The sequence below is a fragment of the Sus scrofa genome, chromosome 7, assembly GCF_054392235.1.
Source record: "Sus scrofa isolate SSC_HxYL_T2T_F1_AM1 chromosome 7, Sscrofa_HxYL_maternal_Yorkshire_Landrace_v2.0, whole genome shotgun sequence".
In the NCBI taxonomy this organism is placed as follows: Eukaryota; Metazoa; Chordata; class Mammalia; order Artiodactyla; family Suidae; genus Sus; species Sus scrofa.
The window spans coordinates 104,447,943-104,518,521 of NC_139389.1; the positions used below are offsets into that span (position 1 = coordinate 104,447,943).

The window sequence follows — 70,579 nt, forward strand, 5'->3', positions numbered from 1 at the left end:
TCTTGTTCTTTTCTGCCTATAGACGTTCCTTTAGTATTTGTTGTAAGGCTGGTTTAGTGTTGCTGAATTCTCTCAGCTTTTGCTTATCTGAGAAGGTTTTGATGTCTCCTTCAAATCTGAACGAGAGCCTTGCTGGGTAGAGTAATCTTGGTTGGAGATTTTCTCCTTTCATCACGTTGAGTATATCATGCCACCCCCTTCTGGCCTGCAGAGTTTCTGTTGAAAAATCTGCCGATAGCCTTATTGGGGTTCCCTTGTATGTTATTTGTTTCTTTTCCCTAGCTGCTTTCAATATTTTCTCTTTGTCTTTAATTTTGGTCAGTTTGATTAATATGTATCTCGGGGTGTTCCTCCTTGGGTTTATTTTGTATGGTACTCGTTGTGCTTCCTGGATTTGAGTGAGTCATCCCTTCCCCATGTTAGGGAAGTTTTCGGCAATTATCTCTTGGAATATTTTTTCTGTCTCCTTCTCTCTCTCTTCTCCTTCTGGCACCCCTATAATACAGATGTTGGTGCATCCTAGAGTTCTCTGAGACTCTCTTCTTTTGTTTTCAATCTTTTTTCTCTTTTCTGTTCTGCATCTATAATTTCCACTAATCTGTCCTCCACCTCGCTTATTTGTTCTTCTGCCTCCTGTATTCTGCTGTTAGCTGCTTCTAGTGAATTTTTTATTTCAGTTATTGTATTTTGCATCTCTTCTTGTTTAAGTTTTATATCTTTTATCTCTTTGGTCAGTGTTTCCTGTAAGTTCTCCATCTTTGCCTCCAGTTTATTTCCAATGTCTTGCATCTTCTTCAGCATCAACAATCTAAAGTCTTTTTCCTGGAGGCTGAGAGTCTCCTCATGGCTTAGCTGTTTTTCTGGGGATTTTTCTTTCTCCCTCATCTGAGTTATAGTTCTCTGTCTTTTCATTTTTATAGGTTTTTGGTGTGATGACCTTTTTACAGATAATAGAGTTGTAGCCTCTCTTCCTTCTGATGTCTGCCCCCCTGTGGCTGAAGTCAGTGTGGGGGCTTGGTGTAGGCTTCCTGATGGGAGGGGCTGATGCCTGCCCCCTGGTCGGAGGAGCCTATTCCCTCTGGTGGGTGGGGCTTAGTCTCTGGATGGGATTAGAGGCGGCTGTGTGCCTGAGGGGTCTTTAGGTAGCCTGTTTACTGAGGGGTGGGGCTGTGATCCCACCTGGGTTGTTGTTTGCCCTGGGGCTTCTCAGTGGCTGGCTGACAGGTGGGGCCAGATTTTCCCAAAATGGCCACCTCCAGAGAAAGGCACTGCTGCTGAATATTCCCGAGAGCTTTGCTTTCAATGTCCTTCCCTCACAACAAGCCACATTCACCCCTGTTTTCCCAGGATGTCCTCCAAGAACTGCAGTCAGGCTTGACCCAGATTCCCTTGGAGACTTTGCTTTGCCCTGGGACTCAGTGCACGTGAAAGTCTGTGTACACCTTTTAAGAATGGGGTCTCTGTTTCCCCCAGTCCCGTGGAGCTCTTGCACACAAGCCCCACTGGCTTTCAATGCCAGATGCTCTGGGGCTCTTTCTCCCTGTGCCAGATCCCCACACCTGAGAGTTTGATGTGTGGCTCAGAACTCTCACTCCTGTAGGTGAGTCTCTGTGAACCAGTTAGTTTCCAGTCTGTGGAACTTCCCACCCAGGAGGTATGGGGTTGTTTATATCATGAAATCGCCCCTTCTACCTCTTGATGTGGCCTCCTCTTTTTCTTCTGGAGTAGGGTATCTTTTTTAAGGTTTCCGGTTCATTTTGGTGAAGTGTGCTCAGTCTTTAGTTGTGAATTTTGTTGTTTTTAGGAGAGAAGTTGAGCTCTAGTCCTTCTATTCTGCCATCTTAATCCCGTCCAAAATAAATGATTAAAAAAAAATCAATCCCAGTATTATTGCATTTGAAAGCAAGAAGTATGGGTGCTGCACTCAGAGAAAGAAGGTCTTGGAATTCCCGTCGTGGGGCAGCAGAAACAAATCTGACTAGGAACCATGAGGTTGTGGGTTTGATCCCTGGCCTCGCTCAGTGGATTAAGGATCCAGCATTGCCTCGAGCTGTGGTGTAGGTCAAAGACGTGGCTCGGATCTGGCATTGCTGTGGCTGTGGTGTAGGCCGGCACCTGCAGCTCTGAATAAACCCCTAGCCTGGGAACCTCCATGTGCCACAAGGGCAGCTCTAAAAAGCAGAAAAAAAAAAGAAGGTCTGAGCTCATAGAACCTGTCTGACAAAGACAGGGTGAAGGAGGGCCCTGAAAACTGCATTGTTTCCTCAGGTGTGAGCGAGAGTGCAGGTGGGAGATAGAGGTGTGGGTGTGTATAGAGAAAACAAAACACCCCATAGAACCTGGGAAGATTTTGTACCGTGTGTGTGTGCGCGCGTGCGCACCCGCTTGTGTGGCACATTGGCCAAGTAGCCCTGACCTAGTGCAGCAGGGTTGAAAGGAAGGCTTGGCTCCGAGTAAAATAAGGTTCTCTTCCCCAAGGAGACCTTAGGTGATTTGAGCATGAAAACCAAAACGAAGTACAGAAGTAAAGCCTTGACAGAGCAAAGACAGAAGCCTTAGGTAAAGCAAGCAGTTGTTACTGATAAAAAGAGAACCCGTCTCTCGGCCTTAGCAGCATCTTCCTAGAAACTTCCGCACCCTGAGAGCCAAGTGGAGGAAGAAGCGAATGTGCAGGCTGAAGCCCAAAAGAAGGAAGATGAGGCAGAGGTCCCAAGAACTTGTCCACCCCTGGAAGCCACCCGAGCAGAAACAAGGAAAGGCCAGAGGCTAGGGACGGTGGTACGATTTGTTGGACTGCATGCCTTCTGTCTAGAACTTGTCTCAATGGATCTAGAACAACTGTTCGCCGTTCTGATCGCCTGAACCACTCTGAGACCCACCTTGCTCATATCAAAACGATCCTTTTTGGTTTTTTGCCCTGGACCTGTGACTTTCTGGACTAGTTCTTTTCTCAGTTGTGGCTGCATATAACAGGTGTACAATAAATTATCTGCTGTCTTAGCTGAAAAAAAAAAAAAACAACAAAAAACAAAGAGAACCTGTATGAAAATATACGCACTACTGCAGTTCCCATTGTGGCTCAGTGGGTAACGAACCTAACTAGTATCCATGAGGTTGCAGGTTTGATCCCTGGCCTCTTTCATTGGGTTAAGGATCTGGTGTTGCCGTGAGCTGTAGTGTAGGTCACAGAGGTGGTTTGGATCTGGTGTTGCTGTGGCTGTGGCATAATCCAGTGGCTGCAGCTCCTATTTGACCTGTAGCCTGGGAACCTCCCTATGCTGTGGGTCTGGCCACAAAAAGACAAAAAGTATATTTACACACTACTGCATATAAAATAGGTAATCAATAAGGACCTACTGTATAGCACAGGGAACTTGACTCAATATTCTGTGATAACCTACATGGGGAAAGAATCTGAAAAAGATTGAATGTATACATATGTATAACTGAATCACTGCTGTACAGCTGAAACTAACCCAACTAAATCAACTATACTCCATATAAAACACAAAGTAAATAAAGAGGGAGTTCCCGTTGTGGCTCAGAGGTAATGAACCCAACTAGTATCCATGAGGATGTGGGTTCCATCCCTGGCTTTCCTCCGTGGGTTAAGGATCTGGTATTGCCCTGAGCTATGGTGTAGGTTGCAGATGTGGCTCAGATCCTGTATTTCCATGGCTGTGGTATAGGCCAGCAGCTACAGCTCTGATTCAGCCCCTAGTCCGGGAACTTCTATATGCCCTAGTTTTTGAAGAACTGAAGGTCTTTGACTTTGTTGAATGGCTGTATAAATAAAATAAAATAAAAATTAAAAGAGCGAACTCTTGGCTCTGGGCAGTGTTAGACACTGGGAATCCTAGACCAGGACCCCCTGTGGTGCTTCTTTAGTGAGCAATCCCTTGTGGGCTAAGATTGAAATAAAAACTGTCCAACTTTTAACTGGCTGCAGCTCATGCAGCAGAAGGAAAGGATCATTTTACAAGAAACCTGGATGAATGATACTAATGCAAACAATGATACTACCACCTGCCATTTATTTATTGAGCCCTTATTATTTAAGAGGAACTTTGCATGTATTACCTCACTTAATTCTTATTACCACTGTGAACCATAAAAACCAATTGCATTATTTAACATCAATGACATAGAGCTGAGAAACTCTTTTCTCTAAAATCCACAGGCCGTGAGAAACCTTACAACTGAAGTCTTTGCCATGAGGATGGAACACCCCATTTTGGCCTGAAAGTTCTGAGCCATGCAGCTCACTATAACACACAGCACCTGCTATTTCCAACCTGGGTGCAGAGGTTGGGATGAGGGGAGCTGTAACATTCCACATGTAGCTTGATTTTGTAGTAAGGAAACCAGGTCCTGAGCTCACTTCTTAGCCCTGGTGGTAGTCAGGCAAAGCTTCTAACAGCATCTAAAACAATGTTGTCGGGAGCCCTGCATTGCTGTGGTTGTGGTGTAGACTTGCAGCTGTGGCTCTATTGACCCCTAGACTGGGAACTTCCATATGCCATGGGTGTGGCCCTAGAAAGCAAAAATAAAATAAATAAATAAATAAAAGTTGCTCAGGGGCTGTGGCCAAGGCCATGCGGCCAAAATTTTGGTTGCCTCTGTACATGGATGCCAAATAGAAACTCAGAGACAGAGTTGGAGGAAACAGAAGAAGTGGCTTTACTTGCCAGGCAAAGAGGGAAACACAGCAGGCTAGTGCCTCAAGGACTGTGCCCACCCCCCTTGGAGGGCATAGTGAGGAGTCTTATAGTGTTTGGGGAGCAGGGTGTGATCAGCTCATGGCATTTCCCTGATTGATGGGTGGCGAGGTAAGTGGGAGTCAGCTTCATCAACCATCTGGTTCCCACAGTCTGGGATCTACGTGCTGGTGGGCAGCATCCAGGTGACTTCTTTCACCCGGCGGGGCTTCAGCACCTGCAGAACAGCCCCAAGGACATGCTCAGAATATTATCTATAGTCTTTGAAGAACTGAAGGTCTTTGACTTTGTTGAATAGCTGAATTAGTATTGCTGTTTTCTTTTTTCTCTGCATTTTTTTCACTTCTCTGATTAAACTGGTTCTTTGACTAAAGCTTTTCTTTAGATGAAAAGGCAGGTGGAGGGCATGAGGGGGGGATCTACTCTGGGAAGGCCTCACGGGGTCCTGTTCGGTTACAGCCAGATAACCCCTCTCATCTTGAATCATTCATACTTTCTTTCTTTTTTTTTTTTTTTTTTTTGGTCTTTTTGCCATTTCTTGGGCCGCTCCCGCGGCATATGGACATTCCCAGGCTAGGGGTGGAATCAGAGCTGTAGCTGCCAGCCTACGCCAGAGCCACAGCAACTCGGGATCCGAGCCGCGTCTGCGACCTACACCATAGCTCACGGCAACGCCGGATCGTTAACCCACTGAGCAAGGCCAGGGACTTGTTAACCACTGCGCCACGACGGGAATTCCCATTCTTACTTTCTTACCAGTGACACCCTCGTTCCTCCAGGGAAGGCGCCTTCTAAAAAAATAGGGGAAAAAAAAGGCTAATTCAAGGAGTTCCCATCGTGGCTCAGCAGAAATGAATCTGACTGATGTCCTTGAGGATGCAGGTTCAATCCCTGGCCTCGCTCAATGGGTTAAGGGTCTGGCATTGCCATGAGCTGTGGTGTAGGTCACAGATGCAGCTCAGATCTGGGATTGCTGTGGCTCTGGCATAGGCTGGGGGCTACAGGTCTGATTTGACTCCTAGCCTGGGAACCTCTATATGCCACAGGTGCGGCCTTAAAAAGCAAATAAAAATAAAAATATCCGGAGTTCCCATCGTGGCGCAGTGGTTGATGAATCCGACTAGGAACCAGGAGGTTGCGGGTTCAATCCCTGGCCTTGCTCAGTGGGTTAACGATCTGGCGTTGCCGTGAGCTGTGGTGTAGGTTGCAGATGCGGCTCGGATCCCGCGTTGCTGTGGCTCTGGTGTAGGCTGGTGGCTACAGCTCCGATTGGACCCCTAGCCTGGGAACCTCCATATGCCGCGGGAGCGGCCCAAGAAATAGCTAAAAAGACCCAATAAATAAATAAATAAATAAATAAATAAAAATAATAAAATAAAATATCCTAGGTGTGGCTTGCATTATACTCCTATTGAACAGTGCTGGTTTAGATAATCATTGTTATACTGGAGGCAAAATGAAAAAAGAAAAAAGGAGATGAGGGAGGGGTGTTCTTGTTACAGCAGCCCTCCCTGACTAGACAAGGATCTTGGATGGCAGGTGGGTCTCCTAAAATGGAATGAAATGCCCAGATATCCCTAGGAATGTCTTGGCACCTCCCCCAGTAGGTCACATACCCCAGGTGTTCACACGCAGGCAAGCCAGGCAGAGCAGCTTCTGCTGGGAGAACTTGATGTAAAGATAACCTTGACCCCCTGGTGAGGAGGGGGGAGCTGCTTACCTGCTCAGGGTGCATTTTGGGACCCATCACCCCCAGAGCTGCCTTTTGGTTCAGCTGGTTCTCCCTCCGTGGGACAATGTCTTCTTGGCCTCATCCTCCCCTTCACGTAGCAGATTCTTTCCTTAAACATCTCTGGATTAAAAAAACCTAAATTTTTCTTCAGCACATATAGACAATATTGAATTCTTTGCCATGATAGTAAAAGTTTGAGCTCTTTGAGACATACGGCTTAAGTTCAAATATTTGCTTGTGGTGTGACCTTTAGAAGTTACTTTCTCTAAGCCTCAGTCTTCGCTCATGAAGCCTTGTTTTGTTTCACGATTTAAGTGATTCCAAGCACATGAAGTTCTGAGCTCGGTGTGGGAAGCGGTGAACCCTCAATAAACGCGAGCTCATGTGATTATTGACAGTTGCCCTACATTTGGCCTATCTTTGAAGTCTTGCTGGGACAGGCCATGCTGGTAAAATGCTTTGAGGCCCAGAAGATAAATCACCGCACAGATCTCAGGCTCTGCTCTTCCATCACGTTACTCTCCTGCTTCTTAGTAGCCCTGTTTTCCTGGGGAAGGTTGAGTTAGAGGGGCAGTGTGCTGAGTTAGGGCTGGGGGGAGTCAGTGTCAGGGCTTCGGGGAGGAAGTGGGACATCCACAGTGTCTAAGCCCCTCAGCCTGAACTCGATTTCACTTTCAGCCTCTGCTTTCCAAGGCACGTAGCTAGACTTGTCCACCTCTCCAATCCACACCAAAGTTGACCTCGGCCTTGGAAGGAGGTTAGATAGACTTGAGTTTAAATCCTGCCCTGTCACTAATAGCACTCATGCTTGGGAAATAGACTTTTTGGGGCATAGCTCCTCTTCCATAAAATAGGCTTAGCGTTGCCCATCTTAGGGTTAGTGTGAAGGTCAAAGAAGATAAGTCTCCGGAACCCCTTGATAGGGATGGAGTGGGGTAGTTACACAGGTAGTTGTAGGGGTCCCAGTAGGGGACCACAGACAGAGAGGGAAACCTAGGGAAGTTTGGGAGATCACTGTAAGTGAACAATCACTCAAGAAAACCGTCAGAACTTCTTGGAACGAAGCAGTCTTGCTTAACTATACAACCATAAATAAAAGCATGGGATATGCCTCAGGTCATTAAGAGAAAGATAAAATGAAGCCTGCATTCAAGTTCAGCAAGATAACCATCCTTAGGATCAAGCACAGGAATTGAAGGAAAAGATGAGATTCCAAAGTTGGAGGCCTTCATTATACAAAACCCAGAGATGATTTTATTTTAGCGCATGTTAGCACCCTTCTGATGATTTGAATAAGTACCACGACAGTCCTGGTTTGATCTCATAGGGTCAAATACTCTTACTGAATATGAAGGGGGAGCTGATGATGTAAGTCTGACGTCTACTCAAAAAAGGAGGAAGAAGGTGGTCTTTCCTCCTCTCCCCACTTTCCTTAGATTATAACACTATAGCCCACCTAATTCTCAGGGCAGAGCTTTTTTTTTTTTTTTTTTTTTTTTTTTTTTTTTTTTTTGCTTTTTAGGGCTGCACCTGTGGCAAATGGATGTTCCCAGGCTAGGGGTGTAAATGGAGCTACAGCTACTGGTCTACACCACAACCAAAGCAATGTGGGATCTGAGCGGCATCTGCAAACTACACCACAGCTCAAGGCAACTCTGGATCCTTAACCCACTGAGCAAAGTCGGGGATCGAACCTGCGTCCCCATGGATACTAGTTGGGTTCTTTACCACTGAGCCATGATGGGAACTTCAGGTCAGAGCTTCTTTTCCTGCCCGCTTGCATCTCTTCACAAGCATCCTATCTTAATAAATCTATTTCTTGCCTATCACTTTGTCTCTCACTGAATCCCTTCTGTGTTGAGACGCAAAGAACCTGAGTCTCAGCAAGTCCAGAAACCAGGTGAGGAATTCTAATTAAAAACCTGTGGGAGTTCCCGTCGTGGCTCAGTGGTTAACGAATCTGACTAGGAACCATGAGGTTGTGGGTTTGATCCCTGGCCTTGCTCAGTGGGTTAAGGATCCAGCATTGCCGTGAGCTGTGGTGTAGGTTGCAGATGCGTCTTGGATCCTGCGTTGCTGTGGCTCTGGTGTAGGCTGGCAGCTACAGCTCCGATTCGACCCCTAGCCTGGGAACCTCCATATGCCGCGGGAGCGGCCCAAGAAATGGCAAAAAGACAAAATAAATAAATAAATAAATAAAATAAAAATAAAAACCTGTGCATTCAAGTCTCAATCTGGGTTTAGCCTGGGTTTAGATCAGAGGTGTTTTGGTTTCACCCTGGCACAGGACTTGGCACATAGTAGGCCTCCAATTATTCCTGAATGCAACCAGGTAGGTAACTATAAGGGCATCTTCCTAGTTAGAGTGAAGAAAACAGTGCGCCTCAGGCAGATGAGATGGACTCACTCACCCTCTCCAGAGCAGAGCCTGGTGTAGGAAGACAGATAATCCGGTTTGGCCTGCTCTGATGGAAGGGTGGTGGGAGGTTGTTATGTTAGATCCAAGGCACACTGGGCCATTTTGAAGTTGAGCTTCTTGTTTGTTCAACATTTGGGGTGTCAGCCTAGTTTACAGAGTCCCCTTAAACTTCACGGTCACCTGTGAGGTGGGCTGTACCGCCTTGCGTGTACCACGTGACCACGCCTCCTCTGATTGGACCAAACTGGGCTAATCAGATTTTCCTCTCCAGGGAACTTGGGATCGGGAGGAAGAGGTTCCACTCTCATGCTGGGATCTGCTTGTGGATGAAGGAGATATAAAAACTGGGTAACATGGTGTGGCCATTTTCTGCCATATGAATCGAGAGGAAAGGAAAGCCAGGATGCAGGGAGAGAGGAAACGAAATCAAAACAAAAACAAAAAACAGACAAGAGAAAGGAGGCTATATTCCTGAGTTCTGGACTATTCCCACTTCCAGCTTCCAGACCCCTTCTCAGATCTGGGCCCACATTCTTGCCCATGAATTTCATGAGACACTTCTAAGTTCTTAGTGATAAATCTATTTTCGTTTTGTTTTGTTTTTACTTTTTAAAAAAAAAAACGAAGTATTGGGAGTTCCCGTGGTGGTGCGGTGGAAACAAATCCAACTAGGACCCATGAGGTTGCGGGTTCAATCCCTGGCCTTGCTCAGTGGGTTAAGGATCTGGCATTGCCATGAGCTATGGTGTAGGTTGCAGACTTGGCTCAGATCCTGTGCTGCTGTGGCTGTGGCATATGCTGGCAGCTGTAGCTCCTATTAGACCCCTAGCCTGGGAACCTCCATATGCCAAGAGTATGGTCCTACAAAGCAAAAAAAAAAAAAAAAAAAAAAAGTATTGTTAATATACAACATTGTGTTATTTTCAGGTGTACAGCAAAGTGCATCAATCATACATATATATATATATTCTTTTTCAAATTCTTTTCCATTATGGGTTATTTCAAGATATTAAGTATAGTTCCCTGTGCTATACAGTAGGTCCTTGTTGTTTATCTGTTTATATATAGCAGTGTGTATATGTTAATCCCAAACTCTTAATTTAGCTCTTGCCCTCCCCTCTGCTCTCCCCTTTGATAATGGTAAGTTTGTTTTCTTTTTCTTTTTAAATAATGATTTTTATTTTTTCTATTATAGTTGGTTTGCAGTGTTCTGTCAATTTTCTATGGTACAGCAAAGTGACCCAGTCACACACACACGCACGCACAAACACACACATTTTTTTCTCTGTTTACTATGTCTTTGAATCTATTTCTGTTTTGCAACGAGCTCATTTGCCTAATTTTTTGATTCCACATTTAAGTAATATCATATGATTATTTTTCTCTGTGTGACATTCTTTTTTTTTTTTATCTCTCTCTCTTTTTAGGGCTGCATTTTTTTTTTCTCTCTCTCTCTCTTTTTAGTGTGACATTCTTCATTTAGGATGCTAGTGTGTAGGTCCATCCATGTTGTTACAGATATCATTATTCATTCTTTTTTATGGCTGGGTAATATTTCTGTGTGTGTGTGTTTATTCCACATCTTTATCTATTCACCTGTCAATGGACATTTAGGCTGCTTCCATGTCCTGGCTATTGTGAATAGTGCTGCTATTGAACATTGGGGTCCATGTGTCTTTTCAAATTAGAGTTTTCTCCAGTTTTATGCCCAGAGTGGGATTGCTAGACCATATGGTAACTCTATTTTTAGTTTTTTTTTAAAGAATCTCTATACTGTTCTCCATAGTGATTGCACCAGTGTACCACCAACAGTGTAGGAGGGTTCTTTTTCCTTCACACTCTCCCTAGCATTTATCATTTATACACTTTAAAAAAATTAATTTTTTTGGTCTTCCTCTCTTTTTAGGGCCACACCTGCAGCATATGGAGCTTCCCAGGCTAGGGGTCCAATTGGAGCTGTAGCCGCTGGCCTTTGCCACAGCCACAGCAACGCGGGATCTGAGCTGCATCTTCGAACTATATCACAGCTCAAGGCAACTCCAGATCCTTAACCCACTGAGCAAGGCCAGGGATCGAACCCACATCCTCATGGATGCCAGTCAAGTTCTTTAACTGCTGAGCTACAATGGGAACTCCTAAAAAATTAATTTAAAAAAATGTTATGGCTGCACCTGTGCGTGTGGAAGTTCCCAGGCCAAGGATTAAATCCTAGCTGCAGCTGTGACAATGCCAGATCTGGCCAGGGATTGCACCCACACTTCCACAGTGACCTGAGCTGCTGCAATTGGGTTCTTAACCCACAGTGCCACAGTGGGAACTCCTTATTATTTGTACTTTTTTTTTTTTTTTGTCTTTTTAGGGCTGCACCTGCAACACATGGAGGTTCCCAGGCTAGGGGTCAAATCGGAGCTATAACTCCCGGCCTGCACCACAGCCACAGCAACATGGGATCCAAGCTGCATCTGCAACCTACACCACATCTCACCGAGTTGCTGGATCCTTAACCTAATGATCGAGGCTAGGGATTGAATTCATGTCCTCATGGATGCTAGTCCAGTTCATTAACTACTGAGTCACAGTGGGAACTCCCATTTGTACACTTTTTAATGATGGCGATTCTGATGATGAGATGATACCTCATTATATTTTTGATTTGCATTTCTCTAATAATTAGCAATATTGAGCATCTCTTCATGTGCCTATTGGCCATCTGTATGTCTCCTTTGGAGGAAGGTCTGTTTAGGTCTTCTGCCCATTTTTTGGATTGGGTTGTTTGTTTTTAAATATTAAGCTGTATGAGCTTTTAAACCCACCTTTTGCTGCTTGCACCGGATAATGCTGCTGGTTAAGTTACTGTGCACTCAGGCTACAGCTGCCAATGTGAGCTAGCTGAAACAAAAAGAGGAAATTAGTGGAAGGTGCTGGGGCAGCTCATGAAATCCAGGAGGTTCGAACACCCCACTTTCTGGAGGTGCCAGAACCAGGACAGCTCTGGGTACATCAGCCACACACTGGGATTTTTTTTCCGGCGGCGTTCTCCCATTAAGATGCCTCCAAGTGGACTGTTTCAGTTCAAAACTCCAAATTCCTGGGGTGGAGAGAACCTCATTGATCCATGATGAGCACCTTCGTGATGCTCGAGGGGTAGCTCCGGGCAGCAGCAATGTGGGTGCTGAGAAAATGTACTATGAGAACAGGATGTGCTTCTCTTCAAGAACAAGGAATGGGCACTGATCAGCCAGTGCAAGTGGCGTCTGTACACTCTGGTTCGTACTGTTGATCGTGCACGGGGAATTGTGCTTCTCACTGAGTGGACTGCAAGGGTTTAAAAAACAGGGTCTCTGACATCAAAGAATTTATAATCTGCCCGCAAATAATAATACTTCAAGGCAGCCTGTGACAGCTGCCAGGAGAGATGTACAGCATGAAATGCCACAGGGATTTAGAGAAAGGCAAGATGCCTTTGAGCTGTGGGGACTACAGTCCAGATTCTAGGCTATGTTGGCTGGCAAATGACCTCCTGAACAAAACACGAAAAATACACCTTGGAGTTCCCGTCGTGGCTCAGTGGTTAACGAATCAGACTAGGAACCATGAGGTTGCGGGTTCGGTCCCTGCCCTTGCTCAGTGGGTTAACGATCCGGCGTTGCCGTGAGCTGTGGTGTAGGTTGCAGACGTGGCTCGGATCCTGCATTGCTGTGGCTCTGGCATAGGCCAGTGGCTACAGCTCCGATTCGACCCCTAGCCTGGGAACCTCCATATGCCGTGAGAGCGGCCCAAAGAAATAGCAAAAAAAGACAAACAAACAAACAAACAAACAAAAAACACCTAACATGCCTTATGATAACAACCAGAAGGAGTATGCAAACCTTTACATATCAATGTTCAATGCAATAAAACAAGAATTTTTTTTTTTTTTTTGGCTGAGGCTGTGGCATGCAGAAATTCCAGGGCCAGGGACTGAACCCGTACCATGGCAGTAACCTGAGCCGCAGCAGTGACAGTGTTGGATCCTTAACGTGCTGAGCCACCAGGGAACTCCCACTCCCTCTATGTCCTTGCCTCAACAAAAACCAGGATGACTTTTTAAATTTTCTTTGTCTCAGTGGTTATATATATGGGAATTCCTTTCAACTTGATCTTAGAAATGTCTCTGGCCCATATGGGTCTCCTATGCCTTAAACCTATAGGTCCTGCTGCCTGATGGAATCTCCTCCAAGGATGGCCCAGGTATTTCCAACTCAACCAACCTGAGTGATCGCATGGGCATCTCCTCTCCTCCTGTGTCCTCTATGGCACCCATACCACAGCCTAGAAGTGAAACGTGCTTCTTATCTCTCCCTTACCCACCATGTCAAATCAATCACCAAACTGCTATAATTCACCTCCTCAATACGCCTCCAATTTGTCCCCTCCCTTTTCCACTGCCCCATCTATCCTGTGGTTGACTGAATGCACAACTGCTGGTATTACCATCTGTGTTAGTTATCTGCTGCTACATGACCAATTATCCCCAAACTTAGTAGTTTAAAACAAACGTATATCATCGCCCATAGTTACAGGGAGAGTCTTAGCTGGGTGGTTTGGAGGGTCACGTCTAAGTTTTGGGACAAGCTGTCGGTCAAGGCTGCGGTCATCTCAAGGCTGGAGAAGCTGCATCCAGACTCACTCATGTGATTGGAGGCTTCAGTCAGTCTCTCCACAGGTTCACAATGTGGCAGCTGCTTCCCCTGAAAGGAGTGGTGTGTGTGGGGGGGGGGGGAAGAGAGGTTGAGAGTGTTCTAGGTGGAAGTCATAGTTTTTTGTTTTTTTTTTAAGCATAATTAAGTTTTAATTTCTTTTTCTTCTTCTTTTTCTTTTTTGGCTGCCCCACAAGCATACGGAGTTCCCAGGCCAGGGTTCAGATCCAAGCCATAGATGTGGCACCTGTGGCAACGCTGGATCCTTTAACCCACTGTGCTGGGCTGAGGATTAAACCTGCGTGCTGACGTGGCAGTGATGCCACTGATCCTGTTGCACCACAGTGGGAACTCCTGAGTTTTTTTTTCTAATTAACAATTATTTCTGGAGTTCCCATTGTGGGTGTAGTGGAAACGAATCTGACTAGGAACTATGAGGCTGTGGGTTCAATCCCTGGCCTCACTCAGTGGGTTAAGGATCTGGCATTGCCATGAGCTGTGGTGTAGTTCACAGATACAGCTCGGATCTGGTGTTGTTGTAGCTGTGGTGTAGGCCGGCGGCTACAGCTCTGATTGGACCCCTAGCCTGGGAACCTCCATATGCTGCAGGTGCAGCCCTAAAAAGCAAAAACAGACAAACAAATCAATTATTTCTTCTTTTTCTTCCGGTTTTGTAGGGGTATAAATGACACACAGGGCTGTGTAAGTAAGGTGTACAGCACGATGATTGCTTTACATAAAACATGAAATGATTGTCGAAGATACAAAATGAAAGAAATTTTAATTTTAGAAAAAAAAGGCATAGTCTTTTAAAACCAAATTTGCAACGTTTTCACTTTGGCCATATTCTATTGGTCACAGACCCAAACCTGGTACATGGAGGAGGGAGTGTGTGAATACCAAGACGTGAGGGTCGTTGGGGATCACCTTGGAATTGGCTTCCACAACATCCATTTACCCTTTTCTTTGGGTAAAAGAATCTCTTGATTTTCCTTGGGGGAAGCCCCCCCCCACCCCGGCATTGTTAAGGTATAGTTTGAGTGGAGCTGCTACCTCCTCCCATTTCTGGTGAGGGTCCCCATTTGCAGTGTGGGTCCTGATTAACTAAGGCTTATGGTAGCATATTCTCTTATGATTGAATATTTGTGTCCCTCTCAGATTCATATATTGAAACCCTAGCCCCCATGGGATGGTGTTTGGAGGTGAGGACTTTGGGAGGTAATTAGGATTGGATTGGGTCATGAGGGTGGGGCCCTCATGGTGGGATTCGTGCCCTTGTAAAAAGAAGAGGCGACACAGGCTCTCTCTTTGTGCTCACACCAAGGAAGGCCCTATGAGGAAGTGGGCTCTCACCAGAGACTGTGACCATGCTGGCAGCCTTGACTTCCAGCCTCCAGACCCGTGAGAAATGAACATTTGTTGTTTCAGCCACCCAGTCTGTGGTCTCCTGTTATAGCAGCCCAAATGGAATAAGACCAGTCACTCTGGCCTAAGTGATAGGGGTGAGTGATAGGAATCAACTAAAAGGCAAAAGACATTAGGAAATATTTGCTAAAACTTCTGGGAGGATCTCAGAATCTCCAGCAGGAGCTCCTGAAAGAGATGCTCTCTCTTTCTCTGGCCTTGGTGGTGTGAGGTTGTGAGGCTAGGGCTGCTGGCATCTTGTTGACACAGAGCGAGCCAGCCTGGGAATGAAGCTATACTCAGAGGAAGTCAAGTCAAGAGATGGATGCCAGACATTGCCATGAGCTGTGGTGTAGGTCACAGACGAGGCTCAGATCTTGTGTTGCTGTGGCTCTGGCGTAGGCCGGCGGCTACAGCTCTGATTAGACCCCTAGCCTGAGAACCTCCACATGCTGTGGATGTGGCCCTAGAAAAGGCAAAAAGACAAAAAAAAAAAAAAAAAAAAAGGAAGTGGATGCCAGAGACACCATTTGAGCTCTGCATCAAGCCAAGCCTGCAGCTAGGCCTGTATGTGAATTTCCCATTGATACTAGCCAATAAATAAACTCATTTTCTTAGGGTGGTTGTACAAGGGATCCTGTTCCTTACCATATAAAGTCCTAACTGGGAATTCCTTTGTGGGTTAAAGATCTGGCATTGTCATTGCTGTGGCTGAGTTGCTGCTGTGGTGCGGGTTTGATCCCTGGCCGGAGAATTTCCACATGACATGGGCGTGGCCAAAAAAATTCACTAAAAATAAAGTTCCAGCTGATCGTGGTCACTGTCTCCCTCACAGCCCTTCCTCTCTAAAACCTAATTCTGATCACGTTATCTTCTTGCATAAAATCTTGCAACACCTACTCAGTGTCTTTTGGATAAAGTCCAAGCTCATGAATGCGGTAGTTGGGACCCAACTTCTTCCTCTCTGTCTCCACTGCCAGCCTCTTCCTTCCTTGCTTCTGTTTTGTGAAAGCCTCTGTATTTATACCCTCTGCCCTGCTGCTCTGAAGAAGGTCCTGGACTGGGAGCACATGAGCCTTAATTAGGAATTTCGGTGGCAGAACCCATTAGATAAGAGTCGGCGTGATCAAGGTCACCTGGAAGCCCCAGACCTCGACCCAGAAACGGTACTGGTTCTTATGTGCTAATGCCGGATCTGCTGGGCCCTTCCTGGTCACTAGCATTTCCCCAGGCTCTGATCTTCTGTGACTCTGGTTCCTAATAAGTACCTCACTGTGGAGTCAACAAGATTATCTGCAGAGCGCAACAGGGTAGGCTTCACCAGCAGGATATCCAACGCAGAGCCTCCTTAACCCAAGGGCCATTTGAATCAAATACTCAATGTCCCAGCTCTTAAATCAGGAGGCTGCTTATGTGAGGTACAGTGATCAGGAAGAAGCTTCCTGTTCCTTTTTATGACACTTTACCCATTTCTTTTGCCCTAAGCTTGGTCCACTTGTGAGTGCTCTGATTTATCAATCACATAGATGTCAAGTGTCCTGCACTGGATTGGTCCTGAGTGCCTTGACTCCACTTACTGTACCAGGAAAGGAATAATTTCCAGAGGGTTGATCTGGGATATATGTACCCCCCAACAATGGCACTGTTATGAATTGGTATATGTAGTTCATACTTCTGAGGCCTCCAGTTTTTTTTTTTTTTTTTTTTTTTGAGTGGTTAAACAACAAATATTTCTTTCTTTTTTTCTTTTTCCTTCTTTTTGAGTGGTGAAACAGCAAATATTTCTTTTCTTACAGTTTTAAAGGCTGACGCCAGCGTGGTCAGGTTCAGGTGAGAGCCATCTCCCTGACTTGCTAGTGGCAATTTCTTTGCTTTTTAGGGCCGCACCTGTGGCATATGGCGGTTCCTAGGCTAGGGGTGAATTGGAGCCATAGCTGCCGGTCTACACCACAACCACAACAATGCAGGATCCAATCCGCGTCTGTGACCTACACCACAGCTCACGGCAAGGCCAGATCCTTAACCCACTGAGCAAGGCCAGGGATTGAATCTGCCGCCTCATGGTTCCTAATTGGATTCATCTCCGCTGGACCACAACAGGAACGCCGCTAATGGTGAGTTCTTGCTGCGTCCTCTCATGGCAGAAAGAGAGGTCTGGTGTCCATTCCTCTCTTATAAAGACATCAGGTCTATTGGATCACAGTTCTGCCCTTATTATTATTATTACTGCCTTTTTGTCTTTTCAGGGTCTTATAGGTGCAGCATATGGAGGTTCCCAGTCTAAGGGTCTAATATGAGCTGTAGCCACTGGCCTACGCCAGAGCCACAGCAACACGGGATCTGAGCCGTGTCTGGGACCTACATTGCAGCTCACAGCAACGCCGGATCCTTAACTCACTGAGTGGGGCCTCGTGGATACTAGGTTGGTTCGTTAACCGCTGAGCCATGACGGGAACTCCCAGCTCTGCTCTTATGCTGAGGCTTCCTTCTTGATGTGAAAGATGGACAGAGCCCAGGAGCTGGTCAGTCCCCAGTTCCCGACAGCTTGGAGGGTTGGGTAGGTGTAGAGCATGGCAAGTACTGGGGGTGGCAGTGGTGTGGTGGCTTTTGGGTAGAAATGGCCCTTGTCCTGTTTGTTCTTTCTCTTTTTTGTAAATCCCATGAGACGTTTCGCTTCAGAATGTCTGTCTTTTATATTTTACCTACAGAGGATTTGGGGGCATGAGAAAGAAACTTCTGTGTTCTTTAAGTTACTGTCCTATGGTTTCTTGGTTTTTTTCTTTTACTTTTTTTCTTTTAAGCCCACACCTGGGGCATATGGAGGTTCTCAGGCTAGGAATCCAATCAGAGCTTCAGCTGCTGGCCGACACCACAGTCACAGCCATGTGGGATCAGAGCCACATCTACAACCTACACCACAGTCATGGCAATGCTGGATCCTTAAACCAATGAGTGAGGCCAGGGATTGAACCCACATCCTCATGAATACTAGTTGGGTTCTTACCCTGCTGAGCCATAATGGGAACTCCCCTGTTAGTTCTCTCTGTAACAGCGGTTTACCCTCCACTGTGATTTTTGTCCCATAGCATGGGGCTGCCTGTATCTCTCATGAACGTTGCAGTGTGTGGAGTGTGCCAGGCCTTACATGCCTCATCTCACTGACTCCTCATGACAACCCTGGGAATGAACTGTTATTATGGACCTATTTGCCACGTGTGGACACTGAGGCTTAGAAAAGTCCAGCACCAAGCTCAGAGTCACAGATTCTCTCCGTCATGTCAAGGGAGGGCCTGCGATGTGCCGGGCCCTATCTTACTCTCTGGAACTTACCATACTAAGTTTGGGGCCTGCTATTCCAACACAAGTCTGATTCCAGCCCTGCACACTTAATAGATGGCCTTAGCTGTTTCCCCTGTGTGATTCGGCCTGTGGACATCCCCTGTAAAACAGCCTAGATACTTCCGTCCGTGCTGGTAATGGTTGATGCCCAATCCATTTACACCTTCTAGCTCACACCTTTGTAACAGAAATAGGACTCACTTGGGCTTATCAGACACAACTTAGAATAGATTTACAAGGAGATCCTGCTGAACAGCATTGAGAACTTTGTCTAGATACTCATGTTGCAACAGAAGAAAGGCTGGGGGAAAATGTAATTGTAATGTATACATGTAAGGATAACCTGACCCCCTTGCTGTACAGTGGGAAAATAAAAAAAAAAAAAAAAAAAAAAAGAAATAGGACTCAATTTTGCCCGTGACATGAAAATTGCTCTCCTGATTGAAAAATGCTTTAAGGTTTTGGACTTCCCCTTTGAGTCCTTTAACGTTGGAAAGAACATCCTTTGGAACCAGAGTTAGAAAAGGCACACTGGGTGGAATTCAATGTTCCTGCTGTGTGACTTTGAACTTTGGTCTCAATATATTGAGTAATAATAATAATAAAAGGATACGAACTGACTTTAGAAAGAGAGTTGTACAAAGGCTGGAGTGGCTAAATACATCCAAAGCTCCAAGCGCCATGCCTGGTGCATGTTAAGGGGAAGATGGAGAGCAGCTTTTATTAAGGAGGCTGAGGGAGGTCCCTGGTGGCTCAGTGGGTTAAAGATCGGCATTGTCAGAGTTCCTGTTGTGGCTCAGAAGGTTAAGAACCTGACTAGTATCCATGAGGATGTGGGTTCAATCCCCGACCTTGCTCAGTGGGTTAAAGATCCCGTGTTTCCGAAAGCTATGGCATAGGTTGAAGATACATCTCATATCTGGTGTAGACCAGTAGCTGTGGTTCCAATTCAAGCCCCTAGTCTAGGAACTTCCAAATGTTGCAGGTATGGCCATGAAGGAAAACAAAATCAAAACCAAAAAAGGATCCAGCATTGTCACTGCTGTGGTGCAAGTTTGATCCCTGGCCTGGGAACCTCCACAAGCAACAAGTATGGCAAAAAAAAAAAAAAAAAAAAAAGAAAAGGAGGATGATGATAAAGAGGCTGCTGGATTTTGCAACTGTATTGATAACAAACACTGAGAGCACTTCCGTGGAGAGGTGGGGTGGACGGCTGGCTGCAGGTGAATGAGAGCTTGAGAAAATGGTACCTCAGAGTGTAAAAACTACTTGCTCTGTTAAGAAATCTATTGGCTTAGGAAAAGTGACATGGGCAGCTTTGAAAGTGACATAGGTAGAGGTGGGTTTTGGAGTTCCTGTTGTGGCTCAGTGGTAATGAGCCAGATTAGTATCCATGAGGAAGCAGGTTCTATCCCTGGCTTTGTTCATTGGGTTAGGGGTCCAGCATTGCCGTGAGCTGTGGTATAGGTCGCAGATGTGGCTTGGATCTGTCATCTCTATGGCTGTGTTGTAGGCCGGCAGCTGTAGCTCCAAGTGGACCCCTAGCCTGGGAACTTCCATATGCTGTGGGTGTGGCCTTAAAGAGCAAAAAAAAAAAAAAAGGTGGGTTTTTCCTAGGTTTTAAAGAGGGAAACTAAGCAGGTTTGACAGTTAAGGTTTAAAGACGTAGGAGTTCCCATTGTGACTCAGGAAAATGACTCTGACCCGCACCTGTGAGGACAGAAGTTCGATCCCTGGCCTCGCTCAGCAGGTTAAGGATCTGGTGTTGCCATGAACTGCAACTGGTGTTGCAGATGTGGCTCGGATCTGGCATTGCTGTGGCTGTGGCGAAGGCCAGCGGCTATAGCTCCCATTTGACGCCTAGCCTGGGAACCTCCATATGCTGTGGGTGCAGCCCTAAAAAGACAAAAGGAAAAGTTTAATGATGTAGTGGAGAGGATGGGACCTAAGATAGGAAAAAAAAAAAAAAAAGAGAGAGAGAGAGAGAGATGATTGATGGAATAAGGTCTGGAATCTGGTGCACGAAGGACCAAAGTTTTGGAAATAAATTGAGTGCCTGCTTTCTTTGAAACCAAGAAGGGGAAGATGAGTGAAGATACATGTAATTGGAAGATGGAGGGGAGAGAGACCAAGGCAAAGGCAGCCTGATAAATGCTATTTTCCATGTGGAGCAGGAAGCGGTTAACCTCCAAGATGACCCCAACCATCCTTCTCCTGGTTCTCACAGGATTTCCCTTCTACATTGTACCAGGTGTGGGCTGTGTGACCACTAGCACGTCGCAGAAGCTAGGTGTTACAGGTTGAATTGTGTCTCCCCCAAAAGGTAGGCTGAGGGTCTAACCCCCAGAACCTCAGATGTGACTTTATCTGGAAGTAGGTCTTTACAGAGGTCATGAAGTTAAAAATGAGGTCATTAGGGTGGGCCCTATTCCAATGTGGCTGGTGTTCTTATAAAAAGGGGAAATTTGGACACAAATTCAAAGAAAGCTAGACTAGAAGGTAGATGGTGCGAAGACACACATGAAAAGATGTTCATGGGACTGAAGCGATGCATCTCCAAGCCAGAAACGCCAGGAGTTGCTGGTAAGCACCAGGAAGTAGGCAGTAGCGAGGAAGGGTCCTTCCCCAGAGCTGTCAGAGGCAGCGAGGCCTTGCTGGCAACTTGATGTAGGACTTGTAGCCTCCAGAACAGTGACACAATAAATTTCTATTGTCTTAACCCCTCCAGGTTCTGGTACTTTGTTATGGCAACCCAGCAGACTGATATGCCACGGTACGTCACTTCTAAGATCAGGTTATGAAGACTCTAGTTTCTGTGTGTGTGTGTGTGTGTGTGTGTGTGTGTGTGTGTGTGTGTGTGTGTGTGTGTAAACACTTTTTTTTTTGGTCTTTTCTATGGCTACACTCATGGCATATGGAGGTTCCCAGGCTAGGGGTCTATTTGGAGCTGTTGTTGCCGGCCCACACCACAGCCACAGCAACACCAGATCCGAGTCGCATCTGCGACCTATACCACAGCTCACTGGCAACACCGGATCCTTGAGGCCAGGGATCAAACCTGCAACCTCATGGTTCCTAGTCAGATTCGTTTCCGCCGCACCACAACGGGAACTCCCTATTCAGCCCTGCTTTTGTGGCAGGACAACCCATGTAGATAACAAGTAAATGAACAGGAGTGGCGGTGTTCCAAAAAAACTTTATTGATGGCTACTGACCTTTGTGTTTTACATAATTTTCATGTGTCATGAAATATTCTTCTGCTTTTGATTCCCCTCCCCATCATTAAAAATGTAAAATCATCCTCAGATCATACAAAAACAGACCGCAGGCTGGGTTAGATCCGCAGCCCATGATTTTTGGACCTCTGGATTAGATAAACTCAGGGATATGATGAATGAAACACCCCACAGTTATGCTGAAAGTCTCCCAAAGAGATGGCTTTGATAAACTCTTGTGTTTATTTTAATCTGTGATTTCTGGGCATCTTTTTTCCTTCATAAGATTTGCTACTCACTTGGATGTCTTAGGAAAAGGATGCCAAGCCATTTTGTTGAAACATTAACAAGGAACAGGAACACCTGAAAGAAGTGCTAATGCACATCCAGGCCTACAAATATTGAGACTTTCCTGTGTTAGGCATTTCTGAAAAAAAAAAACATGAATAACACATATCTTTATTTCAAGTTGATGATGGAGGAATAGTAGGGGAGTGTATTGAGTTTCTTTGGATCACAAAGGAGAGAGAATAGTTATGTTCACAGAAGATGACTGTGTTTACTGGAGAAGCTGGTAAGAGAATCTGGTAGGGAAACTTACTAGGCAGTGTCAGAAAAGGAAACATCGCAGGAGATAAGTGGTTTAAAACAAGGAGATCACATCGCTAAGCAATACTAATGAACAATTTGTGGAAATCACAAACTTTTTAACAGTAAATAAATAAAGTTTATAAAAAAAATTACTCCTAGAGTTCCCATCGTGGCTCAGCAGTAAAGAACCCAACTAGGAACCATGAGGATACAGGTTTGATCCCTGGCCTCGCTCAGTGGGTTAAGGATCCAGCATTGCTGTGAGCGGTGGTATAGGTCACAGATGAGGCTTGGATCCCGGGTTGCTGTGGCTGTGGCGCAGGCTGGCAGCTGTAGCTCTGATTCGACCCCTAGTCTGGGAACTTCCATATGCTGCAGGTGCAGCCCTTAAAAAAAAAAAAAAAAAAATCCTGAAGAAAACCACAACACCTTAGAAAGCAGCAACACTTTTATGGTGTGCAGCACCAGCATTCTTGTTTTTTCACCCCAGAAAATATTTTGCAGATAACTTTCTCTTATTGCAGCAAAAATAATGTTTAGTAACTGAAATCACAAGACGTTGCTTCTATATCCAACAAAGAATGTAGAAAACAATTGGAAGATTGATTTTTTTTTTAATTATGCAGAAAGCAAACAAATGCAATTAAATAAGTATTGGTTTGGGACAATTTGTGCATTATAAAATGCCTATGTTTTTCAGAATAGCAGCTAAAGGAGTTCCCATCGTGGTGCAGTCGTTAACGAATCCGACTAGGAACCATGAGGTTGCGGGTTCGATTCCTGGCCTTGCTCAGTGGGTTGATGATCCGGCATTGCCGTGAGCTGTGGTGTAGGCTGCAGACACGGCTCGGATCCCGAGTTGCTGTGGCTCTGGTGTAGGCCGGTGACTACGGCTCTGATTGGACCCCTAGCCTGGGAATCTCCATATGCCGAGGGTGCGGCCCTGTAAAGACAAAAAAATTAAAAAAAAAAAAGGGAGTTAAAGTAACTTTTTCATCAAAACTCTCTTTATGTCTGAATTCCTAAGCCTGCTGACTTTACTAGGAAAACGCAGAGTTAAAGATGTGACTGGCTGTTTCACACTCACTTTGAAAACACAATATATCATGTTTCTGAAGAATGGTAGACTTTGTGTTACAGTACAGAAACCTGAAGAGAGAGTTAACCAAATACCATTTGGATTTAAAAGTAGCTGGAAACACCATCTAGCCAGCACAGTCCTAGAGTAGTAGAAATACAGAGGCCTGCATTCTGGCCTCAATTCTACTTTTTTTTTTCATAGTTGCTCCTGTGGCAGACAGAAGTCCCCAGGCTATAGGTCAAATCAGAACTGCAGCTGCCAGCTTACATCACAGCCAGGGCAATGCCAGATTAGATCCGCATCCAAGACCTATGCCACAGCTTGTGGCAACGCTGAATCCTTAACCCAGTGAGCAAGGCCAGGGAGGGAACCTGCATCCTCATGGATACAAGGCCTGCCTGTAACCTGCTGAGCCACAAAGGGAACTCTTCTGGCCTCAATTCTAGATGGCCCAATAGCCGCAGTCTCAAGTTCAGTATTTCATGACCCCTAAACTTTCCATTTAAACAATACTGCACTTAGTCTTCTACCTATAACTCAGCCACACGTCCATGGTATGGTTAAAATATGCTCTTCAGCATCAAGGAGCGCCCTCCAAAGTGCAACCGTAATTTGCAAATGGTAAAGGGTCAGAGATGGTCAGATATTTTTGCAAAGTCTGAGTTACTTTCGCCCAGTACTCTTCAGGATATTTTTTAAAGCTTCAGATAATTTTTTTTTTACTCACCAGTCTTAGGGTATTTTTATGAGATAATGATGAAGCGAACGTCACAGTCCAAACGCTGCGAAAGTCTTTGAGGAGGACCCTTCCAGACCTGAGCGTCTGGGAGCCACGCCCACCCCAGTTCCCGCCCCTCGGCCACGCCCACCACGAGTGAGCGGTGCTCCCGCCCTCCTCGGGCCTGGGCCCCCAAGGGGCGGCTCCAGGGGCGGTCCCGGAAGTGACGCAAGACGCGCCCTCCATTTTGTGGAGCGCCGGAGCATCTAAGTGCGTCAGTTGTGGAGATACGTAGGCGAGTTAAGTCCTGGTCTGCGGGGAGGCAGACGGCTCCGTCGCAGACTACGGACCTCTTTGGGTCTCAGCTGCCAAAGATCCTGTCCGGTAGGTGAGTGGCTCACTTTGAGGGAAAGCCTTCTCGGATCGAGGCTTCTTCATGGCCGCTCAGATCGCGAGTGGTCAGGGCTGCTCTCTGTGCGGAGGACGGCGTCCACTGAGCGCAGTTTACTCGAGGTGGGCGCTGGGGCACGTCTCCCTTTGGGTATTGTTTGAGGGGACCTGACGGGGGAAGGGCGGTCGTGGTCCTGGTTATGGTGGTTTTTACACGGAGGGGTCGTGTGCCCCTCCCTGCCTCCTTATTTCACTGCCCGAACCCCGCGAGGAGTGGGCCGATACCTTTGTTCGGGGTGTGGCCGGGGCTGTCCGAGGGCGGGTACAATGACCCCGGCACAGTGGGTTCGGGGCAGGGGAGGGACCAGGGAGCTTGGCACGCGCGGCTCCCCACCGCTGGCTCCGAGGCGGCCATTTTGAGGCTGTTTCGCGGCCGCCCGCCGCCGTCTGCGCAGGCGCGGCGGTGGCGTCGCGAGATCCGGCTTCCACCCGCTGTGACGCTCCCGGGAGGCGGCGACGCGCGCGGCCCGTCGTCATTGGGCTGGCCTTGCGGAGGGCGGGGTCGGCTCCGCCCGCACTTCTCGGCCTTTCCTAACTGCGGCAGATGGGAGGGGGCCAGAAGAGCCAGGGAGAGTGTGCGGCTGCGCAGTTCCGGAGGCGGCAGTGGGCGTTGCGGTTGCTGCGGTCTGGGCCCAGGGAAGGATCGTGTTGGGAGCCGAGTTTTAATTTTGTCTGCAAGGGACCTGGCCTAATAAGAGGCACTCTTGGCAATCTTGTTTATAACATCACCGGGTAAACATTTTATTTTCTGCCGTTTATGTTTTTGATCCCTCGGCGAGGCATTCTTCCGACATTCACTGGTATTATCTTCATTGGATTATTTTCTGGCAGGAAGTACTAGCCGCACATCATGAGTGGCTGTCGAGTATTCATCGGGAGGCTAAATCCAGCGGCCAGGGAGAAAGACGTGGAAAGGTTCTTCAAGGGGTATGGACGAATAAGAGATATTGATCTGAAAAGAGGCTTTGGTTTTGTGGTAAGTATTTAGAAGTGGTTGAATTATCTGTTAAGTGAGTAGAGTTTGTGATAAGCGGTGCTTTTGATCTTATTAAGTAGAGTGTCTTTAGGGGAAATGTGCATCCTTAAGGCAGTGAGTTGTCTTAAGGGATAAAAGAAGCTCATTGCTGGCTGGAGGGAAACCACCCCTGGTGCTTCCTTTTTAAAATATATTTATTATTACACTTTTGTGGGTTTTTTGTGGGGGGGAGTAGTTGGCTGCGCTTGTGGCCTGTGGAAGTTCCTGGGCCAGGGCTCAAACGCACACCACAGCAGTGACATTGTGGGATCTTAACCACTAGGCTGACAGGGACCTACTGGTTGCTTCTTGATTAGGCTTATCAATATGGTATTGTCATTAAGATACTCCCTTTCCTATTCTTTCACAGGTATTTAGTGCTTTTGATGTGTTGTAGAATACACTTTTTAAAGCCATGTTAAACATATTTTTTTCACGTTTGAATTTGAGGAATTTGAGGATCCCAGGGATGCAGATGATGCTGTATATGAACTTGATGGAAAAGAACTCTGCAGTGAAAGGTGAGGATCTTTGTTTTTGTTTTATAACTAGTTAGCATTGTAAAGATAGAGTGGCCAGGTCAGCTGGGATGTTTTTCTAAATAGATTTCTTAGTTAGCATAAGTGGATAATGAAGAATTTTTCTTCTCTTCTTGTAGGGTTACAATTGAACATGCTAGGGCTCGATCTCGAGGTGGAAGAGGTAGAGGACGCTACTCAGACCGTTTTAGTAGTCGCAGACCTCGAAATGATAGACGGTATGTGATGGTGGATGTCTGCTTCGAATAAGCATTACTGCAGGAATCTTTAAAAACGCTTAAAAACTGTTAGCAATAAGTGGTTTTGCTATTTACGTACAATCCTGATATTTGTGTATTAGTCTGCTGTTCTAATAAGTGTGAGTCAAAATAATGCAGAGACTGTCGGTGGAAGTCATTTATGATGTCATATCTGATTGCTTGAAATTGCCCACAACTGAACACAATAAATGCACATTGCTGCATTTCTTCCATTGTGAGTACTCATTTTCTTCCTCAGAAATGCTCCACCTGTAAGAACAGAAAATCGGCTTATAGTTGAGAATTTATCTTCAAGAGTCAGCTGGCAGGTTTGTTGAAATACAGTTTTGAGATATTTTAATGTGGCTTTTTAAATATTAATGGGTGGCTGATAATTTTATTAATGTTTTATTAAAAGTAGTTTTTTTAATCTTTAATTAAATTAATGGATTTAATTGTAATTTAAAATTTTTTAATTAAATGTAATTGGGGGTTGTTTCAAACTTTTAATAATTAGTGATCAAATGTTGTAAATGTTTTGAGGATATTTCTCTTGTTTTTTAAAATCAATTTTAACCAAATATTAAACCCTTTATTTGCCAGCCTATCTGTGTCGTTGGCCTTATGACGAGGAGTGCCTGTGGGTTATCCTAATCGTTGTCTTGGTCACTCTTGGTTGGGCCTGGTTGACTTTGCCAGTCAGCTCCTACAGTGATCAATTGGCCACCTCTAGATCTGTGTTTGCCGGTCTAGACGTAATCGGTGCACTTATTGAAGTGCCAGGTTGCAGCGATCCCAGAGCGTTGATAACGTGATCTGATCCCTAAGTTGAGAGCTGTCTTCCTGTAACGCTTCCGAATAAGAGGTCCTGGTCGAAAAAACGAAATTAGGTGGTCGTTGGAATCCTGATCGCAGTAAAGTGGTCCTTGGTAACTGCTCAAGAGTAGAACATGTCTGCATCCGCCTGTAGTCTGCTAATAGGGAGGGCTGTGCGATTAAAGGCTTCCATCGATTGGGTAGTGTCCTTCAAGTGGGTGGCGAAGAGCCAGTCGGGCATATGTCATGAACGTTTCTCCGACCGCTTAATGGTTTGCTGCTTGACTAGCCTAGGGAAATAATAATAAAGGTAAAGTAAACTTTTTTAATGACATATGGGGCACAAAATAACTGGTGTCTTGTTAATGTTCTGTTTTTAAATATAAAATTTCTGCTTTAGTCTTTACTTTAAAAATATGTACTGTTTCTTTTTGTTTTGTTCTTTTTTGTTTTGTTTTGTTTTTTCCTTTTGTATTGAGCTCAGTATAGACTAATACTATTTTAATGTTAAAATCTGAATTCTCTGGCATTTTGCTTAAAAGCAATATGCTATTTGCTTATTTCGTGCCCTGACATATTATTTTTGAATTCTGATAGAATACAAGTGTGGTAAATACCATGTTTGTACTTTATCTAACATCTTCTCTTTCAGTAGTCTTGTTTTTATACCTTGTGGTTGTTTGTGTGTCACGATTCCTTTTCCTGGCTTAACAAAATTGTCTTATGTTAAGGATCTCAAAGATTTCATGAGACAAGCTGGGGAAGTAACATTTGCGGATGCACATAGACCTAAGTTAAATGAAGGGTGAGTATGCACTGGAGTATAAGAGCCTATTAAAATATCCTTAATAGGACAGTTTTCACTGTCAATGTTTGAGTGCTCAAAATTTGGACATGCTCGAATACAGCAGCAATTCTCAATTGGGATTGAGTTTGATCTTCGGGGTACATGTGGCAATGTCTGGAGACATTTTGGTTATCATAACCAATTGAAGGTCCTGCTGGTCCTGAAGGTCTTTTGGGTAGAATCACAGATGTTACTAAATAAATACAATGCACAGCAAAGCTTCCCACACCAAAGAATGATCTAGCTTAAAATGGTCAGTGGTTTGGTGGTTGGGAAATCACATTCTCATGCTGCGTTATCTGTCAAGGGTAAGACTCAGTGTAGCAGTAGCAGGATGAACATTGAAAAGATACTTAAACCAGATGGATTACATAGTTTATGAGACTGCAAGAAGTATATAACTTTATAAATGGCTTTTTTTTTTTGTAGGGTAGTTGAGTTTGCCTCTTATGGTGATTTAAAGAATGCTATTGAAAAACTTTCTGGAAAAGAAATAAATGGGAGAAAAATCAAATTAATTGAAGGCAGCAAAAGGCACAGGTACCTCTTTAATATTTTCAAGTCGGAGTTTAATGGATTTGTAGGGTCTGTTACTTAAGCTTTTTGGTTTTTCTTTAATTTTTTTTCCTTCCTAGTAGGTCACGAAGCAGGTCTCGTTCTCGGACCAGGAGTTCCTCAAGGTCTCGTAGCCGATCTCGTTCCCGGAGGAGCAAGTCTTACAGCCGGTCTAGGAGCCGGAGCCGGAGCCGGAGCAAGTCCCGTTCTGTTAGTAGGTCTCCTGTGCCTGAGAAGAGCCAGAAACGTGGTTCTTCAAGTAGATCTAAGTCTCCAGCATCTGTAGATCGCCAGAGGTCCAGGTCCCGGTCCCGGTCCCGGTCAAGGTCCAGATCAGTTGACAGTGGCAATTAAACTGTAAATAACTTGCCCTGGGGGCCTTTTTTTTTTATAAAACAAAAACAAAAAACAAATTCCCAAACCATACTTGCTAAAAACTCTGGTAAGTATGTGCTTTTCTGTGGGGGTGGGATTTGGAGGGGGGTTGGGTTGGGCTGGGCTGGGCTGGCTATCTTTGTAGATGTGGACCACCAAGGGGTTGTTGAAAACTAATTGTATTAAATGTCTTTTGATAAGCCTTCTGCTCACATTTTTGTGAATGTCTGAAGTATATATAGTTTGTGTATATTCACAGAGCTCTTTTATAACTAAAGCAAATTTAATTTTTTTGTACTAGAAAAAATTTGAACGTTTTAGTTCCTGGTTATTCAAATATGTTAAGATTTAGTTTAAAGACTAATTAATAGCTTTGGACACTTAAAAGAGCTCTAAATTTGCTTGTACATAAAGGCTTAATTTGAGTTTTCCTTGTTAGGGTCAAGGGTGTCCATCCACCCTTTAACAGCTGCCTAGCAAAGTCGTTAAAGGCAGCTGTTTGTTATTGATAATAAAAGATTCTAAAAATTGTTTTTGTCTGTTTGTCTAAAGGAAGTAAAGTGGCTACCCACTCCTTCCCCATGCACATTTGACACTAGAGAATCCCTTGCTGCAGTAGGTGATGTGTGTTTTTTTTTTTTTTTAATTCAAATAGTACCTTTGATGTTTCCAAGGTAGTGAAGAGATGGGCGAAGAAGTGTGTGCTATTTAAAACAATGACGACTAACCGTCTATGACAGTTTCCCTTGTGTGTTTTACCTCCTTTTATCACCTGACTTTATTGGCCTGAGATTACTTAGGCTCTCAGCTAAAAGGATGATTTGGGGAGCAATTGTAAGTTAACATGTATCTTAAAGGTTGTAATATAATTTTGATGGTCAGAAAACATCACATGAATTTTTTTTTAAATCATTGCCCTTGAATGCACTAAGGGGCTGTCCCATGTTTGTCTTTTAGTCCTGAGACAAACATGTGACAGTCTGTGTTAAAAACAGTTTAGTAATGAAAACTGCTAGAGGTTCTCCATCTCTGTTAAGTGATAAAAGCTCTTAGAGGAAAAAGTATTTGATTCTAGGAATAGCATATTTGAGTGCTGGTTTAGATAAGTACTTCTTAACAGCAAATAACAGTAGTCGTTTTAAAGTGCCTTGGTTATGTAATCACTGAATCTATTTGAAACTATAACTCTTAACAAAAGAATTTTGGTTCTTAATTTTTTTTTATTATTTTTTACTTTATTTTTTACTTTTTGGAGCCAACCCCATGGCATATGGAAGTTCCTAGGCTAGGGGTCGAATTGGATCTGCAGCTGCGGGCCTGTGCCACAGCAACATGGGATCCCAGCCACAACTGTGATCTACACCACAGCTCACCACAACACTGAACCTATGACCCACTGAGCAGGCCAGGGATCAAACCTGCATCCTCATGGATACTAGTTGGGTTAATTTCCACTGCGCCACAATGGGAACTCCCTGGTTCTTAAACTTTTTAATAGGAGGAGAGTTAGGGCCCAGAAGACCAAGTAAATAGTGTGGACTGGTGTTAGAACCCAGGAAGTCTGGTTCTAGAACCCCCAAACCATTCCACACTCACCTGCTCTAGCCTTTCAGGGATTTTGAAGAAAGTGGAATTGGAAGAACAGCAGGAAGACTGCTGTTGGCTTTCTCAAAGCAGGGGGGTTGGGTAATGGGAATCTCCATTTGCAGGGGTAGTTTCGAAAGTTCTTGACATGAATGCTTTCACTTGTGTCCAAGACCGTAGCACTTAAGCCATAAAATTGTGGAGCTGATCTTTTTTTTGACATGGTTCTAGGGAGTGTGTGATAGGCTTGTTAATTCATTCAGATGCAGGGCACTGCACTTAAGTGAGAACCTAGATTGTTTTTTATAGTGTAACTGAGGACTATACAAGTTGGTCAGAAGTTGCTGTGAAATGGAAAGAGGCAATTGTTTTCCCCCTTGGGCTTTTTAGAATTGGTACTCAGTATGGCATGGTATATGTACTTCGATGTTGTACCAGTGTCCCCCCCCACACTCATTTACCATTAAAAGGTATCAGTGAGTTACTTTATTATTTAACAATTGCTACGTGGTGAGCAATGAAATGAAACCCTGTCTATGAACAAATGGCAGAGACGACTGAAGTTATTTATTTTTTTACAGCTGTGCCTGTGGCACATGGAAGTTCCCAGGCTGGGGGTTAGATTGGAGCTGCAACTGGGGCCTAGGTGACAGCCACGGCAATGCTGGATGCTTAACCAGCTAAGCAAGGCCAGGTGTCGAATCTGCATCCTAACGGACATAACAGGTTCCTAACTTTTTTTTTTTTTTAATTGTCTTTTTGTCTTTTTAGGGCCGCACCTGTGGCATACGGAGGTTCCAAGGCTAAGGGTCCAATCGGAGCTGTAGCCCCCGGCCTACACCATGGTCACAGCAATGCCAGATCCTTAACCCACTGAGCGAGGCCAGGGATCGAACCTGCAACCTCACGGTTCCTAGTCGGGGTTTGTTTCTGCTGCGCTGAGAATCCAGGTCTCTAACCCTTTTGAGCCACACTGTACTCCTAAGTTATTTTGAACTAACAAGTTGGCCTAAATTTTCAGATTTCTAGGACGTGAGAAGATGATGCATGTGGGTATAATCCTAAGCAAAGTTTTAGAGCCAAGCTTTCTTTGCTGGGCATAGTGTAACTTGTTTTCTATATACAGCTTTTGAACAACCAGGCTTAATTTGCATGGGTCCAGTTATATGCAGGCTTTTCAACACATATTTCGCTGGAGTATATGACCCATGGTTGAATCCATGGATGTGGAATCTGAGGGCTAAATTTTCAGCAATGTGGAGGATTGACACCCTTATTCCCAAAGTTGCTCAGGAGCCAATTGTTTTCCTTTTTTCTAGTCCTCTAGGGAAAGTTTGTAATACATCAAGTTCAGCCGTACTTTTCTCATTTAAATTTGTTCTGCTTAACCAAGTCTTCTGGCAGATAATGTCACAAGATAGAGAAAACAGTTTGAACAGATAAGTGGATGTGGCTAAACTAAGATTGATAGTAGATCTTTTCACAATCTTTCTTAAAAACAAATCTTGACATTTGTAAGAGGTTGTTAGTGACCCAATTTGGTGGTACTTGGTGTTCTGGTATTGAGAATACTGGTTATTAGTTGTGGTCATTTGCCAGATCAGGTTGATATCCTAAAATTAACTCGTTTTGGGTTCCGGTGTACCTAACCACATTAAGTGATAGGAAAATTGGAAGTAACTAGACATGGTGTGAGCTGTTTTGCAGGTGTTTGTATTCATTAATCTTTCACCTAAAGCTTGTTTGCCTACTGAGCGGTATGGTAAATGCCTATGTTTTAGTGGGATATTTGGAAATTTAAGAGTTCTATTTATTTTTCTTTAAAGTAGAGACCATTGATTTTGGCAGTAGCTTAACAGTATTCTGAATTTTGAAGGAGCATAATGTGAAAACTTCATATCTAATTAATTGGTTGGATCATTAGATTATTGAAACTGTTCTGTTGGTGTTTGTGCTGCTTTTTAGGCTTTTAAAGTTTTGTCTCTTGGGACTGTATTCTCCAAAATGTTTTCATTTCATTATGGCTGGAGCTTTGAATTTGTCTTAGCTAATTGGTTTTGCTTACTTGGTATGTTCTCTGGAGTTTTAATCCCAATAATGATGTCGAAAGGAAAGGAATGGGATGTGAAATTTTAAGGTTGAAAGGCTCTCTGAAGTTTACTACTCCTACAGTCCTCTGAGCATTTATTTCCCTTTGGATCACAGAACTTGGAATAGGATTTGGGTGTTGTTTTTAGGGTAAAAACCCATTTATTGACTAGTTCAGAAATTGCTTGTTTTATGCCTGTGGGGCACTGTTGTAGAGATGCAGGGGCAAAAGGGCAGTTTTTAGTTCCTGCCCTCATAGGGCTGTCATTGAGTAAGTCTTATTTTTAAAACAACTATCAAGTTCTAAGCTGGGGATAGGTGAGGCTTTTGGGGGTAAACTCTCACTTTGTTCTCCACGTAAGGCTTGATAATTCTGATGAAGACTCAGATACTACTGGTGGTGTTTCATCTTTCTGCTCTCTGTATAGTTTGCCATGTTGGTTTTCTGAATTGCCTTCTGATCAAAATCCAGGGTGCTAGACAACACTAGGCTGTGTTGGGGGGCACTCTTCCCCTTTGTGGGTGCCATTTCCCAGTGCTGTGGGAATGGTTTCTTCTGTTGAATCAGCTGCGGAGATCGTTTTCATTTTATCTGTGAAATTGTCAAGAGTCAAGGGTTAGAACAAAAGAGTAGTTTAAAAAGCTTATTCAGTCTGGGAGGTGAAAGGATACCAGTTTACTCCTAGGGTGTGCTACGTATACCTCTCTCATTTCTTTACCACCTCCTATAACTTAAACAGGAAAGATTTGTTTTCCCTTCGACATCCCTAATGGTAATACTAGTAGCAAAAAGTCTAATAAAGAGAGAGTACTGACTTCCTCATTCCATTTTCATAGTGCACACTATATGGCTGGGGAGTTAATAGAGGCAAAGGTTGACTATTACATTCTGGGAGCCGGAGGGGCAAGGAGGAAAGCACTTTAAGGGGAAAGTCTTAGAGGAGTTTCCATGCCCTTATCATCATGTTGGTTTTATCCCTTTTCCTGCCTGCATGGAGGTGTCAAGGAACTGTGAAGATAGGGTTCACCTTTCCCGTTCTCATCTCTAGAATGGTACAAGGGTCAGAAGCACAGATACTTCTGATGTTCTTTTATCCTGATTGCCACTGCTTGGGCCGAGACAATACATTAGCTCCAAAGAAGTAAGTTGTTTGCACTTAGTTTTGCCATAGGGGTCTTCCAGGGTACATTAATTTTTGAGAACCAAAGGTATCTAAGCAAGGTACATTTAGGGACCCTTTAATTAGAGTATGGTCTCTTGGCAGTTCAGGTCTTTCTGGGACTAAAACTGCAGGTGTGGACCTATATTTTTGTAAGATGATGGAGACCTCACTGGCAATAAATTTCTTGAGTTCTAGAGAAGTACCAGACTAGATCTTATTTCACAGCTTTTGTGGTTTTGAACCACAACAACAAAAACGGTTCTGAAGTATGGTTGTTTTTTGGTTTCTTTTTGGCTATGTGATCACCAAGATTACATCTTTTAATTGTAAATCTTAATTTGCTACTCTAAGATTACGAGTTCCATCAGGGTTAAGTTGCACCCTTCCTAGGGTGTATATCAGTCTCTAGGGTCTAAAAGAGGCCTTTGTGGTGGTCTCAAGTTCATGGGGAATGAGAGTCAGTTGAGGAAACTGAGTGGTTAAGGTGTATATATTGATATTTAGTTAGAAAATACTGAAATACAGAGTTATTGTTGTGGCTAGTGGTTAAAAAACCTGCCTAGCATTCATAAAGATGTGGGTTCCATCCCTGGTCTTGCTCAGTGGGTTAAGCAGTGTTGTGACCTATGGTGTGGGGCGTAGACTCAGCTCAGATCCAGCATTGATGTGGCTCTGGCGTGGGCCGGAGGCTAACAGCTCTTATTGAACCCCTAGCCTGGGCATTCCACATGCTGTGGATCCGGCCCTAAAAAGACAAAACAAAACAAAACTGAAATATGTTACCAAATGAGTTTCCTGGTTTTGAAAAAAAAAAAAGTTCACTTTGGGGCAGGGACTGTGGACTTTCCTGAGTTTGGATTATATTCAAGGTGAAAAAGGATAATGAATACCCTCATCACTACTGGACTATTAATATCTTAGCCATCAGCACTGCTAAGATATTAATAGTCCAGTAGTGATTAAGTTGTAGGTGAAATAAGCTTATATTTCAGGTCTGTTTACTGTGTAACCAGCATAGGAATCCTCTTTAAATTCTGGGTTGCTGGGCTGCATTGCTTTCACGTTTTCCCTCAGAGGGGTGCCAGTGGTGTTAGGGTTCTGACCTTTTCCATGCTTGAGAACCTCCTCTTGAAAGAGCACGGGAACTTCTGACTTGTTGTGATTAGGGGCTTTTCATACATGTTTCACAACTATGTAATGTTCAAGACAGTTCTGTCCTATTTCTTCATCATGAATCCTACATGGTCTCCCCAGTTAAAGCCAAAATCACCTCTGTTCCATACAGCAAACTCTAGAGTTGATTTCTCCCAACCAAAATAGAATGCAGTTGATGTAGTTAGCCTTGACTCTTTGAAATCCCTTCCTACTTGGGTGTACCCGGGTTCTTAGTGACTTTATGCATTACAGCCTTATCCAAAAGGTTCTTGCCAGAGATGTTTGCTGGCAGGATTATGTCCAAAGTGGGAGCAGAACTCAAAGGGGAACAACGATTCAGTATTCACCTTTGGAAAGCTTGGTTTTCTCATAGCACCGAAAGATGGCAATGAAGAGAAGCCCTTCTCCAAGCTGGAAAAGCATGTAGAGGAGAGGAAAGAAGAAGAGTGGTCCAATGACTTCAGGGGGGAAGGTCACGTTGAGGATGGTGGAGCAGAGTTGAACGTTTTGGCATCCAGTCTCCATGCAGACAGTGCGACTGCACCTTTGTCAAGACAAAGCAAAAAACCCTTATGCGTCAAAGGGTATGACAACCGAACACAAGAAGATGGAAGTGAACCACATGTGGAATGCACAGGTTTCAGGAAAAATCACGTTGACCCATCTTTTAAAACACCAATCCAGCGTGGAATTATCAAAATGTTTTGGAGAAACATCTGGCTGGAGGAATAAAAGGAAGGTGTGAGCCAGTATTCATTGGCGTATGTTGGGCTCACGTGTAGGACAGTTACAGTTTAAACATACAGTAGAAGATACCTAAATGGAAACTTGGTCCTGTGGTCAAGTTTCTGGATTGGACATCTTTAACTCCAAAACACTTAAAAAAACTTGATTCTATTATGTTTTTAGAACACATGCTCCTGTTTTTTTTTAACCATACCTGCAGCAAATGGAAATTGCCAGGCCAGGGATCCAATCTGAGCCATAGCTGTGGCAACCCTGGGTCTCTAACTCACTGTGTTGGGCCAGGGGTGGAGCCCGTGCTGCCTAAGAGACAACACTGGTCTCGAAATGTGGTATTACTCTGTATAGATGGAGTGATGTCCCCACACCATGCTCTCAAGCTGACTTGTTACCTAAAAATAACTGTGTTTGTGCTTTGGATTAGGTGACAGCAGAGGTCCACAACTACTTCAGCTGAGTGCCTCTTAGAGTTGCCACCCAGTGGTTGTATGTCAAGACTAAAATCTAGGCAGAAAAGGAGAGAAAGTGGGAAAAGAGGATTATCAGTGCCTGTCATGAAAACATGGAGACGGAGCTATCCCAGAGCCACAACCAGGGAGTTGAGCAGGAAGTGAAAGCTGGGCTCAGAAGGACGTTCTTTGCCATGAACTGTTGCTTTGGATGATTAGATGCCTCTGGTCTTAAGGTTCATGCTATGATTCATCCAGTACCTTCCCTCCTTGATATTTTTCTCAGTCCAAAGTTCTTTTGTTCAAAAGTTCTTTTGTTCAGTTGGTGCATTTGGACATAGTGCTTGCAAAATGCTTTCCGCAGATCACACATCTTAATCCTTTTCCTGAGAGAGTAGGAGGAGCCTGAGGCCTGTGGGACTGTGTGTCTGAAAAATCCGTACTTACCGAGCATTGAGGCGGAAAAGAGCAGAAAGAAGGTAGCCTAGCAGGAAGCCGGTGAAAGGCATAAGGGAGGAGGTGGCCACCAAGTGTGGCGTCATGACGAACAAGATGCTCTTGCCCACGTTGAGGACAGAGAGCACTGTGACAGCAATAGCGCACAAAATCAAGAGGATCGTTCCTCCCTGCAAACAAGGACAAGGAGGCAATTAGGGTGGTGGTGGTGGGGATAGGGAAGAGCAGAGGGCTGTGGAGGCACTGGTGGGTACTGGAGGTGGAAAACTTAAACTTGCTTGAAGTGGAAAGACATGAAAGACCTTTTATCTTGCAGCTTTTTAGATTTTTCTGTATCTGAAAATCTTACTGGAGGACGTAGATCTGGTTAACCCATTACTGAAGACAGCCATGCGCAGCTTCTGATCGCCATCTCCAGATAGCGGAGTTTTGTCTTAAATACTTCTGTTGTGGGTAGGAACTTCATTTTAGGATGAATTTGACTTCTAGAGATTGCCAAGAGTTATTAGAATCAAAGCTTTGTTAGTGCAGGTAAGGTGGGGAAAAAAAAAGGAGTTACTGTCGTGGCTCCAGGGTTAACGAATCTGACACAGGTTCAACCCCTGGCCTCCATCAGTGGGTTAAGGATCTGGTACTGTGTGAGCTATGGTGTAGATCGCAGATACGGCTCGGATCTGGTGTGGCTGTGGCAGTGGCATAACGGCTCAGATCCCACCCATAGCCTAGGTACCTCCATTTGCTGCGACTGCGGCCCTAAAAAGCAAAAAAAAAAAAAAAAAAAAAAAGCTTTTAGGTCCTAGATGATGTATAAACTGAAGAGATGTGCTTACTTTCTTCAGTGACCTGCAAATTGGGTAATAAGTTCCCCCAAGTTTGGGTAATAAACAGCATCATCAGAAATAATGCAGATATACTCTGCCCCAGGTAAGTGCTGTGAAAACAGCTATCATTGGGAACAAGGGTATGTTTTCATTTGTTTTATTTTAAAACATTTTATCGTTGGATCTTACGGTTTAACATTTTCAATAGGCAGATTTATTGTGAAATAAATTGTCAGCATATAACAAGGATGTAAACTTTAAAAGTGTGTTTACAGGAGTTCCCGTTGTGGCTCAGTGGAAATGAATCTGACTAGGGTCCATGAAGACACAGGTTTGATCACTGCCCTCTCTCAGTGTGTTAAGGATCTGGCGTTGCCATGAGCTCTGGTGTAGGTCACAGACGCAGCTTGGGTCCTGTGTTGCTGTGGCTCTGGCATGGGCCGGCGGCTACAGCTCCAATTTGACCCCTAGCCTGGTAACCTCCATATGCCTAGGGTGTGGCCCTAAAAAGTCAGGTCAAAATACAAAAACAAAAAAAACCAGAGTATGTTTACATGTCTGTACATTTTAGAGGATGAGACTAAACTGATAAAATTCATGTATAAACTTTTCTCAAACTTACCATGTTTTGTAATAGTTACATACTTTGGTCCCATTTCCAGTTCAATCACGCATTTTACATTTCCTAGTACCATTTTTTAAAAATTGTATATATAACATAAAAGTTGGCATTTTAACCTTTTCTGTCTATAATTCAGTGGCATTAATTATATTCACAGTATGTCCTGGTAACATTTTAACATTTCTATTGATTGCTCTAAATTTAGCTGCACAGTTCTACATTTCAATGTCAATAAGTCCTGTTGCAACTGATAATAGTCATATGAAACATCACCTGTCCTGATAGTGGTCATCAATAACCACGTGCTTCACCTGATGTTCTGCTTAGTTTGCCCTTACATTTTGAGTTGACGTCCCCTTTTGGATGGCTGCCTTTGTGTTTGTCCTCTACCTAGTGACCAAGTTTTTGCCTCCCTCAAGAGAGTCTAATGGATAACACAGGGGGTACTGAGCTGCAGTGTTGTCCATGAATCCAGAAGCCCTATTTCTCTGTGTGGGCATTACTCAGCCCTTCACTCTTGCTCAGCTTTTGGGGCCAGAGTGGTTGTGAGCACTGGTGTGACCCAGGTGTGGAAGCTGGCTTATCTGGTCTCAAGACGTAAAACTCTGGGGACTCACTCAACCTCTTGAGTGAGGGTGAGAGCACAGGATCTGGTGTATAAGAACCACCAACTAAATTATAGCTGTTTTTATTACTCAAAGGGGAAGGAGAGGGATTTAACATCTCCCAAATCCCCATCACTCTCAGTCCTGCCACTTCTGGAAATCGTGTGTCCCCAACCACCTATTCAGAAAAGAGGCCTTCACTGGTTGCTTCTCCATAGCTCCCCATGGTTTCTACCACCTGCACTGCCTTGTCACTGCTGATTGAAGCTATGGTGAGTGTCCATTCGTGGGTAACCACTTCAGCTTGCCAGTGACCCAGGAGATAACCTGGTCTAACTTACCACATAGCTGGCCTACACTGGTTGGTGAATGACCCAACTAGTGAGATCCTCTTGTTTAGAAAGTTTGCAGTTACAGAGAGAGAAGCAGGAGTAGAAACCAGTGCTACAAAGTTTTGACACAGAGGCCTGGGAGCAGTGGAAGCCACAAGTTGGCAGAAGCTGAGACAAAGGAGAGTCAGGTTAGTTCATCAGTAGCAGTGGGTATGGGAAAAGCTTGGGTAGAGTGGTTGTCAGTGTCATGATGGGATCCTTATCAGAGTCGGGTTGGCTTATGGTAAGAATGGCTTCTGGACCATGTCATGCATAGGCAGGTTCACCAACCTAACCATGTAGGCTTGAATAATCCCCTGCCCGGGTAAGTTAAAGTATTACTTGAATTGCCTTAACAAATGGAGCATCCCTGAAATTGTCCCTTCGCATGTCTAAATGTCACCTCCCACTAGGGAATGCAACTGGTTGAGCAGGTATCTTCTGCCAAAGCCAGTTGTCAGAAGTTGGATAATTTTGAAAGTGTCTAGTAGGAGAGTTATGTGCAGGGGCTGGGACAATTTTCTTGTTTTCCAGCTTGTAAGTCACTTTGTTTTTTGGAGCAGGAAAATAAAGGATGAGTACAGTCCTCAAACATAAAAACAAGGAAACGGCAGCCTTTCCATCTTGACCACTTCCTTTTCTCTGCATCCTTACAGGAGACATTCCTGTAAGGAATACTTGATAAGCGGAGCTGTTGCCCTTCTGCTTATCTGACCTTGGAGGTTTGGCCAGCAGCAAAGTGGGGCCAAGGTACACCTGCATTTTGCAGATTACATTTTCTGTGATTGTTACTAGCCCCTTGTCTTTCTAGCCCAAGTATATCTCAGTCCTTTTTACGTCCTCTGGGGCCATTCGACTTTTTTTTTTTTTTTTTTTTTTTTTGCTATGAAATTAAGCAGTGGATGTGTAACACAATAGAAACAGGAGACATTCCCTGGGTCTACATCCTGAAGGCCTTTCTAGCTTTGTGATCTGAGGTGGTTTTTGCATCCTCAGAACATTTAGTAAAAATTGAAGTACAGTTGATTTACAATGTGCTAATTTCTGCTGTACAGCAAAGTGATTCAGTTATATATACATCCTTTAAAAATATCCTTTTCCATATGGATCATCACAAGATACTGAATATAGTCCCCTGTGCTAGACAGCAGGACCTTGATTTTCAGATTCCACATATAAGTGATATCATATGGTATTTTCTTTCTCAGAAGAACGCTTTAGTTAAAAGTTTATTCTGAGGTAAGAAGACATGTTCTTACATCAATTACACTTGGAGTTTTAGTCTTTGGTTTCACCTATACAGTGGAGGAGGACAAAATTACATTAGTGATATCATGGGTCACTTCACATTTTTATGTTTTGTGTTTTTTTCCTTTATGCCTGTACACTACAAAGTATCTTGCGTAAGTGAAATGGTGGACCCAAACACACTTCCGGTTTTTTGTGATCATGATATTAGGACTATGCCAGGGCAAGAGCAGAAACTACCCTTGACAACAGTAGCGTGAAAATCAAAAGACCTTGGGAACCTGACTTGCAGCTGCTTTGTCCCAGGCCCAAAGCCTTGGGCTTCCACATAGCAGGCTCTATAGCCTGCCTCAAAGGCATGGCTCCAGGGACAAGGACGAAAACAGGCTCTCAGGAGATTAGGAGGCAGAGTTTTTTCTGAGCACCAGGGTGGAGCCTTAGACCCCAGGGGCCAGAGGGGAGACTGATGGGGACTGGGCTCTAAGGTCACAAGAATTGGCAGGGGGTTCACTCTGGGAATGTGATTTTTTTCCAAAGGCAAGGCAGTGGCATCATGTCCTCCCAGCACTCCCCCATGTCCTCTGGGCCAGCTCACTCCACCCTCCTCCCACCCCACTTCTGAAATACTTCCAAGTGTGCCTACTGCCTCTTCCCCTGGGCTTGTCCCTTCCAGTGTCACATCCAGTCAGTCGAGTTTGCCCTTGGTCTGCCTGTGAACCCCTCTGTTCAGGCATCTCCCTAGGCTTACCCAAATCTACCTTTTTTTTCATAATCCAGCTCAAGTCCAGCCCCTCCTCCCATCCCCCAAGGAAGGCTTGCTTGACCACCTTGCCCCCACTAACCTCACCCCGTTGGGTTCTGCCAATACTTGATGGTACACTGTGTTGGAGCTTGTTTCTCCTGTGTTATTTGATGTTCTGCAAATAAACTCTTTGAGGATAGTGAATCCACAGAGAGTGTAGCATAAAACTTAACATCTAGTAGTTAAATGATAAAAGTTTAATTTTAGTATTAAAATGATTATACATTATAGTTGTGTGCAGTGTTTTACTTTTTTTCCTCCTAATGCTTCAAAGCTACTCTCATGTACATTACAAACCCACGAATAGCAGACTTTTTTTTTTTTTTTTAAACAAGGAAGGAAAACTGACACAGAAAAAACCCAAATGACATGCCTTATACCATTCATGGCCATGTTTTTGCTCCCTGCCCAGGCCCCCAGGTTCTTACCTTGATGACATAGCGCACATATTGTGGCCGTTTAGTGTTGAGGATGATGCCTATGGTGCAGGGAATGAGAATCAGGATCAGTGATATCACAATGCTGCCATAGGGCACCTTGTCCTTCAGGGTCCCATCATAGATGCCCCTGGAGTAAAGGTATAGGAGGAGGGGCATCATGCCCAGGGCAAGGAAGGTGGAGCAGGTGGTCATCATGATGCTGGGCAGGAGACAGGAAGAGTGTAGAGAGAGAGCTCATTAGTACAGGCACACCTCGTTTGATTATGCTTTGCAGATGGTGTTTCGTTTGTTTGGTTTTTAACAAAGTGAAGTTTTAGCAGCTATGCATTAAGCAAGTCTGTAGGTGCTATTTCTCCAAATGTATTTGCTTACTTCATGTCTCTCACATTTTGGTGAGGCTCACCGTATTTCAGGCTCTTACACTATTAGAGTGATTTTTTGATATTACTGTTGTAATTGTTTTGGGGGCACTGTGAATCTCATCTGTGTTAAGGCAGTGAACATAAAGGATAAATGTGTGTGTTCTGACTATTCCACTCACTGACTGTTCCCCCTTCTCTTTCTCCTTGGGCCTCCCTACTCCTGAGACACAATAATATTGAAAGTAGGCCAATTACTAACCCACAATGGCCTGTAAGTGTTCAAGTGAAAGGAAGAATTGCATGTCTATTACTTCAAGTCAAAATCTAGAAATGATTGGAGTCCTCTTGTGGCTTAGTGGGTTAAGAATCTGGCATTGTCACTGTAGTGGTTCAGGTGCTGCTGTGATGTGGGTTTGATTCCTGGCCCAGAAACTTCCATATGCTGCGGGTGTGGCAAACAAAGCTAAAAATGATTAATCTCAGTGAGGGAAGCATGTGGAAAGCCCAGATAGGCTGAAAGCTAGGACTCTTGCACCAGTTAGCCAAGTCATAAATGCAAAGGAGAAGTTCTTGAAGGACATTAAAAGTGCTACTCTAGTGAACACAAGTATGATAAGAAAGCAAAGCAGCCTTAATGCTGATGTGGAGAAAATTTCAATGGTCTGGAAAGATCAAACCAGACATGACACTCCCTTAAGCCAAAGCCTAATCCAGACCAAGGCCCTAACTCTTGAATTCTGTGAAGGCTGAGAGAGATGAGGAAGCTGCGGAAGAAAAGTTTGAAGCTAGCAGAGGTTGATTCATGAGGCTTAAGGAAAGAAGTTATCTCCGTATCACGAGAGTGCAAAGTGAAGCAGCAAGTTATCCAGAAGACCTAGCTAAGATCATCAGTGAAGGTGGCCACACTAAACAACAGATTCTCAATGTGGATAAAGAAGATTGGAAGAAGATGCCATCCAGGCCTTTCGTAGCTAGAGAAAAGTCAGTGCTTGGCTTCAAATCTTCAAAGGACAGGCTGACTCTCTCCTTAGGGGCTAACGCACCTGGTGACTTTAAGCTGAAGCCCATGCTTATTCCAAAAATCCTAGGGCCCCTAAGAATTATGCTGTATCTACTCTGTGCTATATAAATGGAGCAACAAAGCCTGGGTGATGGCACATCTGTTTAAAATATGGTTTACTAGACAACTTACAGAATGGGAGAAAATAGTTTCAAATGATGCAACTGACAAGGGCTTAATCTCTAGAATATATAAGCAACTTATACAACTCAACAGCAAAAAAGCCAATCAATCAATGGAAAAATGGGCGAAAGAACTGAATAGACATTTCTCCAAAGAAGATATACAGATGGCCAACAAACACATGAAAAAATGCTCAACATCGCTGATTATAAGAGAAATGCAAATCAAAACTACCATGAGATACCACCTCACACCAATCAGAATGGCCCTCATTAATAAATCCACAAATAACAAGTGCTGGAGGGGGTGTGGAGAAAAGGGAACCCTCCTGCACTGTTGGTGGGAATGTAAACTGGTACAGCCACTATGGAGAACAGTTTGGAGATACCTTAGAAATCTATACATAGAACTTCCATATGACCCTGCAATCCCACTCTTGGGCATCTATTCAGACAAAGCTCTACTTAAAAGAGACACATGCACCCGCATGTTCATTGCAGCACTATTCACAATAGCCAGGACATGGAAACAATCCAAATGTCCATCGACAGATGATTGGATTCGGAAGAAGTGGTATATATACACAATGGAATACTACTCAGCCATAAAAAAGGATGACATAATGCCATTTGCAGCAACATGGATGGAACTAGAGAATCTCATCCTGAGTGAAATGAGCCAGAAAGACAAAGGCAAATACCATATGATATCCCTTATAACTGGAATCTAATATCCAGCACAAATGAACATCTCCTCAGAAAAGAAAATCATGGACTTGGAGAAGAGACTTGTGGTTGCCTGATGGGACGGGGAAGGAGTGGGAGGGATTGGGAGCTTGGGCTTATCAGATACAACTTGGAATAGATTTACAAGGAGATCCTGCTGAATAGCATTGAGAACTATGTCTAGATACTCATGTTGCAACAGAAGAAAGGGTGGGGGAAAAAACTATAATTGTAATGTATACATGTAAGGATAACCTGACCCCCTTGCTGTACAGTGGGAAAATTAAAAATAAATAAATAAAAATAAAATATGGTTTACTGAACACTTTTAAGTTCACTGTTGAGACCTACTGCTCAGGAAAAAAGATGCTTTTCAAAATGTTACTGCCTGTTGAAAATGCACCTGGTCACTCAAGACCTCCAGTGGAGATGTACAAAGAGATTCATGTATCATGTCTGCCAACACAACATCCATTTTGCAGCCCATGAATCAAGAAGTGATTTTGACTTTCAAGTCTTATTATTTAAGAAATACTCTTTGTAAGGCTATAGCTGCCATAGATAGTGATTCCTCTGATGGATCTGAGCAGAGTCCATTGAAAACCTGGAAAGGATTCACTATTCTAGATGCCTTTAAGAACATTCATGATTCAGAAAGAGGTCAAAATATCAACATTAACAGGAGTTTGAAAGTAGTTGATTCCAGTGCTCATGGATGACTTTGAGCAGTTCAAGTCTTAAGTGGAGGAAGTAACTGCAGATGTGGTGGAAAAAGAGCAAGAGAACTAGAAGTGAAGCCTGAAGCTGTGACTGAGGGGCTGCAATCTCATGATAAAACTTGAATGGACGAGGAGCTGCTTCTTAAGAATGAGCAAAGAAAGTGGTTTCTTTTGATGGAATCTACTCCTGGTGAAGATGCTGAGAAGATTGTTGAAATGACAGCAAAGCATTTAAAAATATTACATGAACTTAGCTGATAAGGCAGTAGCAGGGTTTGAGAGGGCTGACTCCAACTTTGAAAGAAGTTCTACTGTGAGTAAAACGCTATCAAACAGCAAAATCATTCCTGAAAGGAAGAGTCAATCAAACTTTATTGTCCTATTTTTTTATTTTTATTTTTCAAATTTATTTATTTTGGCCTTTTTTGTCTTTTAGGGCTGCACCTGTGGCATATGGAGGTTCCCAGGCTAGTGGTCGAATCGGAACTGCAGCCTCTGGCCTACACCACAGCTCATGGCAGTGCTGGATCCTTAACCCACTGAGAGAGGCCAGGGATCGAACCGGCATCCTCATGGACCCTAGTCGGGTTCACTAACCACTGAGCCACAACGGGAACTCCCTATTGTCCTATTTTTTTAAAATTGCCACATTTACCCCAAACTTCAGCAACCATCACCTTAATCAGTCAGGAGCTATCACCATCAAGGCAAAACCGGCAAAAACTTGGTGAAGACTCAGATGGTGAACAATAAAGTATTCTTAAAGTATATAACTTGTTTTTTAGACACAATACTATTGCACACTTCATAGGCTATAATATAGTTTTAAACATAAAATTTTTCCCCCTACCATGCTCATGACATGCAGAAGATCTGGGGCCGGGGATCAAACCTTTGCCACAGCAGTGATCTGAGCCACAGCCGTGACAATGCCAGATCCTTAACCTTCTGAGCCATCAGGGAAGTTCCTAAATGTAACTTTTGTATACACTGGGAAACTGAAAGATTCATGTGACTCGCTTTGTATGATATTCTCCTTTATTGCAGTGGTCTGGAACTGAACCTGCAATATCTCCAAGGTGTCCCTGTACAGACAGTGTTGTGGAGTGCCTGCTGTGTGCCAGGCATTGTGCTGAGAACCTTACACACATTGCTGTACTTCCTCCCAGGCTTAGGAGGTAAGCATACTGTCTTCTTTTTGCTGATGAGGAAGCTGGGGACTCGAAGAGTTGAGACTTGTCCAGGATCACACAGGTAGGAAGGCTGAGGCAGGATTTGAACCCAGGCCAGTCCAACTGCTTCAGTCCCTGTGTGCTTCACTGTGGAAGGAGCCAGTCTGCTCTCCTCTGTAATAGTACTCTTTTTGCTCTCTATTCTTGCCATGTGCACAGCCCATTTTGAAGAAAGCTGTGTGATTCCATCACTCTAACTACAGCCTGTTGGATCATAGACTAACACCTGACCTGCAGTTGCCAAGTGCCTGCCTTAGAGCTTAGGGGATGACTGTGCAGAGTGGCTATAAGATAACAAGGATTAACTACATCAAGGGTGTAGTCTCTCTTGGGGAGTTCGAATGTATAGATAGTAATAGAACACTTGGGGAGTTCTGGTCGTGGCTCAGTGGTTAGTGAACCCGACTAGGGTCCACGAGGATGCCGGTTCGATCCCTGGCCTCATTCAGTGGGTTAAGGATCTGGCATTGCTGTGAGCTGTGGTGTAGGTTGCAGACATGGCTTGGACCCTGAGTTGCTGTGGCTCTGGCTTAGGCTGGTGGCTACAGCTCCAATTTGACCCCTAGCCTGGGAAATCCATATGCCGCAGGTGTGGCCCTAAAAAAAAAAAAAAAAAAAAAAAAAGAACACTTGGTCTTTGAGTGGGTAGTAATGGGAGGGATGATCAGGCAAAGGGCAAAAGACACACAATGAAAAATCAGTAAAAAAAAAAAAAAAAAAGGAGGCCATGATGAGGAGGACTATAAACAAACAAACAAACACCCAGAACAGCAAAGCAGTAAAAACAGAATAATTGAAGAACCACAGTGGTGGAATAGTAGAGAAGGCAGCAGTAGTTACCCATTGTTGAGTAAGTGACAAGGTAGTTTGGTCATCAGACCTGATTCCTGTCTTGAATAATATTCTAGTGCCCAACACCAATATTCTCATGTTCTTTACTTTCTTGTTTATTCTTAACATTATTTAAGATAAATTGAGTATGAGTCTTAAATCCTGATTACTAGTACATCCTCCCAGCTTTAATTTGTATCCTAACTATCCTGTTACCATCTCCATTTGGAATTTCATACATGTTGCTCCAGGACCCTGAATAGGGAGAGGCCATCTAGAAAGACCAACTGAGAGAAGAAGCTGATAGGTAACACTCTTGGATCTGTAGACATTCAATATATATATCGAATGACTTGTTATGTATGTTCTGGCTTCCATTCTAATGGGAAGGTTGGGGGTGAGGGCTTGACAAGACTCCAGGAAAACCACACCCAGAGTGTGTCCTTCCTCCCCACAGCTCTGTTCACTGTCAGTACTTTTTCATTGTTTCCATGGAGGTCAAATAGGACAGAAATGAACGTCAACTACATGCTAGTCCAGAGAGTCTGGGGAAGAGCCATCAAGAACAGTAATAGGGGAGTTTCCGTCGTGGTGCAGTGGTTAACGAATCCGACTAGGAACCATGAGGTTGCGGGTTCGGTCCCGGCCTTGCTCAGTGGGTTAAGGATCCGGCGTTGCCTTGAGCTGTGGTGTAGGTTGCAGACGAGACTCAGATCCCGAGTTGCTGTGGCTCTGGTGTAGGACAGTGGCTACGGCTCCGATTCGACCCCTAGCCTGGGAACCTCCATATGCCACGAGAGCAGCCCAAGAAATGGCAAAAAGACCAAAAAAAAAAAAAAAAAAAAAAAAAGAACAGTAATAGGATGAGGTATCACAAGGAATAAGAAGCTGCCATAGGTACAGAGAGGCCCTCGAAGGGTACTGTGGACTGAATAATGGGGAAACTTACCCTCTAAGGACACCTAAAACACTTAAGAACATCCTTAAAAAAAAGGAGGGCACTCTCTAGGGACTAGAAACAAAGAATGCCAGGCAGTTAGTGGGTGAGCTTGTGCTGCAGTTCACCCACTAACTACTTAGCATTCTTCAAATCTGCTAGTAAAACTACAATACAAATGATAGGTAAGTCTTACTGAGGATGTGGAGAAACTGAAATCCTCAATTATTGAGGGGCATGTAAAATGGTGCAGCCACTCTGGAAAAGTTTGGCAGTTCTAAAAAAAAGTTAAACTGTTATCATAGGTCCCAGAAATTCTGCTCTTACGTATGTACTCATGAGAAATGAAAGCATGTATTTACACAAATACTTGTGTACAAGTGTTCATAGCAGCATTATTTAAGATAAAAAGTGGAAAACAAAATAGCAGCTGATGTGGATAAGCAAAATGTAATGTATTCATATAATTGAATATTCTTCAGCCATAAAAAGCAATAAAATACTGCTATATACTATCACATGGATGAACCTTGAGAACATTATGGTAAATTAAAGAAACAGAAAAGGTTAGATATTATATGATTCTATTTACATGAAATCTATAGAGACAGAAAGTAGATTAGTGGTTTCTGGAGGCTGGAGTGAGAGAATAATGGAGAGTGATTGCTAATGGGTAAACGGTTTCTTTTGGGGATGATTAAAATGTTCTGGAATTAGATAATAGTGATACCCTTGTACAATTTTGTGAATATATTGTAAACTACTGAAATACACTTTAAAAGGGTGAATTTTCTGGTATATGAATTATATCAAAAAATTAAAAAAAAAAAATCTAGGGAGGAGCTCCCATCATGGCACAGCAGAAACAAATCCGGCTAGGAACCATGAGGTTGTGGGTTTGATCCCTGACTTCGCTCAATGGGTTAAGGATCTGGCGTTGCTGTGAGCTGTGGCATAGGTCACAGATGCAGCTCAGATCCTACATTGCTATGGCTGTGGTGTAGGCCAACAGCTGTAGCTCTAATTTGATCCCTGGCCTGGGAACCTCCATATCCATATGCCACAGATGCAGCCTTAAAAAGCAAAAAAACAAAAAAACAAAAACAAAAAACAAAAAACAAAAAACAAAACAAAAAAAACCTCCCCAAAAACAAAAAACTAGAGAGCAGCTAAATTAATTCTTAGAGGAAAATTTATAGCCCTAAGTGTTTATGTAGGGAAAGAAGAAAAAGCAGCAGGCGACAGGGCTCGTTATTGATTTCTTCTTAGGAGAAAAGCCACACATATCTTTTGTGCTTGTTTTGATGTCCTTGAGCAGAGAAGTCATGCTTACTTTGGCTTGACATGTCGGGCACTTTGGAATTTGCTCTGGGACTTGGTGTGCCTTGTGCCCTGGGGTGTGTGGGAGCCATGCTCTCAGACCTCCTGATACCTTGTCCACTTGGGCAAGTGCTGGGTCCTGGTCCTAACTTGCTGGTATCTGTGACTGTCATGGTCCTCAGTTATCCTGAAGGACAGGGATGGGAGGAGACTGTTCCAGACTCTAGCTCCCAGATGGGAACCTGTTCCCTAGTAACATTGTGGTCCTGGGTGCCTCGCAGGGGGCCAGGGGCCAGGAGGAAAGGAGCGCATTTTTTTTTTTAAATGGCCACACCTGCGGCACATGGAAGTTTACAGACTAGGGGTTGAATCATAGCTGTGGCTGCCGGTCTATGCCACAGCCACAGCCATGCCAGATCTGAGCCACACTTGCAACCTATGCCACAGCTCACAGCAACGCCAGATCCTTAACCTACTAAGTGAAGCCAGAGATGGAACCCACATCCTCGGGGACACTCTGTCGGCTTTTTAACCTGCCGAGCCACAACAGGAGCTCCATGTTTGGCTTTTTATTTATCCTTTCTGCTTAAGTTCTCAGAGCACTACCTACAGCCAGCCTGCTTCAGGGCTTCTGGATGCCCTGTTTGAGAGACAGGTTTTGAGGTTCTGTCAATAGAGCCATTGGGCGCAGAGGCTGAGGGAGCCGGGACGGGACCTGTCAGAGTCCGTGGTGAAGCAGGAAACTTCTGGGAACCTGAGCGGCTTCTGTCTCATCCTGCTTAGTCTTCCTGTGTCAAGGTAGCTCTGGCCTCTGCTGTGGGTTGAGTGGGGTGAAGAGGAACAGGTGAACTTGAGAAGCAGTGAGGTGGTTGTCAAAGCAGCTGGGTTCCCTCCTGCTCTCTCTCCTCTGTCCCCGATGAGGACACGTTCTCTTGCCTATGGGTCACGTATGTGTGTAACGGCATCCTTGAGAAAGGGGCTGCTGTGCCTGGCTGCCCAGCCTCCTGGAATGTGCCTGCCCCCCTGCGAGGCGGGGGGGGGCTCCCCCAGACTCACTCCAGCTGTGAGGCAGAATGACGGGAAGAGAGACTGGCTCCAGACACAGCTTTCCCACAAATTTGGGGAAGCCTCTGGCAAGTCTCTGGACTTCAGCTTCCTCACGTGTCAAGTGGAATGGGTGCCTTGACATTCCTTTCTTCCCTAGGTGGGAAATAGTGTAGTGCTGTGCTTAAAGGCAGGTCTCAAACTGGGAGCCTCTCTGCGACATCTGGTCCTCTGACATGTACTGTTTGGCTTGCATAGTGTTTAAAAACGTTGAGGTGCCAATATTTACAAATTTGAAGATTTCACCTAAAGAGGGAGATTGTTTCTCCTCCTGGAAAGCAGGAGGCTGTGCAGCCAGTGAGTCCCTGCTCCCCTAACACCCATGGTGGAACAGATGGCATCTCCCTGTGTTGGGGGCCATGCCTCCCAGGCTAGCAGCCAGCCTCCAGCCACTTAGTTCATCTATGTTTGCACCCGACCCTGAAGATATTTGAGTAATAGCACAGGCTTGGAGCCCCCAGACCTTGGACCAATGTATTAACCCCTCGAAGGCTCAGTTTCCTTATCTCTAGAATGGGCTCTTAACAGTACCTCATCACAGGAAGCTGTATGAGGATCTCAGGGAAGCTGTAGGAGGATCTCAGGTAAAGTGACTGGCCCAGTGCCTGGCTGTCATGTATTATCAGCATCATCATTATTATACTACATGCAACGTGTTGGCCCAGATGAAAAACTCTGTTTGGAATTTGAAGTCTGGCAGCATGTGATGGCGGAGGATGAGAGTCCCTCTCTGCCAGTGGGGTCTGAGGCCTGATTTAATGTGCACAGAGGTTGGTCCGTGGGAAGGGGCTTGATGGCAGAAGGTGGCCGTCCTAGCAGAGCACTATCTCTTGAGGGCCCTAGGTGGAAGGGACAGTTCCCAGGTGCCCAGACCAGGAGGCTGAGAAGAAAAGCAGGAAGGTCACATTCCTGAGTCACTGGAGGCTCTGCTGGTAGAGGCCTGGAGTCTCAGGAATGCAGGTATTTCTTGGAGAGACCTCAGAGCCACAAAGCCCTGAGTACCCCTACCTTGACCTGCAACCTACATCAGAATTAAGATATAGTCCAGGTTTCTCTGTCCAGGAAGCAGAGACTATGATGGGCCTTGTCTGCAGGCCAGGTCAAGGCCAAGGGCTTGCTTTGCAGCACGAAGGACTTGGGTTAGATACAGGGAAGAACTTCCTTATAGTGAGGTGGAGAACACTGGATATGTTCCCAGGGGAGACTGTACAAGCCAAGCTCTGTCTCTACCTCTCTCCCCACTGACCACCTCAGTGAGGATTGAATCTATGTGAAGTTCAGAGTCTAGAGCTTCTCTAATGGCAGGTCCAGGTAATCTCCCAATGATCACTATCAATTTTTTTTCATTTAAAAATCAGCCCCAGCCTCACTTAGCATCCCCAGGAGAGGTGATTCTTTACTTGGATGGCTTCCTTAGTGAAGTTCAGCCAGGGACAGAGTCCTGGCAGAGAATGTGTGGGTTCACTGCCCGACTGGACATGGAATAGCATCTCCACAGAGGACTGGACCAGAAGAGACCGGCTTGAGACAGAGGCTTAGATAAAAGCAGGGGCTTTTATGCTTGTGAGTTTCCTTCAGCCAGCATAGCTGCTGTGGCAGTTGGAGCAGGTCTGAAATGGCTCCTCCCCGGGAGGCATTCCAGACCAGAGCCCCACCAGTTTGGAAGGTCAATCAATTGTCCCCTGCAGGAGTGAGAACTTGCTGATTTCTGCTGTAATGATCTGATTGCCGGGCTGCTGCTGTTTCCCTCCTCCACTTCAGCTGAAGTGAGGCCCATCATGACCTGGGACCCTGACCTGGCGCTGGGAAACTCTGGGATCAACCTGGCTGTGTCTTTGCATGGAAGTGTTCCTGCATCTGATGGGCAGATGGGGGGAGTTAAGAGAAGACAGCCCATGTGCCTGGAGAGTTGGAAGATCTTTGGAAATTCCTGCCTGCCCTGCAGGAACTGAAGGTGTCTGTTGGTTCTAAGCCGTCCTGATCAAGCTCTGGAAGCAGTCTACACTCTCTTTCACATCTCTGGCCTTGACTTGCCCACCATGGCAGGAGAACATTCTCCAGAGGTCCCTTTGGTTTAAATCAGTATAACATGCCTTCAAGATAATCCTTGAGCCCCACGTGAGACAAATCTGGGGGTAGGGGGCTCTCCGGGATGACCCTGGACCTGCGGGGTAGCTTTGGCTTGGCACTTAAACTAAGATGTACCCCAGCTGCTGCCCTCAGCCCTGCATAAGCTCTTGACCACAGATGCCCGTCACCCCCTGCCCTAGCGCCTGCCCAGCCCTGACTCACTCCCGTTCCTGGTTTTAGCCCAGCTCTTGGCCTGATTGTCATCTCCCATGCAGCTGCTGCCCCTAGGTTGTTCCCTTCTCACCCCCAGTCCTACCTGAGGTTCATGTCCCCCTTCATGGCCAGAGCGAAGATGTTGGAGAGGTTCCCCCCAGGTGAGCAGCCACAGATCAGGATGGCCAGCGCCTCGACATTGTTCAGTCGGAAGAGCTTGCCCAGTGCAAAGGCAGTGAGGGGCATGATGCCGTACTGCGCCACCAGGGCGATGGCCAGTCCCTTAGGTTTCCGAAAGTGCGCCCTGATCCTGCCGAACTCCATGGTGCAGCCCAGGGAGAGCATGATGATGAGCAGCATGAACACCAGGATGACGCTCAGAGCCAGGTCTGTGGGCCGTTTGCCGAAGTTGTGCGGGAGGGTGAAGTTGATGGGAGCGGACTCGTTGAGGGCCTCCATCCTCCTCTGTGGTCGCGGTGGAGGGAAGGCCGAGGACCCAGTACACCCCTTGCTCACCTGCTGACTGCTGGTCCTTGCTGGGTGCCTTCCTCAGGCACCTCCCCGGGGCAGGGAGCTTCAGGCCAAAATGTAAATCTGAGCAAATAGAAGGATGATGCAACTGGCTGTGCTTTCTCTGGCTTTGGCCCCAAAGAGGAGAGAGCACAGAACCGTATCTGTTGGTCTTTCCCTGCCTCTCCTGAACTCCTTGGCTGCTGCTGCCTTCCTGGGTGCCCCCACACCGCTCCCTCACCTCTTGGCTGCTTCTGGGAGGACAGGGTTTATATCCCTGCTCTGCCCCCCCGTTGGGCACGCCCACAGGCATTCTGTTCTGGGGACCAATCCACGTTCAGCCCGTCTCATTCCCTGCTCAGTCCCTGAGGCCTCAGTTTCTCATTCAGAGGAAGGTGCAGTCCCCATGCCCAGATGGTTACTGCTATCTGCCCCCACACCTATGGGAGTGACAAGGGTTGAGTTTTATCTCTCCTTCCTGGATATACCAGGAGGGTGTGGGACAAAGTAGGGGCAGGTGGAAGAAATGTCTGTGACCCCTCTCCTGGAAGATGAGAGGTGCCTGTATCCTCCTCATCCGAGCTGGGGAACCCTCTTACGATCCCCAAACCTGGACCTCTCTGGTCCCGGGTGAGAAGCACGGTCCTCAGCACACTTACCTCTGGGGAAAGAGCCTGCTGCCCAGTCTCTTCCACTAGCAGCCCAAGGAGCCCCACTGCCTGGGAAACTTGCTGAGAAGGAAGCAGGAATGCACAGGCTTTTCTTGCACATTTCCTGATGGCTCTGCTTTTGCACTGAGCCTGTCTGGGAGCAGCAGCAGTGGACAGGGGCAGGTACCTGACTCCGTGAGGCATCCTGGACCTCCTCCCAGCCCTTCAGACCAGGCACAAGGGAGCAGCTGTCAGAAGAATCGCCTCTAGGCTGGGCTGGAACCTGGGAAGACTGAGTGGGGTCTCACAGTTTCAGATTTGCTGAAATAGGAGACTAGGCATTTTTTCTGGGGGGCTCCAGAGGGCAGGACAGGGACCAGGGTGTGAGCTGGTCTGTGGGGGGCTGGGGGCAGGGGCAGATTTTGGCTTAGTCAGAAACCACCCCTAAAAATAAGCTCTCCGACAATGGCCCCAAGGGCCTTTGGAATCCTGCTAGGTAAGGGTTGGAGACAGGATCCACACATTGAGAATTGTGTTGAGAAGGCTGCACTCTGGCGTCTTGCAGGTCACAGGGCTGTGTACCATGGCCCTCTGTAACATGATCCTGAAGCTCCCTTTCCTTCTGAGGGCCCCCTATATTAAGATTGCCTGATGATGACCTGATCTCAAGGGGAGGGCAGGCAGAGCTGGGGATACTAGATGCTGATGGGGGTGTGTGGAGCTTGGGCTGTGTGTGCCAGGAGGGGCAGGGGCCAGCTTCCCAAAGGCTGCTTTCTCTCCCTAAAACTGGTCAGAAGAGGCCCCCCTAACAGAGTTGCTAGGGGAGAATTATTGATCCTCACCTGGGCGCCAAGAACTGTGGGAGTATTAAAAAATTACATAATCAATGTCCCTGCCTTCAGAGAACTTGTCCATACGATGGTTCACAATGCAAAGCAAAATGTACTTGTGGGTAAGGTCTAGGCAGGGCTGCCATATACAGTTGTGCAGGCTGTGAACTGCACAACGCTCGGGACACCACTTATGCAGACATCCTGTGCAACCAGTTTTTACACATCTGCCTTCTGCCCAAGGGGGTGAGGTGTAATCAATCAGTATCTGTTAAAAGAGCAGGGCCTTGGAATGTATCTATTAATCAGATTGTGCACATAGAGGGAGCAGAGCTTCCATTCACACACCCGCAAACTGGATACGAAGCAATTTAATCTCTGCCGACTCTCCCTCCTTGTCCCTTCTCAGAAACCCAAAGTTCTTCCTCCTACCGTGGATTTTTTTTTTTTTCCTTTGGGGAAACACATCTTCTCCTGCCGGCCTTGTTTCCCTCCCCATCTTCTCTCATCCATTCTGTTTGTTCCCAGCAGTGTACCTTTGCAGAGAATGGAAAAAATCTCTTCTAGGAAGCTGACAACCTTCACCCTTTCCCCATGTCTCTGCTGCAACTACTCTAATGCCGAACAATTTGGAAGGAGGAGCTTTTGTGTTCTACCTGTGACAGCTGACAGCTATTGAGTACATACTGTGTGACAGACACAGTGATTTACATTTCTTTCTTCTTTGTTTGTCTTTTTGGGCTGCGCCTGCAGCATGTGGAGGTTCCCAGGCTAGGGGTTGCATTGGAGCTGCAGCTGCTGGCCAACACCACAGCCAGAGCCATGCTGTTTCCAAGCCGTGTCTGCGACCTACACCACAGCTCCCAGCAGTGTTGGATCCTTAACCCACTGAGCAAGGCCAGGGATTGAACCTTCGGCCTCATGGTTGCTAGTCAGATTTGTTACTGCTGAGTCACGATGGGAACTTCTACATTTCTTATTTAGTCTTCACAATAGCCTCATGAAGTAGGTACTATTGCTATCCTTATTTTATAGATTAAGAAAGTAAGGCCCAGAGAAGTTAAGCAACCTTCCCAATTTGCACAGCTCTTTAGTGGTGGAGTTGGTATTCATACCCAAGCCTGAGAGTCTGGGCATTGATACCCAGCCTGGCTCTGTGCCCCTAATTCTGATGCTGTGTTGCTTTGCTGTCTTCCTCGTTCTGCCTCATCCTACCTCTGTACTTACTCTGCTTTTTGAGACCTGGAAACTTTGACCAGAATAGCCCTTGTGATTACATGTTTTTTCCCAAATTGGACTGGACTGTTTTTTTCACAAGCTGAATACATCAAGCAACACAATGCCCAAACAATTTAATAGGTGTAGTGGTGGCTGAGGGAATTTATTTAAGGAGCTCTGTAGCTTCAGCTTTAGCAAAGCTGAGCTGTTTTCCTATATTCTGAAGTGGCATAAAAATCAATCAGCCATTGTCCTCAACCCCCAAATTCTACTTGTAGAAAATGATCCTACAGAAGCATTTGTTTGAGAGTGAGAAGGTTATACGCCAAAGGATTTTCACTGCTGTGTTGCTTATAACAATGAAATGTTGAAAACAACCTTACTGTCTCTTAATAGATGATTGGTTATGGTGCCTTTAAAAGAACTTAGCCATCTAAAAATTATGCTGGTGACTTATGCGGTGAAAGTGGCTATAGAGGGAGTTCCCACTGTGGCTCAGTGAAAAAGAATCCAACTAGTACCCATGAGGTTGTGGGTTCCATCCCTGGCCTTGTTCAGTGGGTTAAGGATCCCGTGTTGCTGTGAGCTCTGGTGTAGGTCACAGATGTGGCTTGGATCTGGCATTGCTGTGGCTGTGGTGTAGGCCGGTGGCTGCAGCTCTGATTCGACCCTTAGCCTGGGAACTTCCATATGCCGCGAGTGCAGCAGGAAAGTTGCTGTAGAAATCAGCATTTCCTTCTCTTTTTTGGGAAATCATTAAAAAAAACACTAAGAAAAGTGGAGGGAAGAATTCACAGACAGTATTTTTTGGTGAAACTAATGGACAGATATAATTTGCAGACTGTAAAATATGCGAGAAGGCTGCCAAAGTGCATGATATGAGGCAGAAATCCCTCCAAAGAAAGAGAAGGCAGAGGGATGAATCATGACCTACAGGAGGGCTCAGGGGGTTGGCCTGAAGCAGCTCGAGAAATATCTATGCCTCCTAAAGGTGGAGGATGCAGCCTCAAGCTGCTATGGGATTGCAGTGAGCAAGCCTGACAGCAGAGGCCATTGAGACCCCAAACGTCTAGGTTCACACAACCAGCGGAAGAGGGTATTTTTTGTTTGTTTGTTTTTCTTATTAGGGTCACAACTGCAGCATATGGGAGTTCCCGGGCTAGGAGTTGAATTGGAGCTGCAGCTGCCAGCCTATACCTCAGTCAAAGCAACATGGGTTTCAAGCCACATCTGTGACTTATACCACAGCTCATGGCAATGTTGGAACCTTAACCCACTGGGTGAGGCCAGGGCTTGAACCCTCACCCTCATGGATACTAGCTGGATTCTTAACCCACTGAGCCACAACCGGAACTCCGGAAGTGGATGTTTTGGTTATCCGTTGTAACAAACTTGGTGACTAGAACACCACGTTGTTATTCTGAATTGTGGTTCTGGGATGTGACAGGCTCAGCTAGTAGCTTTTGCTGGGGGCTGCTCACATAGCTGCTGTCAGATAGAGGCTGAGGGTGGGTCATCTCGATCGGCCCCAGATGTCAGGTGCCTTGGTTCCTCAGGCCTTTCTCTCCACGTGGCCTCACCCTGCGGCCAGCCCAACTTTGCGGAGCATCATGGTCTCAGGATAGTCAGAATTCTGTGGTCTCAGACCTCCCCCAGAGCAGTATCTCTCAGTGGCTTGGGCTGAAACTGCAAGGCATCTTATGAGCTAGGTCAGAGGCCTGTGATGTCACTTTCACCATGCTCTCTTTGTCAAACCAATTACTAGGATGACCTAGATTTGAGGGAGGGGAGGAATAGATTCCACCTCCAAACGGATTAGCCAAAAATTTGTGGCCCCCTTGAATCCTGTATGTGTGACGACTGCACAAAGAATCACAGGGATGGGCAGGGCTCACAGGAAGCGGCCTGTGTTTGCGGCTGATGGTGGTATGGAAACCAGCTAGCCTGGAAGGCTACCCTGGCCCCTTCTGCAGGAGCCTCAGGCAAACACCTGGCTCATTCAAAGAGGAGTAATAGATTGCATCAAACCAGAGGAAAAGAGTAGTTAAGAGTTTCCAACAACTGAAGAATTCTCGCCAGGAAGCATTGCCACAGAGTAGGTGAAAACTGTCCCAACAGGACATTGAAAAAAAATTTTTTTTTTTTTTTGGCTTTTTGCCTTTCCTAGGGCTGCTCCCGCGGCATACGGAGGTTCCCAGGCTAGGGGTTTAATTGGAGCTGTAGCCACTGGCCTACATCAGAGTCACAGCAACTCGGGATCCGAGCCGCGTCTGCAACCTACACCACAGCTCACGGCAATGCTGGATCCTTAACCCACTGAGCAAGGCCAGGGATCGAACCCACAACCTCATGGTTCCTAGTCGGATTTGTTAACCACTGTGCCACCACAGGAACTCCAGACATTGAATTTTAAAAAGTGGATGCAGGAGTTCCCGTCATGGCGCAGCAGAAATGAATCTGACTAGGAACCATGAGGTTGCGGGTTTGATCCCTGGCCTTGTTCAGTGGGTTAAGGATCCGGTGTTGCTGTATCCTGTGGGGTAGGTCGCAGACTTGGCTTAGATCTGGTGTTGCTGTGGCTCTGCTGTAGGCCAGTGGCAACAGCTCCTATTAGATTCCTAGCCTGGGAACCTCTGTATGCCGAGTGTGCAGCCCTAAAAAGGCAAAAGAAAGAAAGAAAGAAAGAAAGAAAAAGATGAATGCAATTATTGCTTCTGTGAAGGACTGCAAAACAGAAGTACAAGAACACAATTTTTTAAAAATGGCCATTTTGGAATCCTTAATGTAATAGTTAATTCAGATAAGAATCATCCATATTATCATGCTAAGTGAAGTTAGTCAGACAATGGAACACCAACATCAAATGCTGTCACTTACATGTAGAATCTAAAAAAAGGGCACAATGAACTTCTTTGCAGAACAGATGTAACTCACAGACTTTGAAAAACTTATGGTCTCCAAATGACACAGGTTGAGGGGTGGGGGGGATGGGCTGGGGGTTTGTGATGAAAATGCTATAGAATTGGGTTGTGGTGGTTGTTGTACAACTATAAATGCAATAAAATTCATAAAAAAAGAAAAGGTGAAAATCTAAAAAAAAAAAAAAAAAGGATCATTCATAGATGCTAAAACCTTTGGGTAAAAAGTATTTGGGAGTTCCTATTGTGGCTCAGCTGCTTAAGAACCTGACATAGCATCTGTGAGGATGCAGGTTCGATCCTGGGCTCGCTCAGTGGATTAAGGATCCAGTGTTGTGTGAGCTGTGGCAGGTTGGATCCCATCTTGCTATGGCTGCAGCTCCAATTCGGCCCCTAGCCCAGGAACGTCCATATTCCTCAGGTGTGGCCCTAAAAAAAAAAAAAAAAAAAAGGTAATTAGGGAATAAGATATTTATATGATGACAAAGCATCACCATATACGTTCATTAGTAATTATAGAGGGAATATTTGTACATGACATTGGTGAAAACTAGCAGCTTAATCAAATGATCAAACTTGTAATTACTGATAGTAAAACAACCTGACATCAGGTGCTTCCTGATGGAATGCAATGTCAAAGGCCCAATGTAATTATAGCCCAAACTGTTTACTCTGAATCTAGTAAGTCTTTAGACCCAGCTAGCCATCTATTGGAAATACAAGTGTTAGAAAAACAAATGAGGGATTTCCCATGTGGCTCAGTAGTAATGAATCCAACTAGTATCCATGAGAATGCAGGTTCAGTTCCTCGCCTCGCCCAGTGGGTTAAGGATCTGGCATTGCTGTGGCTGCGGTGTAGGCTGGCAGCTATAGCTCCAATTCAACCCCTAACCTGGGGACTTCCATATGCTGCAGGTGTGGCCCAAAAAGAAAAGAGAAGAAAAATAAATGAAATATAGAGAACTAACCAGACAAATCTAGAATGTGGAGAGTTTTAACAAAGTAACTGGCAAGTATTCTCTCTCTCTCCGCCCCCCCCCCCTTTTTCTCTCTCTTTTTTTAAGAATGAAAATGAGCTTGGGGTGGGAAGTAGGGCAGTGCTTCTTAACAGTTTTGCACTGCTTCCAAACATAAGGCCAGTTTCTAAACTTTTGTAGTTGTTGTTGTTGAAAGGCATGTACTCTTAACAAATGTTGTAACAGCAGCTGGGGGCTGTTCTACATTCAAAGAGAATAAAGAGGCATAGTAAGCAATGCAATATATGACTGAGTACTGGATTTTAAAAATAAAACATTTTGGGGGTATTAGAAAAAATGTGAATATGGGCAAATAGCAGATGATATTAGGGGTTAATTATTAAATTAGTACCATGTTATATAGGAGAATATCTTGTTTTAGGAGATGCAGGATGATTTTTCTATGGATGAAGTGTCATGGTGTTTGCTTGCAATTTACTTTAAAATCGTTTGTAAAAAAGTGTTTGTGTACCGTGTATGTGTGTAGAGAGAGCAAGAGCAGATATGGCAAAAATGATAACAACTAAATCTATGTGATGGAATTATGGATGGTTATTGTATTATTCTTCTGATGTGTTTTTCAGTTTGCAATTTTTAAAAAAAAATCGAAGAGAAGTTCCCGTCGTGGCGCAGTGGTTAACGAATCCGACTAGGAACCATGAGGTTGCGGATTCGATCCCTGCCCTTGCTCAGTGGGTTAAGGATCCAGCATTGCCGTGAGCTGTGGTGTAGGTTGCAGACGCGGCTCGGATCCCTTGTTGCTGTGACTCTGGTGTAGGCCAGTAGCTACAGCTCCGATTCGACCCCTAGCGAAAAAGTACACAGGGAAAGAGAAGGTGAGATAATAGGAGATGAAGCATGGGCTGTAGAACTCAGGAAAAACTCAACTGAACATCAGAGAGATAAAGATGAAATGGAAGAAATACAAACAATAGGCAATTAAGAAAACCATAAGTGACATGGGGGAAGGAAGTGAGAATGGCAAACAAAATAGAATGGAAATAAAGAGTTAAAGAAAGAGTAGAGAAAAAAATGATAGATACAGAATATACGAAAAGAAGATTTGATATATATGTAATTGGAGTTTCCCTAGGGAAAAACCCAAAACAATGGAACATATCAAATAACATAATTTTTGGAAATAAAGAAGACTTTAATTTATACCCATATGAGGGAAAATTAACCCGGAAGAGTTGACCTAGAGATAATATCCTAGTAAAGTTGTTATACTTCAATAATGATCAATCAAGCAAAATGATCAAGTCACTTATAGGGGGAGAAAAATCAGGCTTGCCTTAGGGTTCTTACAACAATATTCAGTGCCAGAAGATGGTGGTACATTAGTACTTAAAAGATGTTCGTTGAAAAAGGGTTACCCAAGGACTTTATATCCAGCCACATTACGCTTCCACTTTAAAAACTATATGTAGTCTTGAACATGAAATAATTCAGAGACTATTAATTCTATGAACATTTCTTAAGAAAATAAGCAGAGGATGAATAGCAGCCAACTAAAAGATAATTGAGGAAATTGTGGGAAAAAAAATTTTTTTTCTTTGCTTTTTAGGGCCATACCGGCAGCCTATGGAGGCTCCCAGGCTATGGGTCTAATCAGAGCTACAGCTGCTGGCCTACACCACAGCCATAGCAATTCGGGATCCAAGCCATGTCTGTGACACAGTAATGCTGGATCCTTAACCCACTGAGTGAGGCCAGGGATCAAACCCACAACCTCATGGTTTCTAGTTGGATTTGTTACCGCTGAGTCACGACAGGAACTCCAGATTATAGGGAAAAAATTGACAGCAACCTTTATATTTATTCTGAGCTAAAGCTAAAATAATTCTACATATTAGAGTGTTTGCAAAGGATGTAAAAAATGATGGGCCCTAAGGCTATATGAACAATGTAATTAACAAATATTTGCAGAAGAAGTGGCCAACTAGATGAGAAGAAGAAGTTTACTGATTGCTGCACTTTAAATACCTGGAATTCAAAAAACATTCCTTAAGGCTGACAAACTAAGCAATAAAATAAGCACTTTAAAGTACAAAGATGAACTCTGATAAAGGTATTATTGACTAAAATTGGTTCAGAGAAGAGAGGAAGAGATGAAGAGGAAATGTGCTCATTTTTTCCCATTGTTCATAGTAAGGAACTAATAGGCAATTTTTAAATAATAGAAAACCAGAGGTATTAAAGTTTTTATTATAAAACTGGAGCAAAAAATCAAAAACTTCCTTTGTGGCATGGCAGGTTAAGGATCTGGTGTTGTCATGGCAGTCCCCCGGTCACTGCTGTGGGTTCAATACCTGCCCTGGGAACTTTGACATGCCATGGGTGTGGCCAGAAAAAAAAAATCTTTCAAAGTTTGAGATTTACTCTCAGTAACAAGGACACAGACTACACAGTAAAATATTTCTAAAAACTATAAAAACAGAAAGTGTATTAATATGATAGAACTAAGGCTAAGATGTGACTTATCAATAAATGTGGAAATAAGCTTAACTCTTTAACTCACCTACTAAAAGAAAAAAGGTGTTTAGACTGTATTCCTAGGTAAAACCAACCTTATGCTGTTATCCAGCAAATGACACATCTAAGACAAAGTGCTTTCCAGAAGGCTGAAAATAAAAGTATATGTAAAGATGCATGAGGCAAATGCAAAGAAAAGAAGGCACAGGTCATAATCTCAGTATCACAGCAGGTGGAGATGAAGAAAACATTTTATAACATTCGAAGAGGCAATTTCCAGTGAAGGTATAACAGTTTTGAATGCCCATGAGCCAAATGACAAAGCACAGTATTCCTAAAGCTAAAATTACAGGAGAGATGGAGAAAAAGACAAATAGATAGTGGGAATAAAATATCACTCGATCGGTGATAAATGACCTAGAAATAATAAATTGGGATGTAGAAGACCAACTATCATATGTGGAGAAACAGATACAGGTTCACAATTTCTTATCCAAAACTTTCTGTAATTTTTCAAAGTTTGTAAAGGTGATAGAGTACATATACCGTATATTATATAACATCCCAGTTGGGGTCTGGGACAGTACCATAATCAAACACACTGATATTTCTGCAGTGAATCATATGATGGGGTAAATAAATAGCCTTCATTATAGGGTTTGCTGTCAAAGGAATTACCAAAAACAAAACAAAACAAAAAAACCTTTCAGATTTCAGAACATTTTGATTTAGGAATCGCAGGGGTAGGAGAATCTCTAATTGATTCTGTGAGCAAGAGCTTTTTTTTGTCTTTTTTTTTTTTTTTTTTTGTCTTTTTGCTATTTCTTGGTCCGCTCCTGCAGCATATGGAGGTTCCCAGGCTAGGGGTCCAGTCGGAGCTGTAGCCGCCGGCCTAGGCCAGAGCCACAGCAACGCGGGATCCGAGCCGCGTCTGCAACCTACACCACAGCTCACGGCAACGCCGGATCGTTAACCCACTGAGCAAGGGCAGGGATCGAACCCGCAACCTCATGGTTCCTAGTCGGATTCGTTAACCACTGCGCCACGACGGGAACTCCTCTTTTTTTTTTTAAGCGCGGTAAGTGGGAGGAGACAAGTGTCAAATCTGCTCCATCCTGATCTTTGAGCTCGGGATGTTTTAAAGGGGAAGAACCAAAAAACTGCGATTAATCATTTTGTAACATTTCTATGACATTTCTTAATCCACGTTTCGAAAGTCAGGATGTCTTTGGTGTATAGTGCTCTGGCTAGGTGGTCCATGAGCTCATCTTGCCCTGGAGAAACAAGCCGAGTTTGTACGCTAATGACGATATTTATAATAGCAGTTTTAGTACATTAATTATGTTAACAGCAGCACTCTCAGTCATCTGACACTGGTTGATTAATGTTTGATTAGCCCAGGATTGAGGTCAGAAGGCACAAGTAAACTTTAGGATCAAGAGAAGAATCATAAGCTCGCTGAGGGAATTCAGTTCTAGGAGGCTCAGTTTCAGTTCCACACAGGGAGAAATTGTAATCTGTAACTGTTTAAAAGAAAGCAATGAAGCTCCTTAAGTGCCTGTCGCTGGGGCTGGGATGGGTGGGAGACGTTGGAGCAGAGATGAGACCATTTTTCATGAGACTCAAATGTCAAGTGCAGTGTTAGACTGGTTGTGGGAGGGGTTATGTTAGAGAAGTGGGGTGGAAGAAGGGGTTCAGACAATCCGAAGCACCTCTGTGAGGTATATGTCTGTTGTGATGAAAGCCAAGTGGTATCTGTTGAGTGTTGTAACATGTGGTTGGGAAATGTGTATACAAAACAGCAAGCACTGCCTTTCAAACACTCTCAAAGGACTGATCTCATTACAAAATAAGATATTTGCTGAAAGTTACATGTGGGGTGTTGAAAGAACACCTCTCTGGTCCTCCTCCTTCCTATGGCTGGAGATGCTGATATCACTGTGGGAGTATTTCTGGACGCTTTCTGTTCCACAAAACACATCTGTAACTGTCTGAACTGGGGGCTTTGTGGCTGGGGCCACAGTAAGCTCTCAGTTAGTCAAGTGACAGTGATAATCAAGAACCTGGATATTAGATTCCAACTAATATCCAGCACAAACGAACATCTCCTCAGAAAAGAAAATCATGGACTTGGAGAAGAGACTTGTGGCTGCCTGATGGGAGGGGGAGGGAGTGGGAGGGATCGGGAGCTTGGGCTTATCAGACACAACTTAGAATAGATTTACAAGGAGATCCTGCTGAATAGCATTGAGAACTATGTCTAGATACTCATGTTGCAACAGAAGAAAGGGTGGGGGAAAATGTAATTGTAATGTATACATGTAAGGATAACCTGACCCCCTTGCTGTACAGTGGGAAAATAAAAAAAAAATTATTAAAAAAAAAAAAAAAGAACCTGGCCCATCTCTGTGAGCTCAAAAGTCATGTTGATTCCCATGAGAGGTGGTGGTGGGAGGGGGTATTAGGTCTTTGATGGGCTGTGATTGGCTGATTTGATGATTATGAGCTAGTACTGGGGGGCGGGGAAAACAACTCCCAGTGTCTCACAGTTTTCACTGAGGAAGTTTTTCAATGATCCTGTTAGAATTGCTGAGGCTGTGATTATGGCCACACTCAACTGCGGTTCCTATGCTGCTCAGCCTGGAAAATGGTGAGGCTGGCAGAGCGGGAGGTTAGCATCACCGCCTGAAGCACGTTTTACCCACTTGCAAATGCAAGCAAATATCCCTTGGCTGGGAGAGAGCAAAGTGCATGGGAGACTAAAGTCCTTGGGGACAGAGATCCGGGGACCCATGGGGTCAGCAGTCCTGTATGACATTGATTTCTGTTTGGCTTAACCACAGTTACACAAGGTGCATAGATGTATTTTAGAGTAGGCAGAAAGTGAATATAACACAAAGAAGAAAACAAAAATCTCACCACCGGCAACATGCACGGTTAATATTTCAACCTGGTGGTTTGCAGCCGAGTTCCTAGAGGATCCAGGATTCTGTGCAGGTGCTTTTAAGACTCCACAAATGCTAGTTAGAATGTTATCAAAGAAGCTGAAAAAAACACATAAAAGCTGCAATAAACAAAGTTGTGCTTGATTGAGCAATAACCTTGTGGGGGCCACCAACATAGGAACACATGCCTCTCTGCTAGGGCTGGGTGTTGACTCGCTCTTGTCACAGCCATGACACAGGTGCAGGCTGGAGCCTCGGGGAAGGAGGAGGGGGTACTCATGGGAAATCCCACAGGAGCCCACACCAAGGCAGCTCACAGTGCAGCTCTGGATTAAAGGCCCTGGGCTCAGGGCCTCCCCTTTTGCCCGTGGACCTTCACCTTGCAGGGAAGTCACAGCTTTTGCAACAAGAGCCGAATTTGTAACACACCATGGTGTTGTTGCATCATATGATGGTTTACTTTAGCACCAGTCTTTAATTTTTATTATTGAGGCATGGTTTAATATCTTCCTCCTCTATAATAACCCCCCCCCACTGTTCCCCTGTATGATAACCATTGTCTAAATGTCAGTATTGAAATTCCTGTCGTGGCTCAGCAGTAATGAACCCAACTAGTATCCATGAGGATGTGGGATCAATCCCTGGTTTTGCTCTGTGGGTTAAGGGTCTGGCGTTGCTGTGAGTTGTGGTGTAGGTTGCAGACGAGGCTCGGATCCTGTATTGCTGTGGCTGTGGCGTAGGCTGGCAGCTGTAGCTCCAATTCTACCCCTAACCTGGGAACTTCCATATGCCGTGGGTGTGGCCCTAAAAAGACAATAATAATAATAATAATGAACTTTTTACAAGTGCAGGATGATAATGCTAAGTAATAACCTTCCCATCCCTGAAGCTAAACAGTCCTGTATCCTGACACCCCACCCCTGTCTTGCTGGTGAGTTCTCTGGCCTTTAGAGGAGGATTTTGGAAATGCAGAGAGAAAGAAGCAAGGGAATACTTAGCTTTTTATCTGAAACTTAAAACAGAGAAGAGTCTCAATCGCTTTTAAGACCAAAGGCTGAACAACAGTCTCTGAAGATCTGAGAAGAGGAGGAAGGAGAATCAGAGATGAAGCCAGAGAGAAATGAAGCCCCTCAGAAAAGGCTTACACCTTGTCCCCCAATCCTACTCAAGGTCACAACCTCAGGGTGAAGATGGTTACCTGAAAAAAGTTGGGCAATGCAGGCAGAGAGGACCTGTGATCCTTCTTGGGTGGGGCCTGGGGGAATCCACTGGGGTCTAGCCAGCCCCCTGCCTGCTGTGGGCACAGCACCCAGGTTTAGAAAACTGCACTGTAACTGAAGGATGCAGAGGGGCCCTGTACCCAGTGTTGGGGGTGGCAGGTCACTGTGCTGGTTCCTGTCTATTTCAACAATTATATCTATATGATTGCGAATGATCTCTTTCCTTGGTTAAGTGCAAAGGGTAGGACATGTAGGACATTTCTTATTTGAGCATAAGGAATTATATAATCTCTGTTTCTATTAAATAGAGAATCCCTACTCCAACTAAACATTTGTTAAAACAGGTTGGAGGGGTGCCAAGTTATCATCAGCTGCCAGGAATCCAAATGTCTCCATCTGATTCTGGGAAGGAGTGTGGGCGAGTTGGTCCATCTTTATATTCCCTGGAGTTCTTTTTTTTTTTTTTTTTTTTTTTTTTTTTGTCTTTTTGCCTTTGGAGGACTGCACCCGTGGCATATGGAGATTCCCAGGCTAGGGGTCCAGAGATGTAGCCATCGGCCTACACTACAGCCACAGCAACACCTGATCCAAGCCGTGCTTGCTACCTACACCACAGCTCACGACAATGCCGGATCCCTCACCCACCGAGCAAGGCTAGGGATCGAACCTGCAACCTTATGGTTCCTAGTCGGTTTCGTCCCGCTGAGCCAAGACGGAAACTCCTTCCTGTAATTCTTAAAGCATTGTTAAATGATCGCTGCAACAGCAATCATATTATAATGTATAAATGTATCAATTCCACATGATACATTTAAACTTTACACTTACAGAATGTTTCATGTCAATCATATCTCAACTAAAAAAAATCGCTTCTTGGGTGCTAGATTCTGTCATTTTCACCAGAAAAATCAAAATAACCAAAAATTTTAAGCCACCTTAACAATCCTGCCACCAGATGGCAGCAAATCACCTCTGATGGAACTGCACCACACCTAGGCCTGCTGGAGCCTGGGTATGGAGGAGTAAAATGGGGTGTGTTGAGGCCATGAAAGGGGTAGGAATGGCCTTTTGATATAGAGCATTCTTTGTGGAAAAGGGAAAAGACTGTTGTAAGTGTAACTCAGCTTTACACAATTCACACCTTTTTTTGAGTGATGTGAGCGAAGTGGATTCTTTTTTTTTTTTCTTTAAAAAAATTATAGTTGAGGAGTTCCCGTCATGGAGCAGTGGAAATGAATCTGACTAGGAACTGTGAGGTCTCGGTTCGATCCCTGGTCTCGCTCAGTGGGTTAAGGATCTGGCGTTGCCGTGAGCTGTGGTGTTGATTGCACACGAGGTTCAGATCTGGCATCGCTGTGGCTGTGGTGTAGGCCAGCACCTACAGCTCCAATTCAACCCCTAGCCTGGGAACCTCCATATACTGCGGGTGCGGCCCTAAAAAAAAAAAATTATGGTTGATTTTCAATGTTGTGCCAATTTCTACTGTGCAGCAAAGTGACCTGGATATATATATATATATATATATATATATATATATATATATTCTTTTTCTTATATTATCTTCCATCATGGTCTATCCCAGGAGATTGTCTATCACAGCTTCTTATAGCACTGTGTATAAACAACTTTCTTGTTGATTAGCATAGTTGAAGACAGTTTTCCTACATATTCATATTTCCTCTTCATCTTTTATGCACAGTAGTTCTTGAATATTATAAGCTTCTTTTGCTTTCATGGCTTAAATCTTCTCTTCCAAACTCCAACATTTCTAGTTCTTAAAGATCATAAAAAGACCTTTAAGAATCCAAAATTGGCTTTCTTTCCTATTTAAGGAACACCTATAACTTTTATTGAAGACCGACTTTGTGTGAGGCATTTTACATATCAAGTCCCTTTTATTTCTCACAACAGTACTGTGAAATACTTACCATTAACCTCATTTTACAAATGGAAAAGCTGAGCCACTGGGAGATTTAAACACGGGTCCCAGAAGAAGTCAATGTCAGAGTCAGGATCTGAACCCAAACCTGCTGGCTGCCATAGTCACACATGCATCCTAAGGTTTCTCAACATCAGCGCTGTTAACACTTGGCGTTGGATGAGTCTTTGTTGGCAGGGGTGGTGGGGGGCAGTGCCGGCCTTATCCTGGATATCCTGGTTATGGCAGGATTTTTAACAGCATTGCCAGCCTCTACCCACTAGATGCCAGTAGCACCCCTCTCTTTGGATCTATGCCAGCTAGAAATGTCTGTAGACATTGCCAAATGACCTCTGGGAGGCAAAGCCATCACCAGTGGGGAACCACTGATACAGTGGAAGCTTTGGTTGGACTTCTGGGGGCCACCTTAGAGCAGGATCCTTAACCCACTAAGCGAGGCCAGGGATGGAACCTCTAACCTCATGGTTCCTAGTCAGATTCATTTCTGCTGTGCCACGGCGGGAACTCCCAGAATTTTCTTTCTTGGGATGAGAACTTGTAAGATTTATCTTCTTAACCACTTTCAAATATGCAATACAGTGTAGTCAACCAGGGTTACCATGCTATACATTATACCCCTTGACTTACTTACTTTATACCTGGACGTTTGTGACTTTTGACCCCCTCCACCCCTTTTCCCACCCCCTACCTCCCAACTCTGGCAACCACCAATCTGTTCTCTGTATCTATCAGCTGTTCTCAGGTTTTTGAACATTATACATAATACATATCTGTCAGTAGAGGACTAGTTATTCATTTATAGTATATTCCCATGCTGGAATCCAAGGCAACCATTACAATCAGTAGCAAGCTTTTTAAGACCAGCCAGGATTCATTTCTTCATTTACTCTTGTAGCAAATATATTCTGAGCATGTCGTATGTGTGGGTGCCAGGTTCAATACTGGATGATAACGAAATACATGTTTCACCTTGCAAAGATGTCTATAACAGAACCTTAAATAAAACCCCCAGCTCACAGTGTATACTAAAATCACATGTATGCTATCATGTATTTGTATAAAGGTAATAGTAACAGTTTACTGGATGCTGAGATCCTTTGTGCTTGAAATGCTAGACTCAGCACTCAGACATGATCATTGCGTTTAATCCTCATACCTATGAGGACTGTATTATCCTAGCCATTTTGCAAAAGCGAGAGTTGAGGCTTTAGAAGGTTAAGTAACATGGCTAAGGTCATACACACAACTTTAAGCCGCAGACTTGGGATCAACTCTGACTAAGGATCCTGAGATGTCTTGCCGCCGTGCTTAATAGATTTTCCAAAAATGTACACGCTCATGCAAGATGACCCAGGAATGCTGTTGAAAAAAGTAATCTGTGCTGTTTAGGATTATGGGCGGATTGCAGATCACACTGTCTATATTCCCTATATTTAACTGAATTATAAAGTAACTTTGTCAAGTTTCAGAAAAAAATGGGGGACTTTGATTAAGATTGAATTTAATTTAAGGAATACTGTGGGTTGAATTAGTATCTACATTCCTCTCTAGGACTATGGAAAACCTTCCCTTATATATTCAAGTTACTTCTGCTCTACCCTTAAATTAAGTGTGATGATTTCAAATGCATAGACATCACTCTTTGCTGTTAAGTTTAATCCTAAGTACTTCATAGTTTCTGTTGCTGCTGTAAAATGGACTTTCCCTCCAGGTTCCTTTTCTCACTGAATATTTCTGTTCTATATCAAGGTAACTGATTCTTGGGTGCTAATTTTCTATTCAGCCGCTGTAACGAATCATCTTGTTTTTAAAACTGAGGTGAAATTTGTATAATATAAAATTAACCATTTTATTTTTTGCTTCTTTCATTTTTTTTTTTAAGGGCTGCACCTGCAGCATATGGAAGTTCCCAGGCTAGGGGTTGGATCGGAGCTGCAGCTGCCGGCCTACACCACAGCCACAGCAGCACTGGATCCCAGCCTCATCTGCGGCCTATACCACAGCTCATGGCAACACCGGATCCTTAACCCACTGAGGAAGGCCAGGGATCGAACCTGTGTCCTCATGGATAATAGTGGGGTTCATTTCTGCTGAGCCACAGTGGGAACTCCCTAAAATTAACCATTTTAAAGCAAACAATACAGGGACACTTAGCACATTTACAGTGTTGTGCAACCTCTACTTCTGCCTAGTTCCAAAACACATAATCACCCTGAAATAAACCCCCATGCCCATTAAGCTGTTATTCCCAGTGGACCATATTATTTTTTCGAATTGATTATTAGGAACCGGAGCTGTGAAACCCATGGGTGTCATCAGGTCGTGTGGCATCACATCCTGATGGAGGTGGTGGTGACGGTGCTGAGATGAGATAGGCTGTGGATCTCCTGGTCTCCTAAAGCGTGGGAAACCCCACAGGTGTGGGATTTTTTCCCATTACAGCATCTCACTCGGATTCCAACCTTCCTTCCTGGCAGCTGGCCCTCCCCACTCCCAAGATAAAGCTGGGGCCCTGCGGGCCTACTTCCTGGGATCCTCTTTCCTCTCCTGTTAAGGTTTAACTCCTCAAATTCATGGGAGTTTGCACAGAAAGCCCTGGACGTGAGTTTTAGGATGAACCAGGTAGGGAAATGAAATGGGTCTAGGGTTTCTCTGGTCTTAGGCACATTTCTACGCCCATTTGAAGTCTGCTTGCAAATACATAGTTCGCAATATTCACACTGAAATGACCCTCAGACCTCCTTTGGCCAGTCACAAGCCTGGGTCTTGCTGCCAAGGATAATTGGTGCTTCCGCCCGGCTGAAGCTGTGCTACGTGCTGCCAGGCTGGCCAAGAAGCCCCCTGGGGCTTTGCTGCAGGGTTGGGAGAGAGGGCAAACGCCT

General features: G+C 44.6%; 2 protein-coding genes and 1 long non-coding RNA gene across 26 annotated transcripts; 1 reads left to right on the forward strand and 2 right to left on the reverse strand.

Annotated features, from left to right (window-relative positions):
• Positions 1–4,656: 4,656 nt before the first annotated feature.
• On the reverse strand, positions 4,657–23,981 carry LOC106504507 (uncharacterized). Its single transcript, XR_001298042.3, has 4 exons — positions 23,906–23,981; positions 11,683–11,758; positions 6,439–6,570; positions 4,657–4,935 (listed from the first exon to the last, which is right to left on the reverse strand). It is a non-coding gene; the product is annotated as an uncharacterized LOC106504507 (long non-coding RNA).
• Positions 23,982–24,170: 189 nt separating this feature from the next.
• On the forward strand, positions 24,171–29,263 carry SRSF5 (serine and arginine rich splicing factor 5). 24 transcript variants are annotated; one of them, XR_014811048.1, is made up of 9 exons: positions 24,171–24,409; positions 24,742–25,078; positions 25,178–25,322; positions 25,812–25,882; positions 26,020–26,118; positions 26,399–26,468; positions 26,743–27,760; positions 28,232–28,342; positions 28,438–29,263. XR_014811048.1 is itself a non-coding variant. In XM_021099406.2 (9 exons), exons 3-9 carry the CDS (start codon positions 25,197–25,199, stop codon positions 28,709–28,711), a joined length of 825 nt encoding a protein of 274 aa, XP_020955065.2. In that variant the 5' UTR covers positions 24,171–24,409; positions 24,742–25,078; positions 25,178–25,196; the 3' UTR covers positions 28,712–29,263. The 24 variants fall into 24 exon arrangements, 13 of the variants coding, with proteins under 13 accessions (XP_020955065.2, XP_020955066.2, XP_084825713.1 ...); XR_014811051.1 differs by having other exon boundaries at positions 28,441–29,263; XR_014811054.1 differs by having other exon boundaries at positions 24,171–24,284; positions 24,891–25,078.
• A 1,598-nt stretch (positions 29,264–30,861) lies between these two features.
• SLC10A1 (solute carrier family 10 member 1) lies at positions 30,862–52,527 on the reverse strand. The gene is made up of 5 exons (XM_001927695.6): positions 52,080–52,527; positions 41,269–41,479; positions 36,363–36,541; positions 35,070–35,266; positions 30,862–32,996 (listed from the first exon to the last, which is right to left on the reverse strand). Exons 1-5 carry the CDS (start codon positions 52,433–52,435, stop codon positions 32,881–32,883), a joined length of 1,059 nt encoding a protein of 352 aa, XP_001927730.1. The 5' UTR covers positions 52,436–52,527; the 3' UTR covers positions 30,862–32,880.
• Between the last annotated feature and the right edge of the window lie 18,052 nt (positions 52,528–70,579).

Coding starts and splice junctions, on each gene's coding strand:
- SLC10A1 (XM_001927695.6), bottom strand. CDS start 52,435: ATGGAGGCCCTCAACGAGTCCGCTCCCATCAACTTCACCCTCCCGCAC. Junction 35,267..36,362: donor CTTTTCCGCCTCAATGCTCG/GTAAGTACGGAT, acceptor GTCTTGACAAAG/GTGCAGTCGCACTGTCTGCA. Junction 32,997..35,069: donor GAAAACCAAGCTTTCCAAAG/GTGAATACTGAA, acceptor ACAATTTCACAG/ATAAAATGAAAACGATCTCC.
- SRSF5 (XM_021099406.2), top strand. CDS start 25,197: ATGAGTGGCTGTCGAGTATTCATCGGGAGGCTAAATCCAGCGGCCAGG. Junction 25,883..26,019: donor AAAGAACTCTGCAGTGAAAG/GTGAGGATCTTT, acceptor CTCTTCTTGTAG/GGTTACAATTGAACATGCTA. Junction 28,343..28,437: donor GAAGGCAGCAAAAGGCACAG/GTACCTCTTTAA, acceptor TTTCCTTCCTAG/TAGGTCACGAAGCAGGTCTC.